The sequence below is a fragment of the Mercenaria mercenaria genome, chromosome 3 (assembly GCF_021730395.1).
Source record: "Mercenaria mercenaria strain notata chromosome 3, MADL_Memer_1, whole genome shotgun sequence".
Classification (NCBI taxonomy): domain Eukaryota; kingdom Metazoa; phylum Mollusca; class Bivalvia; order Venerida; family Veneridae; genus Mercenaria; species Mercenaria mercenaria.
In genome coordinates this window covers 24,271,435-24,343,523 of record NC_069363.1, presented here as the reverse complement: position 1 = coordinate 24,343,523, position 72,089 = coordinate 24,271,435, and the positions used below count along the sequence as shown (strand labels likewise).

Here is a 72,089-nt window from a genome sequence, read left to right as displayed (position 1 = left end):
CGTAACAATTGTCGTAGAGATGTCGTCTCATGATATCGTTGAGACTTGACTTACGTCCCGGAGTGGGTATTGCGTATGAGACAACATCAACGTTTTTGCCCGTGTAAATCGTCGTAGAGGTCATATACAAAGTGTACCGCTTATTGACAGGGTGAAGTCAATCATACATCATACCAAATAACTCAGCGCATTTTAGCTGAATTGAAAAAGAAGTCATAATAAATTTAATCTGAATAAAATCATCCCGATAACGCTACGCATTAGGATCTGACAGTGACCCGTTGGAGGTCACCTTCTCGTGACCTTTCCATAAACCAATCAACGCCTAGCTTTCAATTTTTTGAAAGTTTAAGTCCTAAAAACCTATATTTAGCCTAATAAGCCTGGGATCCCAATTTTAAGCGTGATTCACACACGTCTATAATTCTAATGACGACCGCAATATTGCGACAAAATCTTTCCCGTTCATTATTTCATGAATAACGTCTACTTATTTAGGTTTTACTATGCCCCAACGATCACTTGATGTTTACAAACAAGACTATGAATAGATTAAGATGGAACATAGAGAATTAAACATTTTTCTAACATGTTAAAGTCTAAATATTTCAAAGTTTTGGTATTATTACAAATTGGCTAAGAGGTTAAGCAGAATTTTCTTGTTAAACAAAGCTTTTGCTGTGTGGGTTCGAAACTCAGCATCGAGATTTGTTATGCCCCCGAAGGTTGGCATATTAAAATCGCTCTGTCCGTCCGTCCGTGTGTATGTCTGTGCGTCCGTCCTTGTAAATCCCTGTCCGGGTTGTAACTCTGCCATCCATAAAGGGATTTTGAGATAACTTGGCATAAATGTTCACCATAATAAGACGACGTGTCATGCACAAGACCCTGACCAGTATCCCCATGGTCAAAGTCTCACTTAGAGGAGTCTGTTTCGTGTCCGGTCCATAACTCTGCCATTCATGAAGGGATTTTGAAAGTACTTGGCATAAATGTTTAACATAATAAGACGACGTGTCATACGCAAGACCCAAACCCCTAGCTCCAAGGTCATCCAAGGTCCGGTCCATAATTCTGCCATTGATGAAGGGAGTTTGAAAACAGTTGTCATAAAAGTTCCCCACAATGAGACGACGTGCCATACGCAAGACCAAGACCCCTAGCTCTAAGGTCAAGGTCAAACTTAGAGGTTAAAGGTTAACATGGTCTCTTTCTTGTCTGGTCCATAACTGCTATTGATGAAGAGATTTTAAAATTACTTGGCACAAATGTTCCCTATATTGAGATGACGAGTCATGCGTAAGACATAGACCCCTAGCTCCAAGGTCAAGGTCACACTTAGAAGTCAAAGGTGTTTCTTGTCTAGTCAATAACTCTGCCATTTATCAAGGGATTTGAAAATAATTTGACACAAATGTAAACCATACTGAGAAGTCTCGCTTATGACCTTGGTCTTTTCGGTCAATGTCAAGGTCACGAATTGATGTTTCTCTTTTGTGCAGCAACTGTAGCATTCTTGGACATGCTTCGGGGGCACTTGTCACCAATAGTGACAGCTCTTGTTTTCATTTTATTTTTGCATAAAAAATAATTCCTTCATGTGCTCTGTGACAACACGACAGAGAATTATCAAAGCCGATAAGGCAGATGAGAAAGGTTTAGCATCATATCAAATACGATATTGATGCACTTAAGCAAATAATGGACATATTATTTTATTGTATAAAAATACAATTCAAATACAAACCATCAAAGAAAGAAACGAAAATTGGAAAACAAAAATGAAAACGAATGAGAAAAAAAAGAAATCTTGAAAAAATCCTGATGAGGAATCGAACTCACAAAATCTGTTTATATCCAACTGTTATCTGCGTTTTAACCAAACTGAGTTATGTTTCAGTATACTAATTGGGTAGTGAAAATGAAACAAATACTAACATTTACTTGTCAAGTTATGTGAAAGCGTGATGAATTGTTATTTTTAAAATTATCAGTTATCATAAAATGGACTCGTCCTCACGTTTCGGCGGAAATCACGTTATCATTTGGGATTAGTAGTTATTTTATCGTTCCTTCTTAAGGAAGGAACACTTATGGTGAACATGTCACACTTGATTGAGCATGTAATGGATACAAGGGTAACGTCAAAGGAATCCGATTTTCCGTAGGGTGCCGCCATCTTGGACTCATGCATATTTATTACAAATAGCCTCTAGTGCAGTATGTGATTACGAATAATCAATCTTTATTTCAGTCTTTAGTGCAATACAACAACACAAATAACAGAACAACAAGACACAATAATAAAGTTTAAGTCATGTAACTCCTCGATTGAATATATCATAGTAAAGAATCGAGAAGTGCTTTCTTTTGCGTACTTTTTTTACTCTTCCTGATTTGCTTTTTGACTCGTAAATGCATGTTTGAAATTTCTTTGTGTTAAGTGTGCAGATACTCACTGGTGTAGTCGCGTGATGAAAACATCCGGAATTGAAATACAGACTGCAAGACAAATGCTACCAGAAGCATAATATGTACTGCATTTGCTTATATAAAAAAACAACTTCGGATTATAATAAAACTGTTAATACTTAGATTAGTTCTTAAATAGTTACGTTTGTACCAAAAATGACAGATCATATTTTTCTAACTGCATTATTAAACATGTGTAACATTATGCTAAAACAATATCCCTTAAAAAGAATATTTTATATGCGCTAGAATGAACATTTTGTTAAGCTAAATCTTGTTTTAACATTTTCCAAAACAGTTTTGTAGCTGGAAAACGCCATTTTGAATGTCGAGCCTACATTATTTTTGTAGCAAGCGACTATAAATACCGTTTCGGAAATACGATGCGATGCAAAATCAGTACAACTGGCCACCGTCAGATCTTCGTGTACGCGAAGATCGGGATTTTAATCAGATTGTAATAAATCATGATAGAAAAAAGTGGAAACCCACATGGCATCTAACAGCAGAAAGAGGAACATCTTGCCGGTTCGTTTAGATTGAGCCTGTTCATAGTGAAAATGTATGCTACCATTCACATCCTCTTAGAACCCAATATTTGAACATGTTATAAGCACTAAAGTATAATTTAGAGACATCAAGCAACATTTATGTTTTATGTTAAATGTTGGTGTTGATTTCAGCGTTTTTGTGTACACCATGGAGCACATTTGGTTCATGTGGATGATGCAACCGAGAACACATTTCTGAAAAGTTACTTGTCAGATCTGAAAGGTATGAAGTTTATGTATAAAAGCATGAGTGTGCTACAAAAATATGAACTGAAATAATTTATATTTAAACATTAGTTTAAGCAATTGTAATGTATCAGCATTTACTGATTGTTGAAATATGATTATCCAGTGCATATGTTAATGAAAAGATGTTGTTTGTCGTATAGTACTGACCAATTCCCCTAGAAATGTTGGAAATGTCTTTAAAATAAATGGCCGTTAGATGTTTTTCTGTTGCTTCGAACCAATATCTATATCAGATCAAAATATTCTGTTTCATTATAACTTCCAAAAATATAAAACAATAAATATTAAGTCCACATTACCACGGTCACATAAGATGATAGAGATGCACAAGTCACACAATCATAACTATATACGGCGATTCCAGGCGACCTCGCAGGCACAGGCGGGCACCGGGAAAAACTCGGTTTTCTGCAAGCCTGTCGGACGCCTCATTTACATGAAAGAATTCTACAAACCACAGACTCGACCGTATTGTTGAAGTCACCTGAACAACGTGTTCAAGAGAGGTTGCTTCACTCATATAGAATTAACATCATTTAGACACAAAAACAGCTCACGTTTTAATGGAAATAATCAAACTGAAATTAGTTTTGATACAGAAGTGAGCAATAGAACAATACCTGACATAAAACAATACCATTCCCGCGAATAGAAGATCGTATTCATATTTCCCGTCGGTGGCTAAATGATGGTATAGCAGCATTCATTTCTTATTTTTATGACAAACAAGTGTTGAAGACCAGTTTTATCTTCAGCTTTTTATCCCACGACGAAAATCGGAGGGATATAGTTTTAGCGCTGTCCGTCCGTCCGTCCTTCCGTCCGTCTTTCCGTCCCTCCGGAGCCATATCTAGGAAGTGGTTGGGAATACTTCAGTAAAACTTCATATACATGTTCAGCACTATGAGGTTATGCGACCCGTCAAGTTTCAGTCAGATTGCCCAAGTAACACCAGCGTTATGGCCCTTAGAAGTTACTAGTGTTAACTATATAGGGTACTATAAATATAGCAATTTCTGCGTCATAACTTTTGATATATTTGACCTAGAAGTATGAAACTTAAACTGAATTTAGATCACCAAAATGTGGTTTTGCACACTTTCGTTTAGATTTCTTTTGTAACTTCAGAGTTATTGCCCTTTAACTGTATAAATGTCCATATATTTGTACATAACAAACTTTCCATTTGGTAGAATTTCATTAAATTTCTTTCATTCTTTTCCATGAACATTTAATATAAACATTATAAGTTTCGTATCCACGCTAGGTGTCACCCCCTTGCCTTGGTCACATTCCCTCCCCCTCTCTCCCCCACCCCAAAAAAAATAATTCCTTATTTTTGATATTTTTTCAAACCTTCCATGAATATTTATCAACATGCAAATTGTACCGTTCCCCCACCGCGCTCCTCCAGCCAGTCATGCCCACCACCAATCATGCATCCCTGTGCCACCACCACCCCCATTTTTTAATTTTTAATTTTCCATCATTATTATAATCAACATGTGATGTTTTGTTTCTTCACCTGTTCTCTCTTTTCCCCCGCCCCCCCCCCCAACCCCCACGCCCCACCCCGTCACCAAAAAAAAAAAATATAAATTTACATATACATGTATATACATATATATATATTTCCATTCCTTTTTTTCAAACATGTTCAAACCTTCAACATGTGAAGTTGTAGCCGCACCCGCCTACCTTGCCCTCAGCCATGTTCAAGATATCTTACGTGATTGTGTTCTCTTAAGGACATCTGCTTTTAAAGTTCAAATGTACATGTTAAACAGCATCACTTGGTGCCAAACAACTTAAAGACAATATTTCGTTCCAGTTAAACTTCAAGCTCACATTTCAAATAACTCCATTTAATTTTAAAAGCTAAGCTTATTACATTAAGCATATTCCATTCAAAATTATTTCTTTAGTCAGGATCAACGTATCATACATTTATTATGTACACTTTAAACATTTGTTATCTGTTAACTTGATTTTGGCTAATGAAATTATTTGCTTCTTAGCGACGTCCTTAACTTTTTGCCGGATATATTTTTTCCATTCCTCACAAGAAACCCTTTCGGCGGGGGATACCAATTCATCGAATTTGCTTGTTTAAAAACTGTAATTGCTAGAACTAATGTTACTATTTGTGGTTTTCTTATTTTATACATTATGATTATGTACTATTTCGAAAACGCTGATTTCTTTTAAATAAACACCGTTAACATTTAGATCCGATTCACTGGATTGGACTGACAGATGAAGTAACTGAAGGTATCTGGGTATGGTACGACGATAATGAAGTGGCTACATTTACAAACTGACACAGCCCCACGTCCGAACCAAATGGTGGAGAAGCTCAAAACTGTGTATATTTTTCTGAACAATATGGGTATGAGTGGATTGATGCACCTTGTGACTGGAAGAGGAAACCGCTTTGTGAGAAAAGGTACAAATGATATCAATGCATTTTACAGAATACGTTACATATTATGCTTTTGTTATACCCCGCTGGAGGAGGAGTGATATATTTTTGGCGTCCGTCCGTTCGTTCGTCCGTCCGTCCGTCCGAAGCCATATCTAGGAAGTGGTTTAGAACATTTAAATAAAACTTCATATACTTGTTTACTACTATCTGGAAATGCGGCTTGTCAAGTTCGAGTCGGATTGCACAGGAAACACAGAGTTATGAGCCTTAGTAGTTTCTATGGCTAACTATATAGGGTACTATAAATATGGCAATTTCTGACTTGTGACATATTTGACCTAGAACTATGAAACTTGAATTAAATTTAGATCACAATAATATGGATGTGCACAGTCAATGTCGTCAGGATCTCTACGGTGAATTCAGAGTTATTGCCCTTTATTTGATTGAAAATCCACATATTTGTACATAAGAAACTAATTATTCGGTAGAATTTCATTAAACTTCTTTAATTGTTTTCCATGAACATTTACTATCCACATGTGAAATTGTGTACCCACACCAGGTCACCCCGTCGCCCTAGTCACACCCGTCCCCCTCCCCATCCGACAATATTTCTAATTTTTTCGTTTCTTATTAAATCTTTAACCTTCAATGAATATTTATCAGCATACAAAGTTGTACCCTCACCCCCTTCGCTACTCCACCCAGTCATCCCCACAGCCACCACGATCATGCTTCCCGCCAACAATTGTTTTTTTTTTTCATTTTTTTATTTTCCATCAATATTTATTATAAATATGTGAAGTTTTGTACCCTCACCCGGTCGCCGTCCCCATCTACAGCTTTTTTTTTTTCATTTCTGTTATATTTTTCAAACCTTCCATGAATATTTATCAACATGTGAAGTTGTAAACACCCACCCCAGTCACCATCCACATTCCAAATTTCTTATTTGAGTGTGCTATTCCTCAACATAAACCCATTCGGCGGAGGATACCAATTAATCGAATTTGCTGTTATAGTAAGTCTCAAAAAATAGTATAAGCAATTGTAAATAGAAACTTTGAAAATCAGTGAACATTTTGAACGCTAATTTACGCAAGTACTAAACACGTTATATTTAAATAGACATCAGAATCTTGTTTCATTACTTTTAACACATTTCATACTTGCGGACAACCTTTAATGTATACCGCCCTTGATAATAGATAACTTTTAACACATTTCATACTTTCGGACAACCTTTAATGTATACCGCCCTTGATAATAGATAACTTGTAACAGAGAAATATTTGCAATATACACAAGACTGAAAACTTCATTTACAGAGTACAAGAAACGCAGATTGTTGGATAGAAGAGGTTCGCTGGGTGTACTATGGGCGTTTACAAAACAAAGGATCTTTAAATGAATAGCATAAGTTCTAAAACTTTTTAAATATAAGGAAGTGATTTTTCTGAATAAATCGTATGATAATTATCTTTGAAATCAAGATTTTTTTTTTGTCCCTCAGATAAAATATCGACAACAACACTATAAAATAAAGCAGTAAATAAAGCTAGCGAATTCATTTTGCAAATTAGTTAAGGAATTAATTAAACTACAATGTACATGTACATGTATTTCACTCAACCTGGTTTTTATTTATAAGAAATGATGGTTTATTTTTGCTGAATGTAACTGCGATTAGGATGGTTTTGCCTTATTACAAGGATAGACATGATTTACAAAACAATTAAGAATATTTAGAAGCATGACGTTCTAAATACTTTATCGCTATAAACCCTAAGATTCTCGTTTAACCTATGCATTCAGTTTAATTAATAAAATAGTTTAATTTGATTCAGAATATCTGCATTCGTATGAAAAATAAAAGTAAAAAAATAGACAAAACGAAATATTACATATTTTTACGAATGAAAACATATCTAAATGAAAAGTGTCAGATGTCACTTTAGGTATATTCCTGTATATTCCGGTAGTATGAAAAAAAATGAAGTAATAAAATCTCCTTTTTGTTATGCTTAATTTGTGATGGCCTTTTGAGAAAAGAAAGCATTTTTTTTGTCGGACATCACTGCAAAAATTCCTTTCCTTTCAGTTTGACGAATGCACAAGAAAAATAGCTTTGATCTATAAATTCTAAAATATGTGGATGTGTATTTTTAAAGCACATATTAATGTCTTACAAATATCGTTTTAAATGCAAGCGTATCCAAATATTTTGTTAAGTATGTTGCAATATTTACCGTTTGCGTAATTTGTGTAATGATATTGGCAATAGCTGCGCAAATAACTAGTGTACGCGTTTTATAATCCCGCAGCGCAAATAAAGTTGTGATTTAAAACATACTATTTTATCATTCGACAAAATTTCATAAGAGGACCTTTCATATAAAATTATTTCATGATACAAATGACAAAAATCAGACATGCTTAAGTTGTGAATTGTACGAGCCGTTTCGTTTTAAATGTACATTACTTTAAAGACACTGATTCTGGTATGCCTGGTATGTGGCCTATGGGGATGATAAGGGCCAATACACAAGTCAGGACCATTGGTAGACTTGCTTCTGTTTATCATAATAAGCTACTGTATAGCTACTGTGCAGTAAATAAATTGCAGGTGATATTTCTCACCTTTATAGCAAATCAGTTCTCACCTTTATAACGAGTTTAGAAAGCTTGATTGAATTAGGTCTAAATAAACAAAGTGATAAGATACAACAGTGTTTTATCATATTTTTAATAAAGTAAGTTTTTTAACAATTACATCTCATTATTGCTGTTTTTTATTATCAAAAATATAAAAAATGCATTCAGGCACATAGCTTTTAGAAGTGATAAATTATTGTGTATTTTGAACAATGAAATATCTTTATTGCTGGATTTTATTATACATAAAAGAAAGTTAACATTATTTAGACAACACAAGAGGAATTAAGCATTTTTAATATATAACATCCTTCTGTCTATATACCTTCTTTATCTATTAAAAATGCAACTGAACGCTTCTTTAATTTCTAATAAAATCCAGCAATTATCTTTTTTGTTTGTTTTTATTTTGTTACTTTTGATAAAAAGATCATAATCATTGAATAAACAAACTTGTAATTTCTCTTATTAAGTTTTGAATAATTATTTTATAGTGAGAAATGCTTTGCTATAAGAGTTATAATTTAATTGGCCAGGATATTACTCAACATGACTGAGCAATCAAAATTAGTATCTTATCAATTAAAATAATTTTGTGTACATGCTGAAAAAAGACTAAAAAAATAAAAGCATTTCAATTAATATAATGCAAAACACAGGAAATAACCAATTTACCTGTAGGCAATAAAATTTATGATTCCCTCACAATAATTAGGCTACATGTCAAGTCTACAGGGGTTAAATGGACCCTTATCAGACTGGACCAGACAGGATCATGTATATTGGGGATTAAAAAGTCTGGTATTTGGGGATGGGGGGGGGGGGGGGCACTTATATAGGAGATTTTTTCTTTGAATAACTACAAAAGGGATCCTATTTCGAAAAATAAATTTCAGACCTTAGTATTTAGCGTACAGTTCGTGGATATCCTTTTTCAGAGGTTAAATATTCAGCACTCAAAACAAGGGTGAATTGTTTAAAACACGATTATATCAAATCTGACTTTTATGCCTTTATAGTTTAACAGTTAAATAGAAGAAGTGACAACTACACGGGTCGCTCAATACGACAGAAACGAAAACGGTGCAGACTCGGTTGATTGAGCCTGTACAAGGATGGTAGTGGAATGATACACTAGCGTGTAATTCCAAGAAAAGCAGTTAAAGTAAAAAGGTTGCCCTAGGCAGAACTAAACAAACTGGAACTTAGAAAGGGGAAACCTGAAATTGTAACTTTCACAAACACACGAATGAAATATCAAATCCTGACATGTATTGTAAGTATTTTTCATTAAAGTTTGATAATGTTACCAACGACGTTGTTTAGTCTTTAATTTTACTTTTGTACGGAATTATATTTCAAGGTTAAATTATGCTAACTGGTAATCTAAGTAGCCACATTGATTGTGAGTTTCACGCCTCTTTGTCCAACATTCATGAAACCCCATCAGACTGCAACAAAGACACCGGCACCGTTGTACCAACTCCTGTTCTGTCAGTACTATATACACTGCCTTGTTTTGCGCGGAGTTTTTTTTTGCAGCATGATCTTGCGGCAACTTTCGTACTTGTATGATATGATAAAAGTCGATTGAAGTTTGATTAGTCTAACAGGTTATTTGATTTACTGAGACCTTAAAATGTATCATATTAATTAATGTGCAGTCCAACAGATATAAGTTATAAACTATACTAAACATTGCTAAAGCTCTATAACTGTTATTATTTTTCTCCTATGTGTCTGTGATTATAATTAAGTTTATTGCTGAGATGTATATGTCTCGCATTTGTTCGTCTGTTTGAATTTCGTGGTTATTACGTTCGGATATGAATTAATCAAGATGAAAGAATGTTTTTTTTTGTTTGCTAGGATTTTATTTCATGGATTGGTTTAGTAACGAAGTTAGTCCATCGTGAATATATATTTTTTATAGTATCTAGCATGCAATATTACATATAATTGACATTTCTAAACATTTTCCTCTTATTTATAAATAATCAGGCAAAAGATTGTACTCTTGCAATAAGTAAAGAAAAATAGGGAGCCTTAGAAATCGATTTGTACGTACAATCAGTGAAATATGCTACAGTTATTTTTTTTCTTTGTTTATCTAAGTTGCAGTTTTGTATCTTTCGTTTAATTTGAATTTAGCAGTTAAATACCATAGTTGCTGCAATGTATATGCATTTATGGTCCAAATAATATGCAATACAAAGTCAAAGACTTAAACAAATCATAATTTTATTGGTTTTGTTATTAAATTAGTCATGTTAACAGGGGTGGGGGTGGGCATTGCATAAATGTTCTTGTATTCAAATCACCGATTTTTGAAATGTTATCTTGTAGATTGTACAAATGTATGAGTTTGAAGTGTTGTTTGGACAACCAAATAATAATGATAATAATAAAAATAAACTAAGACAATGTGTGTTTACGTATTAAGTATTTGATGCACTGCAAGTTTAACGTCTTTATCAGACACAAACTGTTGTGAGAGGTGATTGTGATTATATGACAGATGACAGTAATAAGGAAATCTTCAAAGGCTTATCATGTGCAAACAAATACCTATCAATTATTTCAATCTTGCCTTACAAAGCTTTCATTTCATTCTTGCGGAATGTGTTCTCTGATGCACTTTTAACATGCACTAAATGGTTTGTTTGTTTTGGGTTTAACGCCGTTTTTCAACAGTATTTCAGTCATGTAACGGCGGGCAGTTAACCGAACCAGTTTTCCTGGATTTTGAACCAGTACAAACCTGTTCTCCGCAAGTAACTGTCAACTTCCCCATCTGAATCAGAGGTGGAGGACTAATGATTCAGACACAATGTCGTTTATCAAATAGTCACGGAGAACATACGCCCCGCCCGGGGATCAAACGCATGACCCTGAGATCCGTAGACCAACGCTCTACCTACTGAGCTAAGCGGGCGGGCGTACTAAATGTGATCCGTACTGCATGCAGAGGTACTGAAACACAGCAATAGTAATAAATGAAAACCTTCTAGTTTCAGTGCTTACAAAATACAACACGCCATGCAACTTATTTCATTGCGTTAGATTTGATTCCTGCATACATTTGTATCAATTATATAACGTATTTTTAAACTAAGGCATTGTATTTGTGAATATAATGCGCACCTAAGATAATTCCAAGTAAACTTTAATTATTGGTTACGTCAGCGTCGCTGAAAGTGTAAATTCCGTTTGAAAAGAGATAACATGTGCGGAAATCAACACTGTGTTTTCATGGAGTTTGCACATGACTTTGAATGGAATGATATGACATGTGATACTAAATACAGGGCAGTCTGTGAAAAGAATCTGTTAAGCTGAAGTAATTTAATAATTAGGCAATTGACATATTAGCTATTTTTGTTATGTCATATTTCGAAATATATATTTTGACAATCAAACAATGGGTTTAACACCTTTTTATTCAACAGTATTTCAGTTATGTAACGGCGGGCAGTTATCCTAACCAGTGTTCCAGTACAAACCTGTTCTCCGCAAGTAACTGCCAACTTCCCCACATGAACCAGAGGGAGGCGGAGGACAAATAATTTTAGGCACAATGTCTTTAATCAAATCGTCACGGAGAATATACGGCCCGCCCAGGGATCGAACTCACGATCCCTCGACCCGTAGATCTACGCTTTTCCTACTGAGCTAAGCGGGAGGATGAAAAGTACACAGATTAGAATAGATACACTTTCCTATTTGCATGAATAATGGTAGCAGCACTAATCATTTTTTGTTCAGTACAGTAATAGAAAAAGTTTTATTAAAGGAGGTTATGATCCGACCATTTTAAACCAGAATATATCATTACCACCACCATTATACAAGGATCATTCTAAAATGATTTGCAGTTGTGCGCAAATATGGTACTGTAAAAAAACTTCAAATTTCGTTTATCCCTTCAAAGTATTCGCCTTTGACTTCAAAGTACGAGATGAACGCTATAGATTAGCCTCCTCTTGGTATAGTTATTAGAAACTGAAAAATACAACTACCAAGTACTTTATTCGATATATGTTTGTACCAAGCCATATTTGTTTTCAGTCTAGGAAAGAAGAAAAAGACATCAGGACTTAGATCTGGTTAAAAAGCGGGTTGATTGATTTGTGCCATTTTTTCATCTCTCAGATACTTTTGAACGATAGCAATTTTGTGAGCCGCAGTGTTATCATGGATCAACTAGAGACTGCAAAGACCAGTACTAAGATGCATTTTTGAAGTAGATGAAATACAAAACCTTTTTGACACTTTTAGTTCTTTTTGCAAGTACTGTTCTACTGTCTTCTTTTCATAGGCACTGTCTGTTGACAATGCGACGCTGCGGCTCATAAAATTATATCCAGGTCTCTCTTTGGCACGCCAATTGTCCCATAATTGCGTAAACCCATTTCACGGTCGAAAAACTAAGATTAACGATCGATAAACCAGGTTGTTCGAATATTACCGAAATTCGTAATTCAATCGAGAAACCTAGTTTATCAAACGTAAACCATGGTTTACGGTCGATATAATAGGATTATAAAATCAACTATGAATTTCGGGCGTGAACATGGGTTTACGGCCGTGAACCTATGTTAACGTCCGTGAACCATAGTTTAAGGACGTGAACCTATGTTTACAAACGTGAATCTATGTTTACCAAAGTGAACTTGGGTATACGACCGTGAACCTAGGTTTTTTTGGTCGTAAACATAGGTTCACGTTCGTAAACTATGGTTCACGCTCGTAAACCCAGGTTCACGCCCGTAAACATAGGTTCTTGCTCAATCGGAAAACCTAGTTTATCGAACCTAAACATGGATTCAAGAGCGTAAACTAAGGTTTACGTTCGTTATCCTATGTTTTCGCTCGAAAATATAGGTTAGAAATCGATAATCCTAGTTTTTCAACCAAGAACGTAATTATTGGATAATTCACTTGCCATGAACCATAGTTTACGGACGTGAACCTGTGTTTATGAGCGAGAACCTATGTTTACGACCGTGAACTTGGGTTTACGAGCGTGAACCACAGTTTACAAATGTGAACCTAGGTTTACGCTCGATAAACTAGGTTCATCGGACAAAACTATGATTTTCGGTCGTTATCCTATGTTCACGAACGTGAACCTATGTTTACGATCGTAAACCCATGTTCACGGTCGAAAACCAAAGTTCATGGTCGTTATCATAGGTTCACGTTCGTAAACTATGGTTTACACTCGTGAACCCAGGAGTAGTTTATTAAATACCGCAGCGGAGCCCTATTTCACCTAATTTAACATTCAGTCCCCGGTCCAGACTGACCAATGCCGGACAATTTAAAATCCACAGGTTTTAAACCCAGCAATTAACCCAACCCTAAACTTATAATACTAACTCACGAAGCTGAAACCTTCGGGGTCTTTGACCCAGTCAGACCTACAGTCTTTGGTTGCACTCGGTACACTTGTACCCTCAAAATCTAACGACACCGGTGTCGTTTTCTTTAACAAGTTTATCAATCAATATCGTTGTAAGCGACACCGGTGGTCGTTCTATTGGTATTTATTTTCATTCTAAAGTTAACCGATATGTTTACATTTGTAGTACAATTCATTTAAACTTCCTTGTGATCGATTTACGTTTTAAGCTGTTTTAAATATAAGTGTCAAAGGTAAATTAAGTGCATTTTTAAAAATGTAATGCGGGAAACCACAAAATTCAAAAATCAAAGCCTGCCATTTTTCTGCCAAGTTGGAGACACTCCACTTTCCCTGCCACTTGGCAAAACTTTGGCAAAACTTTGGCAAATTATATTTATTAATAAAATGTAAGGTTTTTTGATCTTATTTTCAATTAGAAAGTATATTTTTTAGGGTACACATAGTAATTAAAACTTTAATTAAGCTTTTAATCCAAAAGTCTGTTTCTATATAGGTTACAGGTTCATCCGATATGTAGAATCTGATGTAACTACCATCAAAAGCTTTAATGTTACTTCTGTAGATGCGAATCGTTATAAGGATGAATATCAACCTTGTCCCTTGTTTTAGATAAATTTTAATTTTTTTCTTATAATAGATATTAACTTATCAGTGTCAAAGTCCTCAGCTGCCTCAGTGCTATATTTACATTATCAAATAATATAAAAAAATAAAGCATCATCCTGAGGCCTATAATTCCGCCACCAAAATTTATAAAATGTGATATTGGGCTTTTAGTCGGTTTACCCGGTTCACCTTAGGACTCGCACCCTTTAAAAAAATCTTAATATCTATTATATAAGTTCCGGTTTTTCTGACTATAAAACACCACTCAAAAGCATATCTAGTACATCTATTTTATATTTTTGGTCTTTTGAGTATAAAATCTTTATAATCTACGATTAATTCCAGATCCAATTTCAAATATATTTAAATAGTTCAAACGGCCATATTTTTATTGTTGAATATACCCAGGCACCACGACGGTCAAAATACTTTTTAAATTTGTATGTATCAAAAGTATGTTTATAATAGTATTCAAAGAGAAACACTTCATGTCCCACTTCCTCTAGCCTTTCTTCTATTTTCCTGTCTTTCTTTTTAAAGTTTAAGAAATTATTTCAGCTAAATCATCAAGTCGTTTTGTTTGTAGCAACTTCAGAAGCAGATAAATTGTCAACAACACCTTTTGTTCTAGCTAAATTGTGTTTCTTGTTTTAAGAAAACATTTTTTACTTTTGTAATTTCTTGAGTATTAGTGGTAATTTCTTCGACTTTTAGCGGTTATTGCTTTAGTATTAGCAGAAATTACTTGGGTATTAGCAGTGATTGATTCTCCTTGTTTAGCTGATATTTCAACTACAGAGCCCAAATCATTTATTATTATTTTAATTTTATCATTAAATTTATCATTAAATTCATTAATATCTTTTTGTAATAAACCTTTAAGTTTACTTAACTCTTCGTACTTTATATTGTGACGTGCAACCCAACATTATTAATCAGTCTATAAGTTGTTTCTTCAAATTTTCTAGCTGATTATTAATTATGTTTAATTGCTTCAGTATTAGCAGTAATTAACTCTCCTTGTTTAACTGATTTTTCAAGTACAAAGCCCAGTTCATTTTTTGTTCTTCAACTTTAGCATTAAGCTGCGTATATCTTCTTGTATTTTTTTTGTAATATTACTTAAGTCTGCATACTTTAAATTATGAGGTTGTCAAAAAATACCAAATCCAATTTCGAATTTGTTTTTTAAAGTCATCTATTTTAGAATTGAGCTCTTTTTTAAAACTCTATAATGCTGTATCATGATCATCACCTCTTTGTGAAGCTGCCTTTTCCAGTTCAGATTTATATTCTGCAAGTTTATTTAAAATTTTAATTCTAATAAATCTTTATGTTTTATTTTCAGTTTCAGTATTTAGTTTATTTATTTCTGTTCTGATTTCTAACTGATACATTTTTTGTAACTTTTTCTCAACCTCAAAAATCTTGTCTTTTAGTTCTTCATGTTTAATCATTACTATCTTTTAATTCTTAAATTTGGGTGAATAAAATGTTTAAATTAACTCGAAATACTTCTTTTATTTTTATCATCTGTTAAATCAGATTTTCTTCAAGTTCTTTAATAGAATCAACCATAGCTTTCCATTTTTTTCTTCAATTTTACCTTGTAATTCAACTATTAATAATAAATTCTTTTTAAAATCTTTTGTTAATTCTTCAATATTCTTTCCCTCTGCTTCTAGTGTTTGTTTTAGACTTTTGACATCTTCAAGTTTAGAGTCATCTATTACACTTGAATTTTTCTATACAAAAAACCGTCTTGGAACTACATCAGCGGATTTATCTGGATTTCCTAGGTTGAATATTTTATTACCTCCCATATCTAATGCTCTGTTCATTGTGTTATCAAGTTCCTTATTTCTGTGAAGATATGATTCCATATCCTTTCTAAGCTTTTTGTATTGTTTTTTAGTACCCATAATCACTTAAATCAATATCAAATTTAACTTTACTTATACTTTCAGGTTCCTTATTTGTTTTAATCATTAAAAATCCCATCTATATATTCCTGTAAAGTTTTTTTCTTAAAAATTTCCTTGGTTTGTCAATATATAAGAAATCATATTTTTGATTTGTTGCATTAGCAAAAGAGTTAGGGTTAATATTTTGTTCATTACAAATCGAATCATTTTCTGTTTACCTGGACTTTCAAATAAAATTTTAATGTGAACAGTTAATTCGAATATCTTTTGGTGTTTTATAGTAAGACGACTTAAATAAATAACACAACAGTTTTTGTGTCGTCCTTGAATAAAGTATTTTGTTATTTCATTTAAAATTTTTTTTCTTCACATAAAAAAATCATCAAATATTATACTTTTTTTTTTTCTGATTCAAGATTCTCACAAGGTTCAATTTGGTTGGGATCAGCTGAATATTCAAGTATTTCTTTTGGATCTATTTTAAATTTTTTTTGCAATTTGGCTTAAGTTGTTAATTAAATCTTGATATTTAGATTGTTCTAGGTTTTTAGCATTTAAGTATAATTTATCAAAATATATAAGGGGTTTTTTCGAAGTTATGCATTAATGTATTTGTTTTTCAGACCCAGAAGATCCACATATTAACATTCTAAAACATGAATCTGGCATAAAAGGATATTGCTTAAATTGTTTAAAGTTATTGAATTTATCACTTTTTGTATCATAATTTGGAATTTCCATTTATATAATATTACATTATTTTACATTATTTTACAATATCTTACATTATTATATAAATGCAATCAAAACTTAATGAAATAAGAATAAGAAAAAACTTAGTCGGGCAAAAGATGAGAGCTCTTAGAGAAGAAATATGAGAGAAAAAATTAAGAAAGCTACAAATCGGGATATGTACATGAATTTATAAACCAATTACTGAAGGAATAGAAAGTCAAAAAGAACAATATCAAGTCAGTTAAAAGCATTACCTGGAATTAAAGAACAACTGGCATTAATTCCAGAACAGTTTGTTGATAAGATACATGAAATAGAAAATCTAAAAAGTTTGGAAGAGCTATTCCGAGAACCAACACGATTATTACCATCAAAACCGGCTCCTTATACACCAATAACTTGGGGGGATGAACCTGCTGGATGGGTTCCTCATGATGAACTTAAGAGATTAGAAGATTATGGAAGAGAAAAGATGGGAATAACTGAAACAACTGATGATACAACTGAAGAATTTCCTGAAGAATCAGAAGAATCAGAAGAAATGGGTGCAATTTTCGTTCGATCCAGAGGTATTAAATAAAAGGACATTGATTTAAAACTTAAGATTAAAAATATAACACACCACAAGAAGTGTTTAACTTTTTTCACAGCAAATCTAAAAATCCTGATAAAAGAATGACTAGAGAAGAAGTAGAGGGTATTAGAACATGCATCGGATAAAATAAAAAAATTAGGTAATGAATCTGGTGCAATAACTAGAAAAAAAAAAACCCCACAAGTCTCGATTAAAAGCGGGAAAGAAGAAATTTTATAGTTTAAGTCGGATAATTTAAGAAAATATAGAGAGTAATCAATGTATTCTTACTCAAGGGAGAATATAGGGGAAAAGGAAAAAACTCATAACCATTTTAAAGTTTCACCAAATGGACAATATGGAAATTTTAATTATTAACTTAAATAAACTTTATGGTCAAAACAAATTAATTGCTAAGGATAGAATAACTGGAAAGAAGTATTACACTAAAGTAGATGATGATTTTAATTGATTTGATTAATAAAAGATATAACAATAATAAAAAGCATTAAATTTCATTCAAGAAAAATATTCAAAGAATTAACAGAAAAGTCAGGATTACCTATCAATAAAAGATCCATGAAATTTTAAAAAGAAATTAGGGGACAGGTTATGACATTTGTCCATGTAATCCAGAAAAATTGGTTAATGAGTTGGATTTAAATTTGTGGTTCGATTGATGCAGGAAATTAATAATGAAGAACTAAAAAATGAAGGTATTAGAATAATTGATAAAACTATTAAAAATGAAAAATTGTTACCAGAACAACATGAAAAGTTATATAAAAATTATTTTTCTTGAATTTAGATTTTAATTAAAGTTTTAAAACTTTAGCTTTTAATTATATATAAATGGAACAAAAAATAGTATTAAGTTCTGAAACAGTTAAAGATAATAAAAATACTCCGAGTGATTTTACAATCAGATTTAGTCGTTCTTTAATTTTAGATAAAAATAAAACTTATGTTGTTGGTTTGGATAGTATTAACACTATGAACCTATTCTTGGCATAATTTTAGTGATGAATATGACAATAAAGAATTCGTTATCAAAATGGTAAGGATTGGAAAGTATTATATTTACAAATGGTTCTTACAGTTACAAGATATTAATAATTATATTAGGGAAACATTAATAAGTAATGGTGATTATGAATTTGATAAATCAGAAATTGCCCCAATAAGTTTGGAATTTGATTTAAGTTGTTTTAGATTTTGATTTCAATTACAGATAATTTTAAGTTGGATTTGGGGATATCAAATTTTCAAACATTACTTGGATTTGAGAAAAAAATTTTTAAACAAACTGAATGGGGAACTACAACACCAAATATAACTAACTCTGTGGATACAATTTACATTCATTGTGATCTTATTGATAATTCACTTGTTGATGGTAATTTCAGTGATATTATTTATGCTTTAAGTACTGCAGATTTAACAAGAGCTTATCCATTTACAAAAGAACCACAAAGAGTTGGATATTCTGAAATTAATAAATAAAATTATAAATTCAATTAGAATATATATTACAGATGTATTTGGTAGAAAAATTTTAATTTTAATGAGGTTGAAACAAGTTTTACACTAATTTTAAAAAAAATTAATTAAAACTTTTATTAAATTTTAGTTTTTTATAATGTACAAAAAGTTTATGAAAAAAAATAAAGGAATATTATTTATGTTGATGCTCACACGGAAAAGAATATCATTTTAGGGAAATTTACCTGTAGTCTCCGGAGTTCCATCTTGGTACAGGTATCTTTGACATTTTAACGAAATTGTTTTCAAGCGGAGTTGCATTTTCCAATCACAGCTGGAAAAAAGCTTTGGAAACAGCAGGAAAAGCAGCACTTGAAAGGGGAAAACAAAAAGGTTGGAACAGAAGTTGGAAATTTAGCTGCAGCTAAAATTGTTAAAAAATTTTAAAAAAGAAACCTGCTCCAGCAGTTGGAAATTTTAAATTTGCTAAGGAATTACAAGAAAAGAATAATAGTAAAAAAAATTTAAGGAGGAGGATATTCATATGAGAATAAATAGAATATTGTCAGGATTTGAACTTCAGCTCACAAAAAACGTTTTAAACAGATTAATTTATAAAAACTAAAGTTTTAACTTTTAAAAAGATAGAATAAAAAATAAAAAAATTATAATATTTACATGTTTAGAAACAAAACAATATTGTGAAGATATGAATTAACTCCTATTCAATTAGATACAGCTTTAATATCTGTCCTGGGAAATAATGTTAAGAAACCCAAAAAAAAACGGATATCACTTTACGATTAATGATAGAAGTTCATATTTTGATTGGTTTAATGGTTATTTTGAAGTAAGTTTTAAAGTAAATAAACTTGCTAATGGTGCTGAGTATGATGGAGCCCAAATTGCTCAAATTTAAATAATGCAGCTTCATTAATTGATCAGTTAGTGGTTAAACAAAATGGAAAAAATTGTATATGTTGTAATAATTTTATAAGGTAGTAAATGTAAAGAGTTTGGTTGAACTATTGAAGATTATGTAAAATCAAACGGGAAAACAAATGAATTTATCTTTTTTAGATACTACTGCTACTGCTGCTGCTAAAAATAATTCGGGGTTTGCTATTAGAAAGGATTTAATCAAGAAAAATAATGAGGTAAATACTAAGATTCCATTTAATAATTATTCTTTTTTCGGGGTTTAGAAACTAATATTATACCTCCAAGTCAAATTCAAATAAAACTGCAGCTGACGATGATGATGAATTAATTTTTAGAGCTAATGCTGCTGATCCAGGTAGAGTAATTGTAACAAAATTAATTCTATGGGTTCCACGTTGGTTTTAAATGAATTTGGATTAATCTAATTTCTGAAAGATTTACAAAAGCAAGATGGTCATTACCTTAGGGAAATGATGACGCATCAACTGTACACAACAGATTAATACAACTTTTAGAATAACGGCCGGTGTAACAAAACCATAACATGTATTTGTTTATTTACAACGACCTGATAAAAGTAATAATCAGAAATGAATCACTTTTAAATTAGATACATTTAAAGTTAATGCAGCAGGTGATGCTTGTATTTTGAGTTCTTGTCGTCTTGAAGTTGGTAATGGGGGTTTTTATCCAGAAACAGAATATAAAAGTATATCAAGAATATATGATGATGTTAATTAATTATTATTATAAACAAAATAAAAAAGACTACTGGAAGTCTGCTAAATAAAATCAACTTTAATAGTTTGTATGGATTTGTTTCATTTTAACTTGGAATATAAAAAGGAAGTAACTACAGAAGATCCTAAGCAGATTACATTAACAATTAAGTTAACTACCCTTCCCGCTGCAAAATATCTTTATTTACGCAATTGTATTATATGGGGGAAACAGCTGAAATTAAATATTTGGAAATGAACTTGTTATTGTTTAAATAAAATAAATTTAAAAAATTATAATAATGACATAAAATTATATTGAATATAAAATTAACCTTACAGATGGACAAAAGAAAAATTTAGCACAAGCTTATAATTAAAATTCCACATACTTTTCGATTAAAACATGAACAATTACGTGGAAACTTCCTTTACTTTTAACAAAAACACAAATTAATCAAATTGAAAAGTCTATTAGAAATAAAAAGGGATTAGAAATTACAATTTCAAAAAAAACAAATGTCCAGTCAAGGTCAAAATGGTGGATTTTTAGGAGCTTTAGTGGTTTGTTGGGAAAAAAAAAAATTTCTTCCAATGGCAGCAAAAATAGCTCAAAAATATTAGCCCCTCTGGGCATTGGCGCTTTGTCGGGGGTGGCCTGTATTAGTGTTAGTAAAATACTTGGAAATGGTATGATTTCAGTAGCTAATGATAAGAGAAATATGATTATCACCATATCTTACCCCTAATCAAAGAAAGCAACTAGTAGGATCTGGAGGGGATTTAAATTAACACAAAAACAAAACAAGACGGTGGGGTTTTTAGGTATGTTGGCTGCTAGTTAGGAATACCTTTGATTAATCTTTTTAAGTGGAAAAGGACTACAGATTGATTCTCAGAGAAGACCCTTTCAGACGAATTCTATAGTTTAAAAAAAAATAAAATTTATAAAGAAACCAATTTTAACTTTGAAATTGAACAATGGGTAAAACAATTAAAAATTAAAAACTTTAGGGGTGTGTTTTAGTAGAAATAATTTATTAAAATTAAAAAAAAGGTTTAATGTGGAATTATAAATTTTGGACGACTCTGTTGGTCCTGGAACACATTGGGTTTGTTCCTTAAATTAATAGTATTCGATAAACTATAAAGTTTTTGAAAAGTGCTTTGGTACTTTGATCATTTGGACTTCTCCGCCAAAGAAGTAATTAAGTATATACCAAATGTAAAATACAACAATGTTCAATTTTCAGACAAAAACAAAGTATGCTTTGCGGTTATTTTTTTGTTTATTTTTTCATTAAATTGTTACAAGATAAAGTACCGTTGTATGATTTATTGGGATAAAATACTAAAAATTAAATTAAATTTTAAAACAAAATGAACAAACTATTATAATTATTTTACTAATAAGGACATTTTTTTTAAAATGGAATAATTAATATAATGGGAATATTCAATAATATAAATGAAAAAGTAAAAAAAATAGAAAAAAACAAATAGAAAGGCAATTAAAAAGAAAACATCCATTGTTTTTAACATGTTATACCCAAGATTTCCGATGGTGGATTATTTCAATGGAAAACTGTAAATGCTAGTCCTGGTTTAGTTTTAAAATGGTAATAATGTAAGAATTAATTTTAATTGCATCTTAATTATTCTTGTTGATGCAATTAAATTTGATAAAGGAGAAGCTAAATTACAAAAAAAAATAAAAAAAATGTAATTCTTCAAAGTTTCAATGCAAAAAATAATAGAAAAAATGAAATCTATTTCTATTAATTATGCAAATGGGAAATTTAAAAAAAATGATGTTTTTATATTAATTCTTTAAACGTTATGAATATTCAGTTAACAATTTTGGGGTTTTATTTAAATTTTAAAAGTTAATTTAAGAGTTAATTTAAGAGTTAATTTAAGAATAAGCTAATGTATCAATACTATTATCAAGAATATATCTTTATCGTCATAACATGATAAGATGTTTTATTTATAACATAACTGGAAAGATTGTGTTTATCGAACGAATAACTTTAAAGGTGTGATTACTTTGGGTGAATTAAACAAAGTATCTTTTGTAAATTTTTTTGAACTATTGTTTTCTTAACAACAAGTTTTTTAATTCCCCTTTACATTTTTTAACATTAACTTCATTTTCTAATAAATATGAATACATTTTACTTCTTAATCCGCAAATTCAACAATGGGAATGCCAGCAGCTTCATCTTTAAATTTTCCAATTACTTTTTTATTATTGTCGAAATAAAATTTTGAATTAATATCGTAATCACTATTATCAAATAAATCTTTGTCCCTTTTTAAAAATCCTCATATGCATCTTTGGCTTTTATTCATAACATAATGAATCAGTGTCAGTGAATAGTAATTTTACAATTACCCTCGTACTTTTCCTTAATATAATTATAATGAAAATATACATTAAATATTTTGATAAATCTAAATGCACTTTTCCCAAATAACAAGGTCTGTTTAATAAAAAACTTTTTTTTTATTCTATGAATACCAAAAGGTTAGAGTTAAAAAATCGTTGAACTAACAAATGAAGGTTTGGCTATGTATTTAATAAATATTTTCATCATGAGTTTAAATTTAATATTAATCCTCTTGCGTTTAAAATTTTCCATCGTCTTACCGAATACAGAATTGTTCATTAACTTAAAAAAGTCCTTTTCAAATGAATTTTTTGCTTTAGTTTTTTTTTGAGTATTAAAATCAATATACTTTTTTAACCAAGGAGATGAATCAAAAGTTAATATTTTATGTATTTTTGTTACTTTTTTAAACCCCAATTGTGTATATAGTTCAAGATTTTTAAAATGAACTACATAATTTTGTTTTTTCATTAAGTTGGAACTAATTTTTTTACATTACTTTTTCCTATTTCAAATTCTGTTTTAATATTTTTACTTTAAACAGAAAGCCATTGATCTGGTATTTTAATTTTTTCAGGAGCTAAAGGATAATCGTTGTGGGGTTTTATGTAAATTTTTTTGGATATTCAAGATCACATTCAACTATAAAGTTACTTTTACCTTTTGCAATTAATTTTTTAAATTGTTTTTTCGGATATAAATTTAAAAGTTTCCAGGGGGGTAAGGTTGACACATAGCCCAACCGTAAAGGTTATTGGCGTCGAGAGGTACATAATTTTATTTGCTTTCTTTTTTGAATTATAATCCTTCATATATTTATTGTTTGTTTTACTGTAATCTGTTTGAAATTATTACTTTTTCCTCCTCTCAGTCCCTTTTCAATAAAAAGATTACATATCAATATCAGTTATTAAATCTAACTTAATTCCAGTCATTTTTAAAAATTGATCCCAAAGCTAACCCAGGATACTAAAATAATGACAAGGATCTAATTTGTAGTACTCTAAAAATAGTTTTCTAAAATTTTCGAATACACAGCTAAAAGTAATTTCGTCAGTTTTTAAATATAGATCATGATATTCTCCCCTTGTTTTAATTTTAAATTTATTCCAAACAATTTTAGCATGTTCATATTCGTTGCAGATATATGTGTTTCATTTTAAAATTGATAAAACTCTTCTTTAGAAGGTAATTCTGTTTCTTTAAATTTTTTAAATGAATCCATGTAATCTATGGTTAAACACCTTTTGTCTTTTAAAAATTCAACATTTTCACAATTAAATTCGTTGATGGGGTTTTTTAATTTGGAATATTTTTTACTAGGTTATCAATGATTGAGACTTTAAATTTGGAAAGAATCAATAAAAACCCAAATCGGAATCATTTAAAAACCATATATCTTTCCCTATTGTTAGGAAAAAACATTAATTTTTTTTTTAAATTTCCCTATTTGGTGCATAATAAAATGACCGTGATAACCTCTTAAATTATGAAAATAACAGGAATTTTATGTGTTAGTTTAAAATTAATATTACATTCTGATGTGAGCACTTCCTCTGAATTTTCCTGTTATATGACAGGATTCCCGGACAGGATTTTTCATTTTCCTTATATTCTTTTTCACAGATATGACAAACTTTGTTTTTTAATTCACTTTCATCTTTTTTAGACATTCTTTTGTTCTTTGTTAAAGTTAACACTAAATATTTTTTACAAATTCCTCTTCCTCAAGCATTTTTTCTATAAACTTATAAACTGCTTAGGACCTCTATAAATCTGGGGTTTGGGTTTTGTATATTTATCGTCATAACAACAAACACTTATAACCCTAACCACAATCTATATGATTTTGATATGGTTCAGTAAATGAAGATTCAGTTGATGGTAAAGCAGTTAAAAATTTTTTAGGGTTTTTGATTCAAAATCAGCATAAATTACAGAAGGTACTGCTTTAAACCTTTATGATTAATTTTTAAATTGTACTTTACTTCCCTCTTTTGGGATTTTTACAACCCTTTGGGTACCATTAAAAGCTAAAACCCAAATTTTGGGAAAATGTTCATTTAATATTCTTTCTTGTGAAAAATTCTGTAGACATGATTTTACAAAAATGTTTTTATGTTGATCTTTGGTTTTTTAAACATTAATCTATTAAAGTCTTTTATCCAAACATAATTTTTGTTGTTTTTCGTTGGTAATTTATAACATGTCACATCTTTTAGAATAATGATATTTTGATATGTTTCAATGGATAAATACTATTTTCTTCATAAACCCAAAAATATTAAATGATATTTCATTTAAAACTTCAATTTTAGGTATTTGATTTAATGTAACAGGAAAATTTAATTCCAGTATAATCAAGATCGTTTATATGTTTTTTTTAATTTTAAACTCTTTCAGAATGTTTTGTTACAGGAAATTTGTAAGCTAAATGACACCATCTAAAACATTCGTTATCATCATTCTTTATATTTTTAATCCTTTCATTGATTTTGTAATGGTTTGGTAATTCTAAATTAATTGAAGCAGCCAATGGGGCTATACTTATTTTCTATTTATATAATGAGCATCAAAATGACTCTATTCTCCAGGCCACTTCCTTCAGAAATCCAATTACCAAATTCATTTATTATTTCATCAAAAGCTTGATGTAAGTTTTTTTTTATTTCGTTTGTGTTAATAATTTCTAATGCCTTTGTTGAAAATAGCTGTTTTTTATAATTTTATCAGTTTTATCCATTTTTGCAAAAGTTATTTTTAAACAACGTTTATTTTTATACCTTTTTTAAAGTTTTAAGTTCAGATTTAAGTATTTCATAAGAGTCGTTTATAGTTAAATATAAAATTTATTTTTTGGATCTTGTCTATATGTAATTTTAATTTCAAATTTCTTATAATATTGTTTTGTAGATCTCTCGATTTCCATCTATATATTATATTTAGAAAATAAAATTCGTTAAGCAAAAAAGGATTTAAAAAATAATTAAAAAAATAATAAATAAATTAAAATTTTTAAAATTTTCTTGAAAAGAAATAAAATATTTAAATTTATATCTTTTTCCCTTAGTTTTTGATATTCCACATTTTACTCGGTTTTCTCCTTTGCAGCACATTGTTATTAACCAAATTTAAAAACCAAGGTCTTTAGACGCTGCATAATTGCTTTTTTATTGTTTTTTCTTCATTAGTATCACAGTCGGTTACAATAACTTTTTTAGGATTGTTTCAAATATTATTTGGTCTGGGACAATCACATAATCTTTCAGCATTTTCTTCTTCAGTTTAAAAGACAACCACAGTTCCATTCAAATAAATTATTTTTTAAAAGATAAGGATCCCATAACATTTTGTAATTCATTCAATAACGTGATTTTTATATTCATCGCTAACTATTTGGGTCAAGTTTTGATTTAATAACATTTCTTCTTTTAAGAACTTTCTTATATGAATTTTTATCTGGATTCATTATTTCTCCTAAAGTGCTAGATAATTTTGGCATAATCATTCTATCTACCTTTCTATTAACCATCTATATATAATATACTTATAGAAAAAAATCTTTAAAAACGCAACCTAATGAATTATATTGATTTGAGAAATTTGTTTATATTATTATATCTTTTGAATTAAGATTTAAGTCATTTTTTCTAAATTGTTATCAACTGTTAAAATTTTAATACCTTCTTGAAACATTCTGTTTAAAACCCTTTTTTCGTGTAATTTGTGTAGTTTTTCTAAAATAATCTAAAACCCCCCTTTGTTTTCTTCCGTTCTGTTTCTTTTTGAAGTCTTTTAAAACTATTTCTGGGTCGGTTTTAAAATAAACAAATCCATCAATTGGGTTTTTCCCTATGGTTTTTATAATATAATCAGTTAAGAAAAGATTGTATAATGCCCACTCGGGGTCATTATAACACCGTTGTCGTGATGTTGTTTTGTAAAACGTTATGTTAGTTAAATAACAACGTTCAAGGACAGAAACCCATCAAAATGTTTAGCAGAAGATACATTTTTATATGACTGTTTAAAGTTGTTAGCTGAAAAGGAAATAAATATTTGGAAGGTTCTTGAGCAGCAAGTTCAAAAAGGTTATTGAATTATAATCAAAGTCCATAACATTTTGCCTTCGTGAATTGGTTCTGGAATTTTATTAAAATTAAGGATTATATTCTTTAATAATATCTAAAAACGTACTTTTTCCTGATGCATTATTACCTTCAACTGATATAATTTTTCTCATTTATATAAAATACTTATAGAAAAAATCTTTAATTAAAGTTAAAACAGCTTTCTTCTTTTTTACTTTTATATCCGTTAAGTTTAAATTTTCCCTTTATATACGTTTTTAAAAGGCATTGAATATTTTTTTCTTTCTGCATTTCTAATAGTATTTGTAAAATATCCTGAATAACTTGTTTATCTTCTCTTTATTTACTTTTCCAGGATCATTAGGGTCATGAACAGCTAAAGCTGCAATCCCTGCTTTTGTTATAAGTTGTTTTATTTTGTGATGATGTGCTTTTAAAATAAATTTCTTGTCGTCAAGGTTTTAGTCTGTTAGTAAAAAATGGTAATTACTGATGGAACAGCGCCAGCAATGCTACAAATATAGGAATAGCTGGAACAAGTGCTAATGCAGCTGAACAACCAAAAACACCTGCTGTAATATATAATCCGGTACTTACTCTCCCACAAAATTTATAACTTTTTCTGTAAGCAGCAGCTGTTTAGTTAAGTGAATAATTTAATTGATCTATTGTTTCTATTCCATTATTATTAGAAATTAGATTTTTATTACTCATTTATATAATATTTTTTTAAATTAAATTTCTTCCAATTCACTAATGGTACCCAACTATTAAATTTTTCACTATAACCTTTCCATTTTACTAAAGCTTGTTTTTTTTATAGTCTCGTCTAATAACTTTTTCTATTCTAAAAACCTCTTGGGGTAGTAGGTAAAAGTTCTTGTTCATAAAATGAACTTGAATTTTTTCATCATTTAAATCTTAATAGTGTATGTTCTGGGATTTGTATTATTAATTTTTATAAATTATAAATATTTCCTCTGTCCAGTTTGGTGTATATCCTTTTTTCAAAAAGTCTTTTAAGTTTGCTTAGCGAACTCGATCACCAATTTTAAATTTTGTTTTACTCTTTGGTATTTTTTAAAACACCATATAAATTAAAGTAAACAGTCCTTTTTTTTAAGTTTTTACTGCTTCGGTTGGTGTCATTTTTATACTAGAATGTTTTGTTTTGTTATATTTATCAACCATTTCCCGTAAATTATCTAAATAAGTATAAGTATTATTTGCTGTAAATATTTCCACATTTTCTTTTTAAATTCTATTAAATCTTTCTATTACTACAGCCTTTCCTTCATTAAATGTATGGTATATTAATCTATTTTTATTCAAAAAAAGATTCAAACTTTTTATTATAAAATTCTTTTCCTTCATCTACCCCTAAATTTACTGGTAATCGTCCTTCTAAAATTATTTTTCAAATGCTTCAGTAACAGATTTTCCAGTTTTATTCTTTAATGGAATAACCCAAGCTTTTTAACTAAATATATCAAAAAACGGTTAACATGTACTTTACTCCTTTATTATATTTTGAAAAAACTTGCATGTCAACTAAAAACGCTGACCAAGTATCTCAATATCATTAACTATCACTCTTCGTTTTCCCAAATTTTCTTTTAATTGGTTTGTGTAATTCTTCTGCCTAATTCATCGCTCCAGCGGTAGCTCAGAGTTACCGGCTCTGCAGTGATTCCCGGGGGGATTTCTCTACCCCCTTTTCCGTTTTTTGACTTTTGTCCCCGCCCAAGTTTGTATTTTGTTTTTAAATTTTAGGTTTCACAACTAAATGTTTTGCAATCTTTTCTCAAATGTTTTTGATTTAGTTTTATTTAAATTGGAAAGGCATTTGCTTATCAATGTACCCTTTTTTACACCCCTGTCATAGCAAAAATCATGGTCCATACATACTGCATCCAGTTCATTGACAGGGGGTCCATTATCTAGGGGATTTCCTGGCCCACAATAATTATATCCTGGAAGTGTTAAACCTTTCTTAGGTAATAAAGGTAACATTGCTTTGTGAATATCTAAATTACCCCCTGTACTTTTAACAAACTTTGATTTCATTTTTCCACAAGATGAACAAGTAGCCCTTATCATTTTTCTCCCTTTTTTTGTTGTAACATAATGAGGATTTATATTATCAGTAAATCTTCTTTCTTTCAAACAATATATTTTATTCTGTAAACTCATCTATATCATATGTATTTAAATTTAACTTTAAAACTTTTTAGTTGGTTTTTACTTGGGTTTAACTGGGTTTAAAACCTGTGGATTTTAAATTGTCTGGCATTGGTCAGTCTGGACCGGGGACTGAATGTTAAATTAGGTGAAATAGGGCTCCGCTGCGGTATTTAATAAACTACTCCCAGGTTTACGCCCGTAAATATAGACTCAAGCTCGTGAACTTAGGATAACGACCGAAATTCATAGTTCAATCGAGAAACCTAGTTTATCAAACGTAAACCTGGGTTCACGAGCGTAAACTGTAGTTTACGCCCGTTATCTTATGTTTTCGCTCGAAATTATAGTTAAGTATTCGAAAAACCTGGTTTTACGTTCGAAAAACCTAGGTTTATCGATCGTTAATCCTAGTTTTTCGACCGTGAACCTGGGTTCACGTAATTATTGGACAACTGGCGTGCCATAAGCAGCTGTGACATTGTGGACCATTTTAATTTGAGAACTTGTTTTAGCGTTTTTAGCACATTTAACCCTATTTGACTTTTGCTCCTTGGTAAGGCGTTGGGCACATACCTTTCTTAAACCCAAGTTTTCGTTAAGAATCTCATGCGTTCTCCTTTTTCACATGCAAAGAAAAGACGCCATCTCAGACACCGTATACCTGGCGTCTTCATCAGTCAGACGACTTACAGCAGCAATGTAATTTGACGTCACTGCTGTTTTGGGCCAGTCAGGGCGAACCCTAACTTTATGGACTGTCTGGCAGTGTTTAGGTGTACATACCCACCTGTTAGCAATGTTCGCTGATACTGCGGACTTCCCATATAAAGTATGCAGTTCACTGAGTATCTGCCTTGTAAGTATTTCTTTAAAGACCTGAAATATGGTACCAGTAGCTCCCTTGCTTTACGCTCAGCATTTAAGGGAAACTGGCTTCTCTTCTCTCATACTCCCGTGGCGATGAATTCCATCAGGAATGAGGTGTCGAGAATGATTAATATAAGTTGTAGAACTTGCTTCACAATCAACCTAAAATAAATTTTATATAAACGAAGTGGACCAATTTTTTCAGTTATGAAATAATATGAAAATAAGTTGGTTACTTTTTTGAAAATCCTTCACTTGTCATAAGATAAAATAAGATGTTTGAACTATAATTTATTTTTATATTTGGAGATTCGTAAAAAATCTAACTTGAGAGTCTGCTGTTTTGAACTCAGTATGTGGCATGTCAAGTGCAGAAAAATCTTGATGGAAGTCTAAGCATGTAAAAGTATTAACTTTGAAAAGTACTTGTTATTGACACACTATACATCTTTCTATACTAGGAGTTTGTTGTAGTTTACGATGCAGCCTTATTTCATAAGTGTTGCCATTTTAAACTCACAGCTATGTGCCGTGTCGCTCTTGCCTCTGGTTGGAATCGGGATGGGGGTGTGGAGAGCTCTGCATCATTTTAACGTGGCTATCCATGCCTATTTCTATTGGATCTATGTCCTTTTTGTACCCTAAACAAAGGAACTGATTTCATTTCATTTGATTTGTAACTTTGTAAAGTTTAGCATTGAACAGGTTCACGGTCTGATTTAGTTTTGAAAACTTCAATTTACATATTTACTTTCTTATCTTATCAGAAAATATTTAGGTTATGTCTTTTCAAGTTTTCTCTGTTGTAGTGCATCATTAAATTTCAAAATCATGGCGAAACAACTTATTGTTTGTGGTATAATACACATGGTTATTTCCATTCTATCTATTACAGGTAAGAAATAAAATACTAACATTTAATAAGGTATGCGCATGCACTTTTATCATCAGTTGTTTCATTTAGATATTTTATGTTAGCTGAACATGTTATAAAGTATAAATAGTGCCGTCAGATGCCAAACTGAAATGCAGTAAACTTGAAAATGTTTTAAATAGTTGATATAAAATGAATGACAAAATTTGATGTCTAAACAAGTAGAAGATTTTCTAAAGATTTTATTAGTAATATGGCAATAAACACTTAGGTACAACGGTTTTTAAACGACAATTAAACAATGTGAGCTAACAAGTGAAATTTGTTACCATTTGAATGGGAAAACGAATTAAATGCGACCATTTTGAATGGCAGAGTACTCTCTTTGAGACTTGAGACTCATAATATTGAAAACCCAAGAAACGGAACAAAACATATGTGTAGTGAGTGTACTATTTGCACTATGTTAGGTAGTCAGTACAAAAATACTCTCGTCTTCCACAGCAATTTGTCAGAATAGACCTGGAGAAATACAAAGTTATATTGCTTATTCGAACAGTTTTTATTGGTCTCACCAGTTCTATAAATTGTAACAACTTATCTATCCAGCATTGAACTGACTGAGCATTATTGTAAAACACATTAGATTGCTGTTGAACGGTCCAAGTACGAAGCTAAGGTTGAGGAAGCAGTGGGTCTGAAATATTTATCGTAAACTAAGTATATTATTAAATGATAATGATAATTTTTGTGTTGTAATGTATTGGGCATGAAAGAAAGCAAAATAACTTCCTGTTTCAACACTGTCAAATTAGGTGTATCTGCTGACACATTATGCCCGGACAGCTGGACAGCATTTCGAGGATCATGTTACTTGTTTGCACACGAAAACCTCACATTTATGGACGCAGAGGTGTGTATATAAACAAATGATACAGGACACAGGTCAGTGTGCAAGTATAATGGCTGGATAATCAGAACAAAAATGTTAAAGCCACTTCGGTCCATGCATCATTTTCTGGTCAAATTGGCAAGTCCTAAACTGCAAATGGACAAATGTAAAATCTATAATTTGCAATAAAGCTTCTTTGATTTTCACAACAATTTGCATATTTAATTGTAGAGGCATAATTGTGTAATTGATATGATAATAATAATAAGACTCCAGATGCCCCCACTCACACATTTAGATTAAAATTAAGGTGGACCCTGCATAGAACCATCCGACCGCCCGGGCTTTCACATTAGAATTTTAACATGTCAACCAGACAAGAGCAATAAGAATATGTCAATGATTCGAAATCAAATACGTTAACCACTCCCCATTTAATTTCTTTTAAGAATCCTAATAAGGATAGTAACGCACAGAGGGAGGTACATGTTTCAACGGTGTTGTGTATGAGAAAACATGAAAACATTTGCCCGTGTAAATCGTCCTAGGGGTCATAAACAAAGTGTATCGCTTATGGACAGGGTGACGTCAACCAAACATCATATCTAATAACTCGCATATTTTACCTGCAATGACAAAAAGTCGTAATATAACAGAATAGAAAAATTGGAAACCGACGTCTAACAGAACAAAAATGAAAATTTTGCAGGTTTGTCTGAGCCTGTACACAGATAATAGTGAAAATGTATGCCACTATTCACATCCTCTTAGAACTCAATATTTGAACATGTTTTAAGCACTAAAATACAATGAAGAGACATCAAGCAATATTCAAGTTTTATGATAAATGTAGGTATTGATGGTAAGCAATTATTCTATTTTAGCGTTCTTGTGTACACTATGGAGCACATCTGGTTCATGTTGATGATGCAACCGAGAACACATTTCTGAAAAGTTACTTGTCAAATCTGAAAGGTACGAAGTTAGTGTAACACGAGTGTGCTTCAATAATATGAGCTGAAAAAGGTTATATTTAAAATACGTTTAACAACAGGCATGCATAATGTATCAACATGTGCTGATTATTGAAACATGGCTTCCCGATGCATATGTTAATGAAAAGACTTTATTTGTTTGATGAATTCTATGTACCAACCGCATTGTTGAAGTCACCTGAACAGCTTGTTGAATTAGGTGGTCCCACTCAAAGACCTAACATCATTTAGACACAAACAGCTTAGGTTTGCAATGAAAATAATGAAACTGACGTGAGTTCTAATACGAAAGTGAGGGATAGAGCAATACGTGACATAGCGCAATACCGTTCCCGTAAACAGAAAATTATATTCATATTTCGCATCGGTGGCTGAATGCTGGTACAGAGGCATACGTTTCTTATTTTTATAATAAAGAAGAGTTAATTTTACCTTCAGCCTTTACAATAATTACTGGAACTAATGTTACTTTTTGTGGCTCTCTTCTTTATACATTATGATTACTCTTTCCAGAATGCTGTTTCCTTTTAAATAAACATTGAAACCGTTTACATTTAGATCCGATTCACTGGATTGGCCTGACAGATGAAGTAACTGAAGGTATCTGGGTATGGTACGACAATAATGAAGTGGCTACATTTACAAACTGGCACAACATCACATCAGAACCTAATGGTGGAAAAGCTCAAAACTGCGTATATATCGCTGAAGGACATGGGTATGAGTGGATTGATGCACCTTGTGGCTGGAAGAGGAAACCTCTTTGTGAGAAAAGGTACAAGTGATATCAATGCATTTTACAGAATACGCTACACATGTTTTGTTATAGTAAGTAAAAATATTAGTATAAACTACTATAAATAGAATCTTTGAAAATCAATGAACATTCTGAACGCAAATTTACGCAAGAAGTAAACGCGTTATATTTAAAGAGACATCTGAGTTTTGTTTCGTTACTTTTAACACATTTAATACTTTCTGAAAACCTTTACTATACCGCCCTTGATAGTGAGAGAATAGTGAGAGAAATAATAGCAATATGCACAAGGTATTTCAATCAGCACTGTAAACTACTTTTACAGAGAACAAGAAGAAACGATTGTTGGATAGAAGAGGTTCGCTGGATGTATTATGGGCGTTTACAAAACAAGGAATCTTTAAGTGAATAGCTTAGTTCTAAAACTTTTTGAATACAAGAAAGTGAGTTTATTGAATAAATTATAGTGTATGTTTTACCTTTGAAATCAAGATGATGTTTTTGTTCCTCAGATGAAATATCGACATTAACAATATACATAAATAAAGCAGTAGATGAAGTGAGCGATTTCATTTGCAAACAAGTAGGGGATTATAAAGTATTTCACTCAACCTGGTATGATGGTTTATTCTTGCTGAATGTAAATCAAATCAAATCAAATCAAATATAGTTTATTAGCAGTTAAAGGCCACCGGCCCAAAATACATTCATAATTGATATAACATAGTGTAACATGTCGAGATATACAATTTCAAGAAAAGCAACATACATTTATTGGCATATCTTTCGTGAGCAGTACTGTTTTTAGAATTTACTTATTCGACGCTTCTCAATTCAAATGCATTAACTAGAAATCCTGCTAAGTAGAAAATATTATCTGATCTATTATCTGACATTATCGTTATAAACAACTGGTCATATGCAACACCATTCACCCATTCGTCTCTAAAATACATTTTTCTATGTTCGTTGTACTGTGGACACACGATAAGAAAGTGTATCTCATTTTCCACCGCAACTGCGATTAGGATGGCTTTTCCTTTTAGCAAGGACAGAAACAGTTTACAAAACAATTAGGAATATTTTGAAGCATGAAGTTCAAAATACTTTATCGCTATATACCCTTAGATTCTCGTTTTTGACTGTTCCTGAACCCATGAATCCTGTTTTATCAATGCAATATTTTGATTTGAATCAGAATATCCGTTTTCATATGAGAATTAAAAGTAAAACATAATATGTAAAACGAAAAGAAAACTATCTAAATGAAAAGTGTGAGATGTCACTTCAGGTATATTCCTGTATTTTCTGGTACAAATTAATTTTGAGCTTATTTCGGAATCTCATTGTTTGTTTTTATTTATATGATATAACCCTATTGCAGTTTAATAAACCGAACAGGTTATTAGATTTACATTAATAATTTCGGGGTTTAACAGTTTAGTTGACAGAGGTTTGCGGACTGTGAAAACTGTGCAAGGGCCTAGACTGTTGTTAAATCACTCGTCTTGATTCTGTCATTATTAAAGTTGATTGTATTCTTCTCTGAGACTTTTGAATCAGTCATAATAATTGATGTGCAGTCCAACTACATACTGTGTTAAGTTACATGTAGAGCAAACTCTATCTCGGGTTATTCTGCAATAACCAATGCGCGTGCAGTGACGTCATCCGATCTAGGTGCTTAGCACGGTCGTACAAGGTAGTAACCATTTTTTTCTAACAGTGTTGGTACTAGTATTTCGTGTTAGAATCGAAATAACAAGTTCCTAAGTGTGATTTATGTGATGAGTTTTTAGTTCTAATACGAAACAATATATCAATGAAGCCTACAGCCTTAAGCATGAGAACTAAAAAAAACCGGGTTATTCTACGATAACTTATTACTTTTTAATTCTACAGAATGCAAAAGCACTGTAACTGTTATTATTTTTCTCCTGATTATAAATCAAGATTAACGCTGAGATTTATATGTCTCGCATTTATTCGTCGGTATGAATTTCGTGGCTATTTCGTTGGGATATGAATTTTTTAATATCAAAGAATGGAAATTTTATTTGTTTGCACGGATTTTAATCTTAATAACGAAATAAGTCCACCGCGAATACGAGCCCGCCCGCTTAGCTCAGTAGGTAAGAGCGTTGGTCTACGGATCTCGGGGTCGCGAGTTCGATCCTCGGGCGGGGCGTATGTTCTCTGTGACTATTTGATAAACGACATTGTGTCTGAAATCATTAGTCCTCCACCTCTGATAATTCATGTGGGGAAGTTGGCAGTTACTTGCGGAGAACAGGTTTGTACTGGTACAGAACCCAGGAACACTGGTTAGGTTAACTGCCCGCCGTTACATGACTGAAATACTGTTGAAAAACGGCGTTAAACCCAAAACAAACAAACAAAACCACCGCGAATACATATAATTTCACAGTATCTAGCAGGCAAGCATGCATTATTACATATAATTGATACTTCTCAACAGTTTCCTCTTGTTTATAAATAATCAGGCGAAAGAGTGCACTCTTGTTACGAGTAAAAAATAGAAAAATGTTCAAAAGATGATAGAGGGACCTCTGGTACCGTATGATTAAGGCTGCTGACTTAGCCTACCCCTCCCTATTATTGTAAGCCCAGCTCGGGTGATCATGTGTTAGACCTGTCAAGCTAACTTTAGAAAGGTCGATATTTCAACCCATGTGTTCAACTGTACATTAAAAATAGCCAGATAGGCACCAGGTCTCTCCCTCAGTCGTTAGAGCTGGAAAGTCAGTACAACATAAATTGTTAAGTGTGACTAAAACTTAACAAACACAAGTGAAGAAAAGTTGAAAAGACTTTAAAGATATTGATATGGAAAACAACACAACACTATTTGTGGTTTATTTTGTCGGTTCATCGTGAGGAAAAATTTAAAGCTTTATTATTTACATCTGTGATAAGATTGTAAGGCTGTTGTCTAAAATATTAAGATAGCATCTTCTGTTCACTTCTTTTTGTTCATTTTGTACTTTTTCCTAAAAAAATCATTTACGGTGGCATATTTATCTTCCTGCAATTTGTCCAAAACTATTTTCTGAAATTGTTAGTTTAGGCGTTTTAAGATGAGTAAGGATTGATTTAAAAGAGATAACACCAGAAAAATGTGTCTTAAAATGCGTATGTTGATTTGCAGCGTTTATTACAGTGAATTCCTTCACGGGATAAAACAGTTTTTAAAAAAGTATGTCTACATTCGGATTAACTCTATTTCTCTTGAGTTTGAGTGTCTGTATCGGACATGAATCATACAATGCTGAAGAGATGCTGAAGAAAGTTGTCGAAATACTTAACCTTTTAGTAAAGGATAAGAAATGTAAGTATACTGTATTTGTTCATGCACTAAATCATAAAAAAGTGCAGAATTCTGATATCAAGATTTTTTGACATAGTAGCTGAAAGGTAAAACATATCTACATGTTTGAATCTAGCAGCACGCAGTTGAAGTCATGTCATAAAAACAATTAATAAAGTAAAGAACTAAAGACAAGTGCACTGAGATAACGGAATCGTTAAGGAGTGATATATTACAGTGAATCCGCGAATTGCAAATTGTGTATTACAAACTGAGATGATCGTTCGCAGCGATTTTAAAGCATACACAATAACGCTGGGACCTTTTTACAGTTATTAAAATGTTGTCATGTTTTCTTCATATTTGAATTAAAAGCAGCATGCCTCCAGATTTGGCTAAAAAATAGTCTTTCTTAAAAATTGAAGTTTGGTCAAATAATGAACATTAGAATATGAATATTTATTTCTAACATATTTTTAAAGTTCCAAATTAAGAAAAACAGATAACCGCGTCGGGAATCGAACCCCGGACCGCCGCGACAATAAATCCCGTCGTCGTAACCAATAGCGCTATAGCTGAAGTAGTGAATAATGACTTCAAATTATAGATATTTGTAATGGAGACAGTTTACCTGGAGTAAAAGCGTGCAGCAGATTCTAGAATAATTTTGAAGTCTAAATAAAATGTTCGTTTTAAACTTTGTCAACACCTTAAGTTTTTAACATTGCGAGTCGGGCGCAGTGAGTTTAGCATTTAAGGTACCAAATAAGATGCGACTCTGAATTAGCATCTGTCAGCAGAAATACTGTTCGGTTAAATGAATGGAAAACGACTAGTGAATGGAAATCACACAGGAATGTTGTCCATATGTTGATGCATTGTTCTTTGAAGTCTTGATTCCTGCTTGAAACCACGTCATGAAACAATTATTCTTGTAAAATACTAAGCTGTGTGCATGATTTACCGATAGGTACTATTAAATAGTATTAAGGCATAAAAACTAATAAAAGAATAAATAATCCTTCCACGTCATTGAAATTCAACGGGAATATCTGCGTTTTTTTTTTTTACTTTGATGTCATTCGACGCCGCCCAGGAGGCGGCGTTGAGTATATGGGATACACTTTTATTTCGGACCCTGTAAAGATGGTAATGAATAGTTTCGGAGTGATAAACTGAACACAGTGAATAGTTTTTAAAATGACCAACGATAATGCACAATAGATTTTAGTGAATAAACAAAAAATGGCAAAAAGAAAACATAAAAAATGTATGTAATGCAACTTATTATGTGATATAAAACAATGTTATCTGTCTTTCCTCTCCTTATTTGTAGAGCAGAAAAGATTTTTTTTATTTACAATTTCGTCAAAATGTTGATCGGATTTCTTGATATGGGAGGTTACTCTGTAAGTCAAGTTTTCTTTTTCTGATCTTAGCATGGCCTACTTACCTATCTCATTTTCTATTAATAGAACACACCGCAGATATACCGCAACGTGTGAATTGCGGACAAGTGAGTATTCATGTATTTTACAATACCATTTCAGTAACTTCGAAGAGAATATTAAAAAATAAAAATACGGCAAATTACACTTTGCCTGCATAAAATTCATTGTAAAACGTATTAACAAATTAAATAAAGGAATCAATAAGCATATATATATATATGTTGAAATGAACGAAGGAAGTGCCACTGTTAACTTATTTTTAACCTTTTGTCTTATTTACGGTTCAACGAGGACTTCAAGTTAATCGTTCGTCCGAAAAATAAATGAATTCTATGATATTCCAAAAGTATACAAGAAAGATTCATGCTTTGTGAATAGGGGCAATATAGAGATTACTCATGTTACATCATTCTTTTCTTGGACAAACTTTTTGGTTGTTTTGGCAACGGAAACAGTAAAATGCTGTGTATAATCTGCATTCTGAAATCTAAAATGTAGGTGACTAAGGTCTATGAAACTTCATCAATGAATAGAATACACTCATTACATTACATGATAATAAAAATAATGGTTTCTGTGAACCACAACTTTGAAATAATTATCTTTAAACATAACCTCATTTTCAAACAAACTGCATTTCTGTGAAACTTCATATACACGCTCCTGCATATAAGATTTCACAGGTGCTGGCCTTAGTGAAATAATAACTTTAATTTTGTATGTAAAGGGACCACCTACTCGAAATGTCAATGCCATTGCAAGCAGAGGATTTGTATTGCATGGTAATACTTTTCTATCATGTTTATTCTTCATGTTTTCAACAGTTTATAACATATATTGTTTCATGTGCTAATGTTGATAATTTGTAGCCGGTCAGACTAATAAAGTAATGATTAGGTGATTTCTCATATTGCAATAAATGACTTCAGACACAACACTTGGCGGCGTCTTTGATGCTTGCATTAATGAATTTCCTTGTTTCCTATTGAAGTATCCATTGTGGGACCGTAATGCGTTTACACTTCAACGCAACGCGCTTATATAATCAAAGCCATGAGAGGACTGTAGGGAAGCGTAGCTGAACCGGTATGAATTTTAATAGAGAAGCCTGGCAAGAAAAAATTCCATCATTTTGCAATATTTCACTAAATGCTTCTAGTTTTTTGTTCCCATTGAAGCAAAAATATAACCCACATCCAGACCAAAGTCGGTAAAAGTTACTGAAATCATAATCTTTGACATGACTCTAGATCTAATAGGGAACCAATGTCTGTATGTATGAAATCTGATCATCAGTAAAAGCAGACTAAGGCTTTAAAGGTCGCTTTAACCTCGACACCAAAATCAATTGGGGTTGTTTATGTCTTTGGCAAGGTTCTAAGAAAATCAAACGGACTAGGCTGAAAGCATGTTCGACAGACAGTCATGGCAGGAGCTTCCAAAGTGAGATGTCAATGCATAAAACCAAGAGAACAAACAGAAAACATATCAAAATATCTATCTAAACTGTGTAACCATTTTTTCTAAATCTTACAAACCTGTTTAAACATTTTTTAAAAATATTACAAACAAGAAATATCTTTAAAAATGATGGTCGGCGAATTGTAATAAGGAAAGAAGTTTATGAATTTTTCATTTAACATTCATCTTTCATCTAACATTTTTTAAATTGTAAAACTAAACACCGCACTTTAACAATTTAAATGGGTCTCTTTTAATTTTTCGCAAAGGTTTCGTAGGGTTGCAATTTTGTTTCGTTTATCCTTTGACGAATAATTACAGCAGTAGTTTGATGAAGATTCATGAAGCGGTTCATGAGAAGAGGTCATTAAACTTGTTTATATTTTTAGCTAAATTGGTCCCTATCCCCATTTGTAACAAAATAGCAGGAGACCTTACGATATTGTTACACATCGAGTTTGATAAAAATCCATTACATTTTAGTGGTTAATGCGAAGAGAGGCATATCTACTTTTAGCTATAGTGGTCCCTAATAGGGCCTAAGTTCCTATATAAATAAATTTGGAAGAGGACCTTATAATGATGCTCCAGACCAAGTATGACAAAGATCCACCAAGCTGTTCATGAGACGCTGTATAAAGGCATTTCTAGTTTTAGCTCTAGCAGCCCCTAAAAGGGGTCAAATAACCCAGCTTAACAAAGTTGGCTGCGGGCCTAATAAAGATGCTACAAATCAAGTTTGATTAGAATACATGAGAAAAAAACAATTAAAGGATTTTTTTATTTATTATTTTTATTTATTTCTAAAATAGGCCAACCGATCCCGCTTTAACAAATGCATATTCGCTATTCATGAATCTTTGGACAATGACATCACACCTATAAAAAAGTGAAGGTCAAGCAAAACAAACAATTGTAATTATTTCAATATTTCTGTTTCATAAGCAAAGTTTGACCGTAGTCATATCACATAGATAAACTGTATGCAGGGTACCTTCATTTCAGTGTAATGAGATTCAGTCATTATATAGCATATACATAATAAAACAGATTTCAAATGAGTTCAATATTTGCATACCATTCTAAAGAAAAATATTCATATATAATAAATCAGTTAAATAATTTTTAACAAATATATCAAAGCAAACAAGTACTCATTTTAATATGCAATCTGAATAAGTCACAAAAGCAAGAAACCTTTTCATATACAGACGACAATTGTAACAAGGAAAATCTTTTAAAAAGCACTTCTCTACATAAAAGACTCTTATCACACCCTTATTCATGTTATACGCAGGCCGTATTCAGCTCTTTCTTTAATTTGATATATGTTGGTATTTGAACAGGTTTTTATCATATTTATTAAACTTACTTATCATTTTGAGATATATCAATATTCTTGCTAAATATACTGAGCCAAAGTTAGCTTTAAAACTGTGTACAGCGTCGTTTAGGATAAACGCTTTGTCTACATTTCACTCAGCGTAGCACAATCAACAGAGTGAAAGAAATTGACACTCTCGTCCAATCAGGCAGAGTGTTGCATAAATCTTCCATTTTGATAAATTATCTATAATGCGTTATCAAGTTGTTTGATTTGCAAACTGAAGTCACGTGGCATAGGTAACGAATTCGTTCTTAGACGGCGTTCGCCGAAAAAAACAAAGCGAGATTAAACATTCAGTATGAAGTAGGCCCAATATTTTCTAAATGTAAAGAAATCCTACAGATTCAAATACGAGTATTGAATGCGCACTTGAAAATAATTGGGCCAGACCAGCAGCATAACAACAAAATACCACAAGAGGGTTGGCAAGACTAGTATCATATCAGTAATATATAAGACAAGTGGGGTGGCGCTATTGGCATTTTAAATTATGGGTGACTACTGTTTTTTTCTCAAACACTTCATGAAAAATCTATATCCGTGATTTTAACCTGATAAAGATTGGTGCTACCGACAACTTATATTTTAGATATTTTAGCGGATAAATATAATTTTCCGTGTGTTATTCGCCTTGGTCACATGTCAAATATTCACCGCGTAATTTTAGTAGTTCAACACGTAGGCAAAAATCAATACATTTACAAGGAAATTCATTGATGCAAGCATCAAAGACGCCACCAAGTGTTGTGTCTGAAGTACATTTATTGCAATAGGAGAAATCACCTAATCATTACTTTATTAGTCTGACTGGCTACAAGTTGTCAACATTAGCACATAAAACAATATATGTTATAAATTGTTTAAAACATGAAGAATAAACATGATAGAAAAGTTTTACCATGCAATACAAATCATCTACCTGCAATGACATTAACATTGCGAGTAGGTAGTCCCTTTACATACAAAATTAAAGTAATTATTTCACTAACTAAGGTCACCTTCTGTGAAAAGTCCTTATATGCAGGAGCGTGTGTATGAAGTTTCACAGAAATGCCGTTTGTTGGGAAATGAGAAAATGTTGAAATTATTTCAAAGTTGTGGTTCACAGAAACCATTATTTTTTATTATCATGTAATGTAATGAGTGTTTTCTATTTACTGATGAAGTTTTATGGACCTTAGTCACCTACATTATAGATTTCAGAATGCAGATTATACACAACAATTTACTGTTTCCGTTGCCAAAAACAACCAAAAATTTTGTCCAAGAAAAGAATGATATAACATAAATAATCTCTATATTGCCCCTATTCACAAAGCATGAATCTTTCTTATATACTTTTGAATATCATAGAATTCATTTATTTTTCGGACGAACGATAAACTTGAAGTCCTCGTTGAACTGTTAGGTTACTAGGAGTATGTCAATGTCTAGATTCAAATCTAATATTACAAGAAATTTAGCAGCCAAAGTGTAGAAAATATTTCAATGAAAATGTTGTTTTTTTTTGTCTGGAATGGACAAATACAAAAAAAAAAAAAGAAAAAAAGAAGCAAGTAACAAGATATAATAAAACCAGAGCAACTGACTAGTCATATAAGATCAATGAACATATAAATTCAACAAGGAATTCTATTTTAAATGCACTGATGCTTTGATAAGTTATGGTCCCATGGCTTTTGATATTTCGATCTAACCACATTTAAAGAAGTATTAACTTGTCACTGACAAATTCAGCCAAATGCTCTTTAGCCTATTGCACACCTTAGTTGACAGTGTATATCTGTAAACAATGAGTAGATCTATATGACACATAAGCAAAAAAAAAAACGAAAGAAAAAAAACAAACAAACAAAAAAGCAAATAGAAATAGGAATTTGCAAAAGTGTGCGCATTCTGAAATTACATAACTGTACCTATCAACAAAGAAAATAAGACAAAAGGTTAAAAATAAGTTAACAGCGGCACTTCCTTCGTTCATTTCAACATATCTATGCTTATTGATTCCTGTATTTACTTTGTAAATACGTTTTTTTCCAAGGAATTTTTATGCAGGCAAATTGTAATTTTCCATAATTCTTCTTTTTAATATTCTCTTCGAAGTTTACTGCAAGATTATTGTAAAATACACGAACGCTCCCTTGTCCAGGCGATTCACGCGTTGCAGTATATATCCGCGGTGTGTTCTATTTATATAAAATGAGATAGGTAAGTAGGTCATGCTAAGAATAGAAATAGAAAACTTGACTTACAGAGTAAACTCCCTTATCAATAAATCGGATCAGCATTTTTAACGAAATTGTAAATAAAAAAAATATGTTTTGCTCTACAAATAAGGAGAGGAAAGACAGATAGCATTGTTTTAAATCACATAATAAGTTGCATTACATACATTTTTTATGTTTTCTTTTTGCTATTTTTTTGTTTATTCACTGAAATGTATTGTGCAATATCGTTGATCCTTTTACAAACTATTCACTGTGTTCAGTTTATCACTCCGAAACTATTCATTACTATCTTTACAGGGTCCGAAATAAAAGTGTATCCCATATACTCGACACCGCCTTCAGGGCGGCGTCGAATAAAATTTATAAGTCACATTTTTAACTAAGTCAAAGCACTGAAGATGGGGCGATTTTCTTGTCGGTATGAGGGAATTTTTTTGGTTCGAACCCCGCTACCAACCGGGCTGTTAATGATTATGGTCTAGTCCTTTTCCTTCAAAAATACGACGGTTAGGAAAATTAACGGACCCGTAATTGTGTATCTCCTTTTTTTGAAGAGTATTCAATTCCTACCATAAACCTACTTTAACTATTTTTTTTTCAGGAGGGCGTAGGTTCAAACCCCACTAGGACCAAACTTTTATTTATTATATTTCTTTTATCTAGTAAAATGAACTTTGTTTCAAGACTTATTATTGATTTGTTGTACAAAAGCGGAAAAATTTCATTTGATAGCCAGTTCTTGCTGTTTAAAGTGAAATTAACCTCTGACAGAGAAGAATGAAGGTTTATACGTCTTTGAAAATACAGAGATACATCTGGTAAAAGTGCTTTTTTTAACATTTATTCTGTGGAAGAAATGTAGGTAGGTTTTACTTCTGTCCTATGATTATTTTTGAATGAAGAGAGAAAGGTCATATTATTTCAGTGTAGGAACGAACTTCATTTCTGTCCGATTGAATCCTTTTACTTGAGGCTCCACATAATTTTCAGTGACATTCAAACGTTTAGGCAAGCAGGAAGACATAAGAATAACTTACAAATAAGCTCATTGAAAGAATGAACTTAATAAATGTTGTGAGATGAGCATAAATGTGAGAATGTTTCATTTAAAAAGACCATGTAAATCTTAAAATATGTCATTTCCTATAGAAATCGGACTCGGGATCAAATTAGTTACTTATTTCAAACGCTTAGGGAAGCAAGAAAATCATAATTTATTTTATTAAAAATTATATTGAAAGAAAATGTAAATATTGCAGATTACTTCAATAACTTAATAAATATTGTCAGATAATGCTTTTGATGTCATTTGACGTGTAAAGATTTTCTCCTTCTATATTTCAATAGGCGTAAAATGACCGATACTGGCTAATCGATACACTCGATAAGCTGTCTTCAAGGGAGACAATTGCGCCAATAAGCAAACAAATTGGCTTAGAATTTCTGGGTATGAATGTTGTCGACAGATTTCTGTTGTGTTTAATACTTGTTAGGCAAGACTGTGAGGTTTCTTTTATATAATTTTTTGGTATAATGAATTCTCTGCAATTGTTTTGCGCATGGGTTATCACTTTGAAATTTGTCTATGTAAATAACATAAATTATACAAAAAAAAGGGTAAAAGTTGTTTAACAAATGCAACGCAGTGCAAAACAATGTTAACTTCAAGACTGTATCAATTTTATACAATTATTAAACATTACCATTACGGGTCCATAATCTTAATATGACCTGAAATACAGTTGAAAAACGGATGTTTAAACAAAATTCGCTGACATCTGATCCCCCCACCCCTTCCACCCCCACAAAGCAAATTCGACACAAAGTGCTTTTTAAAATATCGATAGATATATGATTTATTCAGTATATACAACATTACTTGCAGCATTTGTGAGAATATTTTTTAAACGAATTTGTTTAGTATAAAGATGCCAAAAGAACAAAGAAAAAAGTGCCGTTAAATCAAATAGTATTATTAGTTTCTATTGTAAATGTAAACATTACGTATGAAGCAAAATATGACATGTACGCTGTTTCGGTATACAAATTATACAAATATTGTTCAAATATGAATGCATCTAGAACGTTATCTCGCTCAATAATGAGAAAATCACAAGGAAATTAAGATTATTGGGTAGATAAACATGTTAGCCTTACATTGATACCATACCCATTAAAATCCGTTCACTTTAGCTGTGTCTATCGCTCGCTAAAAATTGCCTACTCGTGTATACTAATACTAAAATGGTTGGAAGAAGGTCAGCGTACGCCGTTGAAATACGGTCCTATATTAAAATTCGTTGTATTCTTGGCATAGGGTGTAACGACATTTTTGATGAAATATGTTCTGTTTATGGGCATAATGAAATGTCTTTTTTCGACAGTTATTCGTTGGTTTAAGAAATTCAAATGTGGGTCAGTTTCAACAGAAGATGCATCACATGACCGTCGGCCGAAAACAGCAACGTCTGCCACGATGGTTACTAGGGTGAAAGAAATAGTTGCTACTGATGCAAGATATACCGCTAGGCAAATAGCTAGTATGGTTGGCATCTCATTAGGAGCAGCTCATACAATTCTGAAACGTAATTTGAAAATGAGAAAGATCTGTGCTAGATGGATTCCCCATCTGTTGACAGATGAGCAGAAACAGGCACGCGTGCAATGCGCAAAATTGTTACTTTAACAGTTTCCAAATTACAATGCACGGTCTTTCGCAAATGTCGTCACTGGTGGCGAGACATGGGTTCACTTTTTTGAGCCCAAACGAAAGATTCAGAACAAAATATGGGCAACAAAGTCTGGCAAAAGACCATGCATTGCAAAGCGGACCATGAGTGTCAAGAAGGTAATGTATGCCATATTCTTCACAACTCAGGGTTCTGCCATTCAGGTTGCTGTACCTAAAGGCAAATCCGTAAATGCGAAGTTTTACAAGACTAAAGTTCTTCGAAAACTGAAGAAATATTTCAAAAATCGAAGACCCGCAACTGGTTTGGCCAATGTCAGTCAGATTGCTACATGACAATGCGTCATCGCACAAGGCGTCTATTGTACAAGACTTTCTGAAGCAGGAAAAGGTTGTTGTGCTCCCTCACCCTCCTTATTCGCCTGACCTTGCCCCGTGTGGCTTTTTTTTGTTCCCAAGGCTCAAAAAATACCTTTCTGGTTGAAAATTTGTGCAGCGCAAACACCCCGGTTCTGCAATATTCCAGTGTCTTCATAGTATACCTAGAAAAAACTATGAAAATGCCTTCAAGGATTGGATTAGAAGACTGAAACTTTGCATATCTGTTGGAGGTGAATACTTTGAGGGGACCAAATAAAATTTTCATTGAAATCTATCAAGGATACATTTTTATGTGCTTAGATGCATTCATATTTGAACAATCCTCGTACAAACGTTAGAATGTGGTCATCTGTTTCTTCTCGTGTAACTGTGGCAATTCCACGCAGCGATTACCTCACCTAGAGCATATAGCAACTGATCTGAAAGAATTCAGTTTTAAAATTTAAGCTTCACTTTTACATTATTCATATTTTGTGCTCATTATTTATTGTATTATATACAAAAATCATACCTAGTAAAAGTAATACTTTTATTAAACATAATCAATAATGCGCAGTATAATTCATATCAATATTTGTTATGACTGAAACTGTGCTCGGAACCAGCGTTTGTTTAATGACCTATTTATGACCGAGGTCATAAGCTATAACGAAGAGGTCGCTGGAATCCCGTCTCCATTTAAACAACATAAACGATTAAGTGTTGCGATTAAATTTTAATTCGATGTGTTGCATATACAATATTTTTTATGTTAAATACGTCTTGCATTTCGCATGATTTATTAGCTTTATCTCTGTATATTACACATTGTGTGTTCTGTCAATGAGTTTTACCTTACCAAAGACGAAAAAGTTCCATTCATACGGATATTTCATTCATAGGACGCGAATTAATTTACCTTCGTTATGTAATATTTTCTAATGTTATCTGAAACTTTACAAGAACTTATAATCCCTGCCATATTTTTCATTTACAAATCATAAATGTTCACATTTATTGCATATGCTAAATAAATGGTACCGATATGTTTACTCTCAGACCCTTACATTTCAAAGAAGTACTGAAATACTTTTATAGCGTATGTTTTAAGAAAGGAAATAACGGCATTTGTAACTACAATTTCACCAATGTCGGTATACGTGGTTTGGCGACTTTGGGAAGGCTACGCTTCTCAAAAATGTGCTTTAACAGCATGTGAGAGCGCGAATCTCTGTTAACACACATCTTTCTCTCCAGTTATAGACCCGAAAAAGTGACAAGAACAGCAGTTTTATGCTAGAATTTTGTTAAATGTATGCAGAAACTCTCTATGTACAACTGCAATCAGTATTATAATTATGTAGTATCAAGTAACAGCCGTTGATAGAAAAACTTGATAAGTTCTTAGTGGAACTACGTATTCATATTGTGTTTACTCATACAGTTATTACTGTGTAGCGATTTATACCCAAAGACACTGGGCTGTCGATACACACGAATAAGTCTATTGTATGTTTACGGAGATAATGTGCTAAGCTCATGCAGTTAAGGTAGTTCTGCACGTGTGATAAACCAGAAGTAATGGCGTAACGTTATTTATCCAGCAAACGTAGGATAAACTCTGGATTCCGCGTACGGAAATTAATATTATTTTATGAAAAAAATGGCAATCTGTTAGATACCGTATTATATTCGCACTACTACTATCTTTCTAAAGTTGAAATATGATATTAAAACATCTGACACGCTAACTAATTCGAAATAATGCCTTGATATTAGCGTGAAAGTGGGGTTCACTTTAATCTTGGCCAAATATCTCAAAATAAGCTCAAGGACCTATATATTTAAGTTCACCGATTTAAAGACCATACATGTACGTCGATTTACAACTGTGAGAAGTTTAATTAAGATCAGCTTCGTAGAAAAAAAATCTATCCGCGAAAATGTTATGAAAGGTTTGATATTTTCCTTAGGCTATCATTACGAAAAATTGCGTGAGGTTTAAATTTTTCAAATCAGTCCAGCAAAAATCAAGCAAACGACCCTATCTTTTTTATTTGCTAATTTTTCTATGTATATTTTGAAGTTTTGAAAAATCAGAGTTTAATCAAATTCTACATTGTTGAAAAAAAATCGATTCAAACGTGCAGAACTACCTTAAATATGCACGGAGTGGCACCTGGGGTCTTCCTCCACCATTAAAGCTGGAAAGTCGGCTTATGACCTATCATGTGTCGGCGCGACGTTAAATCCAACAAAAAAAATGAAACTTGGATATGATATATGTTTCATTTTTGTTTACTTTCAGGTTCTACAGCCGGCGAAGTTTGTCCTGATGGATGGCTACACTACCGAGGTTCATGCTATCTTTTTCCAAACGGAAATTTAACTTTTACTTTTAACGACGCTGAGGTAACAACAATTAAAGTATTGAACACAAAATATGTAACATTACATTCTCATTCATTAAATTAAAAATCTTTCTCAATTCATCCGTGATTAGAAAAAAATAAATCAATTGTATTTTGAATAATAAAATTACACATGCAAAACCATATTGTAAAATACAATGGAATCATTTTTTTTTTCATTGTCATCTTAAACTTCTAAATTATTAAGTCAGAAATTATTGATTACCATTGCTTTTTCAGTACTTCTGTAATCAGCATGGATCACATTTGGTTCATATTGAAAGTGAATCGGAGAATACTTTTCTTAAGTATCAGATGAGAGAGCGGAAAGGTAACAGTAACAATAGCGCATGTTACATTTAGAATAATTATATAGAAGTTTAGTAAACATTTGCATGATTTAAAATATGTTTTCTTTCTTTACTGTCTGCATTGGCAAAACCGTGTGATGGCAACCCTGTCATAAATTATGATCTTCTCATCGGCATTTATCTTTTTGCAGCTTTATATATAACATAAGCATGTTCCATACTCTTTGGCTGAACTTGGCAATTATTAATTTATTTCTTCCATTAACTGTTTTAGAACAAATTCGATCAAAATGATTGATATAGCAAGTAAGATCCTCTCTATTGGAGAACGGTACTATTGGCTTGGACACTATTGTAAATAAATTTTTAAGTATTCCAAAGATAAGATAAAATGTATGCATTGATCATAACAAAGGTGTGTACTTCGGTAGAAACCAACTTCATTCATATGAAATTTAAATACTTATGAAAAAGATATTGTTTATGTCTTTACAGATTCCAGTTATTGGACCGGGCTTACTGATCCTAACAGTAAAAGAATCTGGACCTGGCATAACTCAGAAACAGAAGCTTCGTTTACAGACTGGAGTAGACACAGTCCAAATAATTATGATGGGAATCAATACTGTGTTTTCATGGAGCTTGCGTATAACTTCCAATGGAATGATTTTGCCTGTGAAAATAAGTTTAGGGCAGTCTGCGAAAAAGATTCGACAGGACCAGTTTGAATTTGCAAACGTGTATTTGAAGGACTTTACTTTCGGAAAGTGTAACAAATATCATGATTATGACCTGCCAATTAAAAAGTAGCATTTTACAGAAAGACATTTAAGAACCATTGTCACACACTTGTTAATGTCTCAGTCGCACATATCAATTAATATTATTAAAAAGATTTCGTTTTTTTTTAAACAATATTTATTATCTAAACATAGTTATTCGCGTTGAATAAACAGGCTATATAATCAAGGTTACCAATCTAAAATAAAAAGGTGATCAACATGTACATAATGCTCTCTTTTGTCACAAGACGAATCGCATTGCAATTAAAAAGTGAAATGTATTTTCCGGTGTTCATGCGAAATGAACGACAGACTTGGATCTGCAAATCCCTGAATTGCGCTTACGTCGAAAAATATTTCATTTCTTATATTTACATTATATTTCTTTTCTATTTCTATAAACAAGATTCATTGGATTATAAATTGCACACATTTTGTTGCTTTTAACATTAGAAACAGCTTCCCGACCATTCTGTCCACCAGACGTAACAACTGCGAACGTTCTTCCTGACAATACCCGGACGCCGTCAAAACAGCGGCCCGTTATCACTAAGCAGCGTTGACGTTACTTTCGCGCCTTTCCTTTTGCTATTCATACAAAATGAACGTCACAATTTTCAATGGAAAAGAATAGGGCGAATGTAAATATATCAACATACTTTGTGCGTTTTTGCTCTGTAATTTTAATTTTGTAGTTTAAAACCTTTTTTGTCACTTCTTTGGATTAAAAAGTTTTTTAAAAACAGTTTTGTTTCTTTTTCGTTTGCTTATATCAACGACACAGGCAGATATATTGCAACAATTATATACAATTATATTTAACACCAACCAAGCAAAATACTAGTAGACTCGGTTTGGTCTGTTTATAAAAGCACAGATATAAGCAACACTTCTGACATCCTGTAGTACCAATCGTTGAATAGATTCGTGATCCAACAGGCTCAAAACAGAAAAAAAGCAGAAAAAATAACACAGAATCCATCAATGGGTATATTCTGTACAACAGCCAAAACACGGCAATTAAATATTGTTGTTGTGAAGTTTTATCAAGTCTGAAACGCCAAGTCTGTAACGCCATTGCAGAAACTTAATTTAACGCATAGATCTATTCAGAATCATTGCAAATGGTTTGAAATTCTCAAAACAATTCACTTATACATTGTTTTAACTTGCATATTAGCAACAAGCTATCAAAAAAGTAAAATTTTGAAAATCAGAATATCCACATGTGAACGAGTTGCTCTAAGAGAAAACAATACACATGTGGTTTGTTGTAACAATCGGTGATTTAAGATTCTTACAAGCTAGTTATTGATGTTAATTGCCATACTATTTCAAGTACTATTTAATTTTAATGTCTATATATCAAGTAACAAACAAACATTTTAATTTCTGCATACAGTAATAAATGGATTAAATCATTCTAATAATGATACAGCATATCGTTTGTTGATTAAACAAAATGAACAACTTACTATTTGTTTTGTGCTTATTGTGAACGATAAGATATTTGGAAAACCAATAAGATTGCTTCACTTCAATGGTGTGAATTTATCGTTGATTTTCCGTTTTTTCATTAATACACCTTCTAAGTCCATTTCAAAAATCAATAAAATAACAACAAAAGAAAATCTAAGCAAGTTCTGAAGAACTACACATTAGCCGGACGCAATCTATGTAGTCGGACGCTCTGGAAATTTAAATGAAAAAATATAAAGACGTCGTCGCGGTTGAACAAATGATTATATACTAGTAGTCCAGTTGTTATGAATTCGACATAATGATATCCAATGCTCATCTTTTCCTTAAATACTTTGTTATCAGATGCAGAAAATTCTCATTAAGTAGAGATAGACCCTAACATTTTCATTGATAGAAATACATTAAATAAAGTCTAGAAATTAATTTCCAAGTCCTTGAAATTAACAAAAATGATTTCACAAATCTGCAATGTATGATAGTTTTGCTAATATCAATAACAGAAATTTTAATATTTAATTCAAAGTTGTGATCCGCAAAGAATGTCAACTCTTGCCTTGGGCTAGTACTTTAAAGCAGAGATATTTATTAGTTTACTTCCCTTGCAATTACACAATAGAGTAGAAAACGAAAACGGTTTAAAACACAATAATATACATTTTTGCACAACAAAATCGTTTAGGATTTATTAATATGTGTTTGATTTAACCCTAAACCACTGGTTCCTATGATTTTGTCAACTTACTTATGGTAAAAAATAACTTTTAACAAGCCGATAATAAAATGAAATACCAGTAAGTATTTTATAGTGCAGATAATACAGTTTTGCTTGTATCGAAATGTCACAATAGAAGCACTTTTGTAATACAGAACACCTGGTAGGATTAGCAAAGGTGCAATTATATGGACCTCTTTTTCCTATGCCTACATTAAGTAAACTTACCTAAATATACAAATCTGTGTACTTAAAGTTGCATTCGCATTTAAATGTCATTTGTTAAAACACTGCAAAATATTTAGTGGCAGTACAAAGTCATAAAGAGGCTAGGCATACACTTCAAGGTATTGATGGGAAGTCATTTTTGAGTTCAAACACCTGTGACCTTGACCTTTGACATGTTGGCCCAAAAGTTGATAGAAATTATTCTTTGATCAAAGCCAGTATGTCTGTAAATTCTGAAGGTTACTGTTAAGATATTAATGTACCGGCACTTGATATGCTATAATCACATTGGCAAAACTGTCAATTGAAACAATTTATACAAACTGTTTGTCAATTTCTTACTATTATGTTACACACTAAAACAACAAGAACTACAAACAAAGTACCAACAAAAACAACAGCGCCAGAAGTCACAATAACACCAGCTACAAAACAGAATGTCTTATGTGTGTTGTATTTAACGTCGCACCGACACAGTCATAGTCAATATGGCGACTTTCCAGCTGTGATGGAGGTGGAAGACCCAAAGTGCCCCTCCGGGTATTATTTCATCACGGGTGGGAACCTGGGTAGAACCACCGACCTTCCATCAGCTGGATGGCTTCCTAACATAAAGAATTCAACTTCCCGAGTGAGACTCGAACCCACATTGGTGAGGGGCAAGTGATTCATAGTCAGCGACTTTTACCACTCGGTCGCGGACGTCCCATTAGAATAGCTTATTATTATTCATGAACTAGCAGTAATGTTTTGAAATTTGGAATGTCCTTACAGGTTATAATGAAACTATGAAATCTTGAAAACGACTGTTTTTATATAACCAGAGGTGCCATATTTTTAATGTACGTGTGTGTATGTATATTATAAAGATATAAGTTCAATTGTCAGGGAAAAAAGCAGAGTGGAATTTTGAGTTTTTTATATAACTGTAACTTCTGACTGCTAGATGGCAGTTACATTATACATTACATATTTATCAGAAGTGAACGGAATTTCTAATTTTAATTATGTCAATTTCAATTGAAATAAATCACAGTGATACACCGTTCTTTTAAAGTAAAATTAAACGTCATTAAAGAGAAAGATGTAAATATTTTTGCATATCGTAAATGTACGCTCGCATAAAGTTTATTATTATAACCTTTGTTTTATGAACAGACTCAATCAAACCGAATCTGCTATTATTCTGCTTGGTTGCATTCTATGCTTCCGAAGGATCTTTTTACAGGATTAACATACTAAAATATCAGGCGGAGCGCTCTTTCAAGAAAACCGCTTCAGTGGAAACATATATCAGGCGGAACGCTCCATCAAACCGTACACAACAATGAAAACATGCATCAAGCTGAGTGCTTAAATAAACCTGTAATGGGAACATACATCAGGCGGTGTGCTTATACCTGTAATAGAAACATATATCAGGCTGAGCGATCCAAATACTTGCAATAGAAACATATATCAGGCGGTGTGCTTCATATACCTTCCTGTAATAGAAACATATATCAGGTGGAGCGATCCAAATACCTGCAATGGGAACATATATCAGGCGGTGTGCTTATACCTGTAATAGGAACATATATCAGGCGGAGTGATCCAAATACTTGTAATGGGAACATATATCAGGCGGTGTACTTCATATACCTGTAATAGAAACATATATCCGGCGGAGCGATCCAAATACTTGCATTGGGAACATATATCAGGTGTAGTGCTTCATATACATGTAATAGATACATATATAAGGCGGAACGATCCATATACCTAAAATGGAAACATCATCCGCTGCAATGTGAACATACATAAGGTAGAGGGATCACTAAACCTGCAATGAAAAAATATATTAAACAGAGCGATCCATATACCTGAAATGGAACCATATAACAGGCAGAGTGCTCCATCCAGCCACCCGTTGCAACGGAAACATACACAAGGGGGAGAGATCCATTTATATCTGCAATGAAGGTTGAGCGATCCAAGTAAATGCAGTGGAAACATATTTGAGGTAGGCTGAAAGATCCACGTACTTGCAATAGAAAATATATAAAATGTAGATCCATCCGCTGCAATAGAAACATACATAAGGTGGAGATATCCATATATATTATACAATGGGAACATATATCAGGCAGAGTGATCCATAATCCTGAAATGGAAACATGTAACAGACGGAGCTCTCAATCAAGCTACCAGCTGCAAAGGAAACATACATAAGAGATCCATATACATGCAGTGGAAACATATATGAGGTGGAGCGATCTATATACCTGCAATTGGAACATATATCCGGCGGAGCGATCCATACACCTGTACTGGAAACAGATATCAGGCGGAGCGATCCATATACCCATCAAAACCCATTTGAATTTCTGTGGGACGTTCCAAGGTGTCCATTCATATCTACTGGTGAGTTTTTTATGTTAGGCACCACTGTAACAGGCTGAAAATACTTCAAGACTGACCAGAAATTGAACCCGAGACCTTTCACATCAAAGGCGGACACTTTGATAAGTCGTCATAAAAGCTAGCTTAATAGCAAGGAAATATAAGTGTACCCTTATACTCTACCCTACTACATTACTATTATAACTATAATCTTTGTTTTCGACTTCACCACTGGAGCACATTCGTGGCCGAATTACTGCAATATCCCCTGCATGTTGTTGCGACTAACCCCTGTGCCCTGGTAGGAATAATGATTGAACTAACTACTCTACTAATGAGTCCTTAATAGCAATATAGTAGTGACATTTTCATAAAAGATAATGAGCATTGTCACTTCTAGCATTTCGTTTTAATAAGAAGCCCCAAACAATATTTAATCATCTTTTTAACCCTTAGCCTGCTGGCGGCATGTGATTCTGCCATTGCGATCAGTGCAGACCAAGATCAGCCTGCACGGTCTGCACTGTTCGCTATTCAGTCATTAATTTTTTGGTTAACACCCCTTTTAAACAGTTAATAATACTGTCCAAACTGAAAGATGGACCAGTCCATTTTAGAAATTTAGCAGGTTAAGGGTTAAGTAAGACTGAAACACACATCCAGTCTTGATTGAGTTACAATATCTTGTAATTTTGGAACATGGTGGGTTTAGGACTCCACCATCCGTTTTAAGGCTGTGTCCAGCTATATCCCTCTCTTCATATATGTTCGTGTCAATTTGTAACTTTTGTCTGTTTGTTACTTCTTTCTGATACAAAAGTGTACATATGTCCAGTCAATATCTGCGTGCATACGTTTATATATACCACAGCGGTTTATTGGTGGCTTGGGTATTTGAATGTGACGTTTGTGCTCGACCTTAATTGCAGGTATCTTGTGTGGCAAAACGGCCCTATGCGAGGACGACTGGGTGGCATTCCAAAAATCGTGTTACTTGTTCGGTCATGATGATTTGCATTCATAGAAGCACAGGTAAAATGAGTAATACCTCCCAGATAACTTGTATCGATCTCTTAGACTAGCGAAATAAGAAATGACAGTGTTTTAAGATGAAATAAAATATATTGCATCATAAAAAGTATTATACAGATATTTGTAAAATAAAAATCTGGAAAGCAGAGTAACTGGTCATTTTGAAATTGTCTGAAACATGCAAAACAGTTGATACATGTGGATTTTCATTTACTTGTTTGAATGTTTCAGCGTTTTTGTGAACATCATAACGTTTATTCGGTACACATAAACGACGCACAGAAAACACATTTCTGAAAAGCTTTTCATTGGATGTCAAAGGAATAGTACGAAATCATCTAACTGGATTAAGGAATTCTTCACGCGGTTTCGAACCCACAGTGACGAAGAGATAGTGATTCGAAGTAAAATACATTAACCACTTGGCCATGGAGACCCCCTTGTCTCATACAACAAATAAACTAAATGTGTTTCCACAGGTCACACATACTGTATAATCATGTGTTACTTGTTGATGCAAGACGTATTTTTTTTTCAATTCATCTTCATTGTTATTTTTTAATTCATCTTCATTCTTAAGACGTTATCACTGGGTTGTCTGGGATGGGACGAGGGAGTGGGGGATAGTGGTAGAGAAAGTACGAAACAATATTAAGATACTGGAGATACAATTAACGGAGAGTGTAATGAAGAAATTACTTTCGCATGCAGAGTAACATTTTTGTACGAAAGAATATGTTGCAGGCTTTGACTGAGCCTGTTCATGGACAGTAGAGGAAATGCAAGCTACCTTCCTCGCCCTCTAGTCCAGTGATGAGCAACACTCAACATTTACAGCTGTTATAAGTATAAGAATATTAATCAGAGACACCCGCAGATGTATTCACACGGCGGTAAACGATACACAAAGTGCAATTCCAACAAAAGCGGCATGTGGTCCACAGTTAAAATAATGTTTTGTCCTAAACGAGATAACAATTGGCAATACTAACAGAAATTAACAGGAATGGGGTACCGCCTTGGAACGGGCAAGAAACACTACTGGGCAGCAGGCTAAGGGTTAAAAACAGGTTGAAAACACTGGATTTTAGAGAGGGGATCTGAAGTTATGAAGCCTGCATTTAGTTTCATGAATTTATGTCAAAATGCTTTTGAGATGCATGTTACACTGATGTGTAGGCCTTTTATACATTTTTGCTAAGCCACGGGCCCACGGCTCTCGTCTTCCTAAACAAATTCACATGCTGAATATAACATTCCTGTAAGTTCCATGTCTCTAGGTCAAATACTTTTTCAGGCACGTGCGACACAACTTTTATGACCTTTATGCATACTTTGACTATGTCAAGGATCAAGTAGTGAAATTCCCAACATGCTGAATAAAATTCCTATACAGCTTTATGACTTTGAGTACATGGTGAGGGTGAGTGACGTTGGGTGCGTACCATTAACTGGTTTAAGCTGCCCAGTGGTGTTTCTTGCCCGTTCCAAGGCGGTGCCCCACTGTGTTCCTTATTTGTTCGTTTTGCCCTTTTGTTTGCTTTGTGTGTGTGCGTGCGTGCGTCTGTGTGTGTGTCGGTAGTGCTGTGAGTTTTGTTTTAGTGAGACTTGTTTTAGGAACGTGGCATTCCCTGTTTGAAATTTATACTTGTTTAATTTAGGTAAAACACTTTTCGAGATATTTGCTACTGAAAATAAAAAGAAATATCAGGGCAAATAATATACGTTTTACTAATGATTCTGTTCACTGACTGCCTGACTGAAGACGTAAAAAGAAGGTATCTTGAAATGGTATGACACTGACACAGTAGCCACCTACTTTAACTAAAACCCAGGACAAACTAAGCAAGGAAAATCCGCTAATTGTGTGGCAATATTTGCAAATATATTTGTTACTGTACTCCAGTTTGGACTTCTTAAAATGATTTCCCCTTTGGGTGTCTCAAACACTGTCATTCATTCCCACATTTAAAGTTGTTTTAAGCGTACAAATCAAATTCATATTACAGCCAATGATTCATTGTCTTTTAGCTTTAGACTATGGACCTGGGTAATGCTTGCATATTTTAATATTAAGTTCATACTATTTAGAAACAATTATCTGATTTAACATAAGAAACAAGTTTATGACTTGATTATCACATTTAGGATTAATAATACACTAATGTCAAAAACCTATGTTGCTTTATTAGCTACTGACCACTGATAGAACATTATTGTATGACCATGTCCTATGAAACATATTGATAATAATCATCGTTTAAACCAAAACCAAAATCACATATAATTAATTAAAGTAAATGTTATCAATAAAATATAGACTAAAATTTATTAGTTATTTAATGTTTTCTGTTGAATATAATTAGATTTTTAAATAAAACAATATCATTTAAAGAATATGTAAAGGGCAGGCAAGAAAATAGCATGAATAATAAACACCTGACAGTGGATTTCATATCATTCTTGTATCAGCTTGTTCTCAGCAAAATGGTCATAGTATTTTGTGGTGGCAATTTCATCATTCAATTAAATGAACATTTGCAAATACCTAAATACTTACCCGCTGTGGTGTTTTAGACTTTACCCTTTTCTTAACCGGTGTACTGGAGACTGCTGCACAGGCACCTTGAAGTGATGAGATTGGAGAAAAACGAATTCTCTTGCTTTTTTTGAGAAGGCGAAAAAGACACTTTCCTTTTAATATACTCAGGTGTAAGGAGTTTGTCTTTTTCTTGTTCAAATGACTTCTTTGTCACTCAAGCGGGTTCTTATATGCTGCATATTACTAACTCTACAAAAGCAATTGTAACACACATTTTTGTTGGAAGTTACAGTAACTCCTAGTCTTTATTCCATACACCGAGTTAGAGGAATTTTGTCCTTTGCAGTTTTAGATTTGATTAACAGCATCATCCCTTGCACTTTTCAATTCCTCATTACAAATAATACAAGTGTCCTCCATCAGTCATATTAATTACACAAACATCAAAGTAAGAAACTCGTATTATGAAAATCATATATGATGTAACCATTAATTTTATGAGTACACATGTATTCCAAATTAAAAAATTAAACCTGAATTAAGAAAGAAATCAACTTCTTTCACGGACGCAATTATTATAATTATACGTAGACGTTACTTTTTGGGCAATATTCGAACAGTGGACTTACTTTTTATGCGCTGGTCTTAAACAGTTGATTTTGAAAGAGGACAATTCCATAACTAAAAATGAACAACGTCAGTATATAAAAGACCATTTGTAGTTATGGAAACCAGAACTAAAGCAAGGATAAAGTAGGGACATGGTCTTGGAATGTACTGTAAGATCAGAAGGAAGAGGGAATATGTGTTTTAGGAAACCCCATAATTACCCTACAAACCCCACCAAACGTAAAAAAGCATGGTGCACCAATCAATAAATTTGTTTTTCTTTTAAATAACTTATACATTCAAGGACCAAAGTCGTACACCTCCTAGACTTTCAATCAGCCATATACCTGCATACATAGTACTTACATATTCCAGTTTAAAAAAGGAGAAAAGAATCATGCAACAAAATGCAGATTAACTGTTGTCAGTGTTGGCGTGAGCGCGGTTTATGCAGCACGTACCCTTTTGTCGTCAATTTTATTCGCGTTGGCGTGCGCGCCATAAACAAAGAGTTCGTTCTTGTTTTGTTTTGTGTTTGTTTCTTTTTGTTTGTACAGTTTTGATGGTGGAGTAAGACCACAGGTGCCACTCCGTACATTATTTTATCACGAGCGGGTACCTGGGTAGAACCACCGACCTTCCGTAAGTCAGCTGGATGGCTTTCTTACATGAAGAAGTCCCAAGTAAGGCTCGAACAAATTTCGTTTTGGCTCGTTAGTGCACGCGGCAAGATATAATATAATGTTTCGTTATGTCGCATTGGCGCACGCGCGGCTATGTAGGACATTTCGTAGTATCGTCTATTTCGCAAAAGAAAACCTCTGTTAATGGCGCGCACGACATCGCGAAATAACGAAAAATTTAATTTCGTCTTTGCACACGAAACTTTAATTAATGGCGGACGCTCCAGCATGAAATAAAATGTTTCGTTCTTTTGCGTTCTATGTTTCATTAAGTCTCATTGTTAGTTTCATTTTGTCGCGTTGGCTCGTGCGCGCAAGAACAAACACGTTGGCACACCTGCCAGTAAAACATAACAAAATGTGCTGCATAAACCGCGCGCACGCCAACGCGAAAAAACGAAATATCGTAAATCAGCCACCATGATAATGTGTACTCATTCATACACACAGTGCTAAGGGTTTGCGATTTGAGGAGGCCCTGTTCCTAAAACGTAAATTTTTCTATCGGATGGTTATCCTTATTTTCCCTTAAACTTGCTTTTCAAATAAAACAGCATTTCAAGGTTTGACGCCAGTAAGCTAGTTTAAGCTCCTACTGTGTTCCTTCTTAATGTGTGTCTTGTGTCTGTTTGTTATTTAATTCGTTTGTGTAAATGCGTACCTGTACTCAGCCGCTGTATACGTGTATACAATTTCACATACCTATATTTCCATGTGGTCAGACACTGCTATTAATTTTTTCATAGGCTTACATTGTAAGAAAGGACTCTGTAGGATCCCCTCAAAACTTTTGTTGACACATGAGGTGCCATTCACCCTCTTAAAAAGCCTTCCAGACACAAAAAAATAACATTTTTACATGGGCATGCGGGATCCATTTTGTTCTATTTCCATTCAAAGACAACCACCCTCAACTGTGCATGGAATTTAGTTTTCCAGATTTTAAGGATATTTTCATGATTCAAAGCAACACATTTTTAACCAATCAGCTGTATTCTCATTGAATGCTATGGGTTTCCTTACACATTTTTCAACCAATCCGAAGCCGGCAAATAATAACAACATTTGACCATGTGGAGTGTTGTTTGAGCGGCTGCTTTCTTTGAATGTGGCATTTCCTTTTTTCCAGTAGACTAGCCACTGACCGTTAGGGCCAAAATGTTTCTTTGTACTTGTTTTTCATAACGGATTCAAAACTCCAGACCTTTCTTGAATTTTCCAAGAGTAATGATCGTAAGATGGTCCATTGGTCGTAGATGTAGACTAGTTCCATATAACTACAACTGAAACGTAAAAGAAAATATAACTGAAAAATGCAGCATAGTCAATGATTGTGGGAAAAGAAGGCATTACGCAATGCCAAAAAGCAATTTTTATAATTAAAATAGTCAGTCCGTGACCAGTGTCAGACGTCCAGTGTGGTATAACAGTGAAGGAATAAAATTATGCCTCGTGCGTGTAAAAAGGTTATCTCACTTCCAAAAATGACATTTAGAGAAAATTTGCGGTGAGATAAGACTTGCGTCATAGTTTTGGTCACAAAGGACAAATTTATTTAATTTACAAAAGAATAATGAATTTGTTCGTGCTGTCAGTTATTCTAGCGTCTCATTCTACAGGTAAGTGTGATTGAGGCGTTCCTGGAAAGGTAAAGGGTGTAAATTTCAGACTTCCAAAATTTGAATTAACATCCTTATTATCGTTGCTGTTAGACACGGAGGTCAAACTTCATATCTTATAGGTACGTCAATTATTATATTCAAGTTACTGAAAATTTAAATAACGGCACATAGATTCAGACGGAGATTTACAATACATGTAGCTTGTATTTTGCGGGAACCGTGTAAGAACCACTGTGTTCCATTCTTTTATTTGTTTTGACCTCTTTGTATGTGTTCTTTACTTTGTTTCTGTTCTGCTCCTGTCTGTTTGTAACGTCTGTTTGTAACGTATTTTGTTTGTTATTTCTTTTTGTGTTTACTTGTGTGTATGTATACAAAACTGTACATTCCACGTCGCCCGCTTAGCTCAGTAGGTAAGAGCGTTGGTCTACGGATCGCGGGGCCGTGAGTTCGATCCTCGGGCGGGGCGTATGTTCTCCGTGACTATTTGATAAACGACATTGTGTCTGAAATCATTAGTCCTCCACCTCTGATTCATGTGGGGAAGTTGGCAGTTACTTGCGAAGAACAGGTTTGTACTGGTACAGAATCCAGGAACACTGGTTAGGTTAACTGCCCGCCGTTACATGACTGAAATACTGTTGAAAAACGGCGTTAAACCCAAAAAAAAAAAACAAACAAAACAAACATCATACGTTTTTTATATCCTACATTTTCACCTTTAGCGGTATATTGGTGGCTGAGGTCTTTGAATGTGACGTTTGTCCTGGACCTTTTGTCCTTGTATTAATTGCAGGTATCTTGTGTGGTAAAACGGCACCATGCGAGGACAACTGGGTGGCATTCCAAGGATCGTGTTATTTGTTCGGACATGATGATTTGCATTTTATAGAAGCACATGTAAAATGAGAAATACCTCCCAATCTGCTAAACTAGCGAAATAAGAAATGAGATGTTTTTTTAAGAAGAAATAAAAAATAAATCATCAAAAAAAATGTTATGTAGATATTTGTAAAATAATAAGAGTTATTGTAACGGTCATTTTGAAATTGTCTGAAACATGCAAAACAGTTGATACATGGCGTTGGATTTTAATTTACTTGTTTGAATGTTTCAGCGTTTTTGCGAACACCATAACGCTCATTTGGCACACATCAACAGCGCTACAGAAAACACATTTCTGAAAAGCTTTTTATCGGATCTCAAAGGTATAGTACGAAATCATTCTTCCAAAATGTTTGCAAAAACGTTTGTTTTGAAGGACGTTTGTAGTCTTGCGTCTTTTTTGTTTTGTATTTGGTGGGTTAAACATCACGACGACACAATTATAGGTCATAAGTTATGCCGACTTTTCAGCTTTTGATAGAGTAGGAAGATATGTGCCCTTCTGGGCATTAGTTTAGGTACGGATGAGCACCTGATTGGAACCACCAACCTTCCATAACCTAGCTAGACTAATTCCGCACATAAAGGAATTTTTCAAGCGTTTTTGAACCAACAGTGATGAAATGAAAGTGAAATACCTTAACCCCCTTGTCTCATACAAGAAATAAACTAAATGTGTCCCCACAGGTCACACATACTGTATAATCATGTGTTACTTGTTGACGATGCAAGACGTAATTTTTCATTTCATCTTTATTGTTAACGTAAACACTGGGAATTGGATTTCCTGGTATGGGGTACGAGGTAGTAGGGGATGGCGGTAGAGAAAGTACGTAACAATATACGTAAGATACAAGAACGGAAAGAGTGAAAAGAAGAAATTACTTTCGCATGCTGGATAACATTTCTGTACGAAAAAAAAGAAAACTACAAGTCGCCCAACACAACAAAAATGAAAATGTTGAAGGCTTCGTTTAATTGAGCCTGTTCACGGAGGGAAGTGGAGACGCAAGAAATTCCACGCCCTCTAGCCCACTAATGAGCAGAACACAACATTTACACGCGTTATAAATATAAGAATATAATTTAGAGAAACCCGCAGATGTATTCAATCGGCGGTGAACATGGACATTTCTATCATACACAAAGTGCAATTCCATGAAAAGCGGCATATGGTCCTCAGTTAACATAATGGTTTTGCCTTAAACAAGAAAATAATGGGTAGAACTAAACAAACTGTAATTTAGAGAGGGGGTCTGGGGGTATGGAGCCTGCATATAGTTTCATGAATTTAGGTCAAATAGTTTTGAGATTCAAGGAACACTGATGTTTAGGCCTTGAATGCACATTTTTTGCTAAGCCAAGGGCACATGGCTCTCGTCTCACAAATTCTCAGGTGCATGATTTCACATGCTGAGTATTACAGTCCTGTAAATTTCAAGGTCTCTAGGTCAAATACTTTTCAGGCACATGCGACACAACTTTTATGTCCTTTATGCATATTTTGACTAAGTCAAGGATCAAGCAGATAAATTCTCAACATGCTAAATAATTCCTATGCAATTTTATGACTTTAGGTGAAATACTTTTGGAGATATTCGCTACTCAAAAAATTATCGGACAAAAGCGAACCTATATGCCACAAGGGCAAATAATATACCTTTTGATAATGGTTCTGTACACAGATAATAATCACTGGATTGGCCTGTCCGATGACGTGAGAGGGTATCTGGTATGACACTGATACAGTAGCTACCTACTTTAACTGGAAACCTGGAGAACCTAACCAAGGAAAATCTGCTAATTGTGTAGCAATATTTGCACAATACAGCTACAACTGGGTAGATGAGCCATGCTCACATTCCTTCAAGGCTCTATGCGAAAAAACGTAAGTACTTTATTGCATAATTATTTGACAATATTCAATTTGATTTAATCAGCTCACCGTTATGCCTGCCTGCTTAGCTCAGTATGATAAAATATATTTTTGCCCTCTGATTCTCATTGGGAGGTTGGAAGTTACTTGCGGGTAACAGGTTAGTACTGCTACAGAATCCAAGAACACTACTTAGGTAAACTGATTGAAACTGTCGAAAAATGGTAAATAACCCAAAACAAAATGAAATAAAAAAGTTCAACTTTAAACACAATATCACTCTTTAATGAAAATATCAACCACAGCATAAGTCATTAACACGCGATAAAGCCTTTTTGTTCTTTTCATATTTGTTTCATTTTATTTTCTCAGCATATATTATACTTTTTATAGATTCTATATCTCTCAATAATATAGTCAAGTATTTACATCAAATTCGATCACATCATCTTATTTTTGACATCCTGTTTCTATATTTTGTTTGTTATAAAACCATTTGTGCTAGGAAACTTGGGACTATTGAAAAATAGTGTCAAATATTTGTTCTCAGAAAATAACATTTATTATTTCAGACCTCATGTAGAGACAGAGGTTGTCGGTTGAGTTACAAGTGGTATCCGAATGCACTTCTGTTGTCGTTACTTTACTATTTGAAAACAGCTCAAATAAATAAGTCTGAAGGCTTTACTGTGTTTATGACCCGGTTATAAGGTTGGTCATGGTATCTTTGAATTCGTCTGGTTGAACCTACAAAACAGTTTTCAGATTTTTATAATATAATGTTATTAATCAAGCGATTTCAACAACAGACTCGATCAAACCGAGTCTGCATTTTTCACTTTTTGCCTTGTTCTCGGTGCTTCCAAGGGATCTACTTTCAAGATTTTATTTACTTCACAACAGCGGGTGTTAATCGCTGTGTGGCGGCCGTAAGAATTAAGTCGCCCAGACTTCATCTCAGTGTTGTTATATTTTTATGGTCCTTAGGGATCATTGATTTTAACTCATTTATATTTGAAGATTGAATACTGCTTAAGCCGGTGCTAGGGGGCGTGGGCAGTGTTGCATTTTCCATTACTGCTTATGAAGAGTCTCAATCATACCGAGTCTGCAATTTTCACTGTTTGCCTTGTTCTCGGTGCTTCCGATCGCGAGGGATCTACTTTAGAGATTTTATTCATATTGGCCTTGTTATTTGTCCAAGGGTTGTCGTATTTGCCCAAGGCCGTAGGTACACGCTTAAGCAAAATGAACAATAACACTTACCCTTGCCAGTATTTGTTTCCGAAATAGCACCAAATTTCTTACCTCGATTTCAAAATGGCGGCCGTATCAAATATCAGACCTAAGACCACAGTTATTTTTACTAAATGTTCTACATAGACACTGTACAGTATTGCAATTTTGTCTGCATTCAAAAAATACCTGCACTAAACAAAATTATTAAGAGAAATATTTCAGCCATAATAAACATGGGGTTGTCCGACTCTTTTTTCCGCCATCTTGAACCAAATCACATGCGTATGAAGAATAGTCTCCGAAAGGTCGCAAACAGGCAAAACTAGTCCTATCAAAAAGTCCTTCTATGCATATTCTGACATTCTCATTCTGTCCAATTGTACATATATCTCCTCTATTAAAGACCAATGGCAAAGGCAATTTAGGTAGTGTTCAATTCACGTATTCATTCAGTTAAGACTTGAATGACAGGAACTGTTGGGATTTAAAAAAAATGATCTGCGAAAAGAGAAGCGACCCCTCATGTATGCAAGGGGAGCGGTAGTGTAATGGTTAAGGTGTTGGCTGCAAAATTCGAAAGGCGTGGGCTCATGAGCCCCACACGGACAAGTCCATGACAGTAATGTTTTATACAGTAGTCGGAGTCAAAAGTGGTTCAAATAAGTGTGTAACTTTCACCACAATCGAGGTAAAACAAGTCATATAACTAAACTAATGCAACTACTGGACACACTATCATTTTAAGCAGGCTTTTTGTTGTAAGGAGTATTATGTGTATGATTTGTTCCGACCATATTTCATATCAAAATAGTTAAAGGATAGATACAAAATAATCCATTCAGATTAACACTGATTTGGTAAGTTCCTACGCCCTTGCTTGATATATATTCACACGATTCCTTACAATAAAAACATAATTCTTCATCTCATTGTTGCCTTCTATGTAACATACATCATAGGGGCTGGTTTCATTAAATTGTGTGCGTGGGTTCAGTAGATTAGGCCCGCACAAGATTGCATACACAGACTCTATGTACATAGTATAGTAACAAAAAACAAAGTCGCGTAACTCTGAAAAGCAATTTTCTGAAAGCACCTAACATGCACCGTGCACAACTACTGTTGTTACTGATCGCTTGTGTGAAGTTTCAGTAAATTTTGCCAAGGGGATGCGCACAAGATTGTGTCTACGGACAGACAGACGGTCAGTCAGATAGACAGATGACCTGAAACCAGTTCCCCTCCCCCCACCTTAAAACTTCGTTATTCGGGGAGTACAATAAACGACTGCTTAACAAATATTAAAAGGTTATATCTCTAGACAGTATATAAAAAACGCTTCAAAATACGCAGAGTCAACTTCGATTCACTCTTACTTTAAAAGCCGTCACCGTACCGTTCGAGCATTCCTTCAGCCTGTTTACACTTACAAGTGGTGTTGTTACTACCGATCATTCACTGTGATGTCCATTGTGTTCCTTATATGTTGGATTCGTCCTCGTTGTCAATACATTTTAATTTGTATTAGTTTTATTTTCACTGTTTGCCTTGTTCTCGATGCTTCCGAGGGATCTACTTTCCAGATTTTATTTATATGTCATACTGTCAGCTATTTAACAGCGGCGTCGTAATGTGTACGCATTCCTACGCACTTAGCTATGGGGTTGCGTTCCTAAATTGTGAATTTTCCTGTTGGATAGTAATCCTTGTTATTCAATAGATCATTAAGGCTAAAAAGCTAATTCGTAAATTTTATTTCATAGGATTCAAATCCAGTCTTTTCGAGATTTTTAAAAACAATGATTGTAAGATGGTGCATTGGTCATATGACATAGACTAGATCCATTTAACTACATCTGAAATGTAAACGAAAGTATAACTGAAAAATACAGCATAGTCTATGATTTGGGAAGAGAATGCATCATACAATGCCAATAAATACTGTAGTCCGTGACCCGTGTCAGATGTGCTGTGTGGTATAATAATCACAAACTAGTACAGAAGTAAGTAAAGTCTGCCTCGTACATGAGAAAAAAAAATATCCAAATATGACATTTTAGAGATAATGCGGTGAGGTAAGTCATGTGTCTTAGTTGTGTTCTTAAAGGAAAGGACACATTTATGTTTTGTCTACAAAAATGAATTTATTCGTATTGTGTGTTATTCTAGCGTCTCATCCTATAGGTAAGTGTGATTTAGGCGTCACTGGCAAGGTATTATCTGTGTAAACTTTACATTTATTGTTACGTTGATTATTCAACATAATGTTTATTGAAGGTGTTTGATATCAAATAAAGTAATGATACATAGATTCAAACAGAGATTTACTGTACATTAAGGTTGTATATTACTGGTAGTTTGTACATACCAATGTCTTTCTTTTTTTTAGCTTACCTGAGCGATGCTCAGATGAGTTTTTCTGATCACTCGATGTCCGGCGTCCGGCGTCTGTCGTCTGTCTGTCGTCAGTCAACATTTAGCTTGTGTATGCGATAGAGGCTGTATTTTTCAACTGATCTTCATGAAATTTGGTCAGAATGATTAACTTGATAAAATCTAGGCCGACTTTCTAAAATAGGTCATCTGAGATCAAACACTAGGTCACTAGGTCAAATCAAATAAAACCTTGTGTATGCGATAGAGGCTGTATTTTTCAATTAATCTTCATTTATCTCAGTCAGAATGATAATCTAGATGAAATTTAGGTTAAGTTCGAATATGGATCATCTGGGGTTCAAAATGTAGGTCACTAGGTCAAATCAAAGGAAATGATTGTATATGCGATAGATGCTGTACCTGTAATTGTGTGCGTGGGTTCAGTAGATTAGGCCCGCACAAGATTGCATACACAGACTCTATGTACATAGTATAGTAACAAAAAACAAAGTCCCGTAACTCTGAAAAGCAATTTTCTGAAAGCACCTAACATGCACCGTGCACAACTACTGTTGTTACTGATCGCTTGTGTAAAGTTTCAGTAAATTTTGACAATTTTTTGCGCACAAGATTGTGTCTACGGACAGACAGACGGTCAGTCAGATAGACAGATGACCTGAAACCAGTTCCCCTCCCCCCACCTTAAAACTTCGTTATTCGGGGAGTACAATAAACGACTGCTTAACAAAAATTAAAAGGTTATATCTTTAGACAGTATATAAAAAACGCTTCAAAATACGCAGAGTCAACTTCGATTCACTCTTACTTTAAAAGCCGTCACCGTACCGTTCGAGCATTCCTTCAGCCTGTTTACACTTACAAGTGGTGTTGTTACTACCGATCATTCACTGTGATGTCCATTGTGTTCCTTATATGTTGGATTCGTCCTCGTTGTCAATACATTTTAATTTGTATTTGTTTTATTTTCACTGTTTGCCTTGTTCTCGATGCTTCCGAGGGATCTACTTTCCAGATTTTATTTATATGTCATACTGTCAGCTATTTAACAGCGGCGTCGTAATGTGTACGCATTCCTACGCACTGTGCTATGGGGTTGCGTTCCTAAATTGTGAATTTTCCTGTTGGATAGTAATCCTTGTTATTCAATAGATCATTAAGGCTAAAAAGCTAATTCGTAAATTTTATTTCATAGGATTCAAATCCAGTCTTTTCGAGATTTTTAAAAACAATGATTGTAAGATGGTGCATTGGTCATATGATATAGACTAGATCCATTTAACTACATCTGAAATGTAAACGAAAGTATAACTGAAAAATACAGCATAGTCTATGATTTGGGAAGAGAATGCATCATACAATGCCAATAAATACTGTAGTCCGTGACCCGTGTCAGATGTGCTGTGTGGTATAATAATCACAAACTAGTACAGAAGTAAGTAAAGTCTGCCTCGTACATGAGAAAAAAAAATATCCAAATATGACATTTTAGAGATAATGCGGTGAGGTAAGTCATGTGTCTTAGTTGTGTTCTTAAAGGAAAGGACACATTTATGTTTTGTCTACAAAAATGAATTTATTCGTATTTTGTGTTATTCTAGCGTCTCATCCTATAGGTAAGTGTGATTTAGGCGTCACTGGCAAGGTATTATCTGTGTAAACTTTACATTTATTGTTACGTTGATTAATCAACTTAATGTTTATTGAAGGTGTTTGATATCAAATAAAGTAATGATACATAGATTCAAACAGAGATTTACTGTACATTAAGGTTGTATATTACTGGTAGTTTGTACATACACATGTCTTTCTTTTATTTAGCTTACCTGAGCGATGCTCAGATGAGTTTTTCTGATCACTCGATGTCCGGCGTCCGGCGTCTGTCGTCTGTCTGTCGTCAGTCAACATTTAGCTTGTGTATGCGATAGAGGCTGTATTTTTCAACTGATCTTCATGAAATTTGGTCAGAATGATTAACTTGATAAAATCTAGGCCGACTTTCTAAAATGGGTCATCTGAGATCAAACACTAGGTCACTAGGTCAAATCAAATAAAACCTTGTGTATGCGATAGAGGCTGTATTTTTCAATTAATCTTCATTTATCTCAGTCAGAATGATAATCTAGATGAAATTTAGGTTAAGTTCGAATATGGATCATCTGGGGTTCAAATGTAGGTCACTAGGTCAAATCAAAGGAAATGATTGTATATGCGATAGATGCTGTACCTGTAATTGTGTGCGTGGGTTCAGTAGATTAGGCCCGCACAAGATTGCATACACAGACTCTATGTACATAGTATAGTAACAAAAAACAAAGTCCCGTAACTCTGAAAAGCAATTTTCTGAAAGCACCTAACATGCACCGTGCACAACTACTGTTGTTACTGATCGCTTGTGTAACGTTTCAGTAAATTTTGACAATTTTTTGCGCACAAGATTGTGTCTACGGACAAACAGACGGTCAGTCAGATAGACAGATGACCTGAAACCAGTTCCCCTCCCCCCACCTTAAAACTTCGTTATTCGGGGAGTACAATAAACGACTGCTTAACAAAAATTAAAAGGTTATATCTCTAGACAGTATATAAAAAACGCTTCAAAATACGTAGAGTCAACTTCGATTCACTCTTACTTTAAAAGCCGTCACCGTACCGTTCGAGCATTCCTTCAGCCTGTTTACACTTACAAGTGGTGTTGTTACTACCGATCATTCACTGTGATGTCCATTGTGTTCCTTATATGTTGGATTCGTCCTCGTTGTCAATACATTTTAATTTGTATTTGTTTTATTTTCACTGTTTGCCTTGTTCTCGATGCTTCCGAGGGATCTACTTTCCAGATTTTATTTATATGTCATACTGTCAGCTATTTAACAGCGGCGTCGTAATGTGTACGCATTCCTACGCACTGTGCTATGGGGTTGCGTTCCTAAATTGTGAATTTTCCTGTTGGATAGTAATCCTTGTTATTCAATAGATCATTAAGGCTAAAAAGCTAATTCGTAAATTTTATTTCATAGGATTCAAATCCAGTCTTTTCGAGATTTTTAAAAACAATGATTGTAAGATGGTGCATTGGTCATATGATATAGACTAGATCCATTTAACTACATCTGAAATGTAAACGAAAGTATAACTGAAAAATACAGCATAGTCTATGATTTGGGAAGAGAATGCATCATACAATGCCAATAAATACTGTAGTCCGTGACCCGTGTCAGATGTGCTGTGTGGTATAATAATCACAAACTAGTACAGAAGTAAGTAAAGTCTGCCTCGTACATGAGAAAAAAAATTATCCAAATATGACATTTTAGAGATAATGCGGTGAGGTAAGTCATGTGTCTTAGTTGTGTTCTTAAAGGAAAGGACACATTTATGTTTTGTCTACAAAAATGAATTTATTCGTATTGTGTGTTATTCTAGCGTCTCATCCTATAGGTAAGTGTGATTTAGGCGTCACTGGCAAGGTATTATCTGTGTAAACTTTACATTTATTGTTACGTTGATTATTCAACTTAATGTTTATTGAAGGTGTTTGATATCAAATAAAGTAATGATACATAGATTCAAACAGAGATTTACTGTACATTAAGGTTGTATATTACTGGTAGTTTGTACATACACATGTCTTTCTTTTCTTTAGCTTGCCTGAGCAATGCTCAGATGAGTTTTTCTGATCACTCGATGTCCGGCGTCCGTCGTCTGTCGTCTGTCTGTCGTCAGTCAAGATTTAGCTTGTGTATGCGATAGAGGCTGTATTTTTCAACTGATCTTCATGAAATTTGGTCAGAATGATTAACTTGATAAAATCTAGGCCGACTTTCTAAAATGGGTCATCTGAGATCAAAAACTAGGTCACTAGGTCAAATCAAATAAAACCTTGTGTATGCGATAGAGGCTGTATTTTTCAATTAATCTTCATTTATCTCAGTCAGAATGATAATCTAGATGAAATCTATTTTAAGTTCGAATATGGATCATCTGGGGTTCAAAAGTAGGTCACTAGGTCAAATCAAAGGAAATGATTTTATATGCGATAGAGGCTGTATTTTTCAATTGATCTTCCTGAAATTTGGTCAGAATGATAACCTTAATACAATGTAGGCTGAGTTTGAAAATGGGTCAACTGGGATCAAAAAGTAGGTCACTAGATCAAATCAAAGAAAAACCTTG

The 72,089-nt window shown here is 33.1% G+C and overlaps 2 protein-coding genes across 2 annotated transcripts; both read left to right on the top strand.

Annotated features, from left to right (window-relative positions):
* Positions 1-31,079: 31,079 nt before the first annotated feature.
* On the top strand, positions 31,080-34,379 carry LOC123525258 (perlucin-like protein). Its single transcript, XM_045304157.2, has 5 exons — positions 31,080-31,196; positions 31,991-32,088; positions 32,952-33,042; positions 33,621-33,837; positions 34,145-34,379. Exons 1-5 carry the CDS (start codon positions 31,133-31,135, stop codon positions 34,170-34,172), a joined length of 498 nt encoding a protein of 165 aa, XP_045160092.2. The 5' UTR covers positions 31,080-31,132; the 3' UTR covers positions 34,173-34,379.
* A 2,610-nt stretch (positions 34,380-36,989) lies between these two features.
* LOC128555528 (C-type lectin-like) lies at positions 36,990-50,972 on the top strand. The gene is made up of 4 exons (XM_053538015.1): positions 36,990-37,168; positions 49,032-49,135; positions 49,375-49,465; positions 49,941-50,972. The coding sequence occupies exons 1-4, from the start codon at positions 37,039-37,041 to the stop codon at positions 50,171-50,173; spliced, it is 558 nt and encodes a 185-aa protein (XP_053393990.1). The 5' UTR covers positions 36,990-37,038; the 3' UTR covers positions 50,174-50,972.
* The last annotated feature ends 21,117 nt before the right edge of the window (positions 50,973-72,089 follow it).

Coding starts and splice junctions, on each gene's coding strand:
- LOC123525258 (XM_045304157.2), top strand. CDS start 31,133: ATGGCGAAACAACTTATTGTTTGTGGTATAATACACATGGTTATTTCC. Junction 31,197..31,990: donor TTCCATTCTATCTATTACAG/GTAAGAAATAAA, acceptor CTGTCAAATTAG/GTGTATCTGCTGACACATTA. Junction 33,043..33,620: donor TTACTTGTCAAATCTGAAAG/GTACGAAGTTAG, acceptor GTTTACATTTAG/ATCCGATTCACTGGATTGGC.
- LOC128555528 (XM_053538015.1), top strand. CDS start 37,039: ATGTCTACATTCGGATTAACTCTATTTCTCTTGAGTTTGAGTGTCTGT. Junction 37,169..49,031: donor TTTAGTAAAGGATAAGAAAT/GTAAGTATACTG, acceptor GTTTACTTTCAG/GTTCTACAGCCGGCGAAGTT. Junction 49,466..49,940: donor TCAGATGAGAGAGCGGAAAG/GTAACAGTAACA, acceptor ATGTCTTTACAG/ATTCCAGTTATTGGACCGGG.